Source organism: Mytilus galloprovincialis, chromosome 5 (assembly GCF_965363235.1).
Source record: "Mytilus galloprovincialis chromosome 5, xbMytGall1.hap1.1, whole genome shotgun sequence".
Classification (NCBI taxonomy): domain Eukaryota; kingdom Metazoa; phylum Mollusca; class Bivalvia; order Mytilida; family Mytilidae; genus Mytilus; species Mytilus galloprovincialis.
In genome coordinates, this window is record NC_134842.1 from 66,296,124 (window position 1) to 66,368,212 (window position 72,089).

Consider the following 72,089-nt stretch of genomic DNA (forward strand, 5'->3'; position numbering starts at 1 on the left):
AAGGTGCTAACGGCTTACAGCAGTCCATTCCGTTATTCAAAATAAGCTATTTCTTAATGTTCAAGCGTATTTTGATGTTTAATTCCTTCGTTACTCCTCTTATATGCGTTGCTGAACATATCGACTATATACCTTTTGTTCATCTCTAAATAAGCTTTCGAATGTAGTATAATGTATATTTATGATTAGGGACTAAAGTCTCGTAAAGTCCATTCCATTATTCAAAATATCCATTTCATAATTCAAGATTGGCTATTTCCTAATTTGCACGCGTATTTTGGACATTAGGTCCTCCGTAACTCCTCTAATGGTCATTAGGGCACATATCATTAATACTCATTTTATTCCTCTATCAATAAGCTTTAATTTGTTGTATTAATTTTTCCTTGAAAAGGGGCTAACGGCTTGCAGCAGTCCATTCCGTTATTCAAAATAAGCTATTTCTTAATGTTCAAGCGTATTCCGATGTTTAGTCCCTTCGTTACTCCTCTAATATGCGTTGCTGAAAATATCGACTATATACCTTTTGTTCATCTCTTCATAAGCTTTCGAATGAAGTATAATGTATATCTATAATTAGGGATTAAAGGGTCGCACCAGTCCATTCCATTTTTCAAAATATCCATTTCATTATTCAAGATTGGCTGTTTCTTAATTTTCACGCGTATTTTGGACATTAGGTCCTCCGTAACCCCTCTAATGGTCATTACGGCACATATCATTAATGCCTGATATTCATATGATGAAAACATAATCTTTTAATCAGTTTGATTGAGGTCCGGAGCTGGCATGTCAGTTAACTGCTAGTAGTCTGCTGTTATTTATGTATCATAATTGTCATTTTATCTATTTTCTTTTGTTTCATGTTCTGACATTGGACTCGGACTTCTCTTGAACTGAATTTTGATGTGCATATTGTTATGCGTTAACTTTTTTACATTGGCTAGAGGTATAGGGGGAGGGTTGAGATCTCACAAACATGTTTAATCCCGCATCAATTTTGCGCCTGTCTCAAGTCAGGAGCCTCTGGCCTTTTTTAGTCTTGTATATGCTTTTTAATTTTAGTTTCTTGTGTATAATTCGGAGTTTAGTTTGACGTCCATTATCACTGTACTAGTATACATATTTTTAAGGGGCCAGCTGAAGGACGCCTACGGGTACGGGAGTTTCTCGCTACATTGAAGATTCATTGGTGGACTTCGGCTGTTGTCTGCTCTATGGTCGGGTTGTTGTCGCTTTGACACATTCCCCATTTCCTTTCTAAATTTTATGAATTTATTCCTCTATCAATAAGCTTTAACGTCGTGTATTAATTTTGCCTTGATTAGGGACTAAAGGCTTGCAGCAGTCCATTCCTTTATTCAAAATAACTATTTCTTAATGTTCAAGCGTATTTCGATGTTTAATTCCTTCGTTACTCCTCTTATATGCGTTGCTGAACATATCGACTATATACCTTTTGTTCATCTCTAAATAAGCTTTCGAATGTAGTATAATGTATATTTATGATTAGGGACTAAAGTCTCGTAAAGTCCATTCCATTATTCAAAATATCCATTTCATAATTCAAGATTGGCTATTTCCTAATTTGCACGCGTATTTTGGACATTAGGTCCTCCGTAACTCCTCTAATGGTCATTAGGGCACATATCATTAATACTCATTTTATTCCTCTATCAATAAGCTTTAATTTGTTGTATTAATTTTTCCTTGAAAAGGGGCTAACGGCTTGCAGCAGTCCATTCCGTTATTCAAAATAAGCTATTTCTTAATGTTCAAGCGTATTCCGATGTTTAGTCCCTTCGTTACTCCTCTAATATGCGTTGCTGAAAATATCGACTATATACCTTTTGTTCATCTCTTCATAAGCTTTCGAATGAAGTATAATGTATATCTATAATTAGGGATTAAAGGGTCGCACCAGTCCATTCCATTTTTCAAAATATCCATTTCATTATTCAAGATTGGCTGTTTCTTAATTTTCACGCGTATTTTGGACATTAGGTCCTCCGTAACCCCTCTAATGGTCATTACGGCACATATCATTAATGCCTGATATTCATATGATGAAAACATAATCTTTTAATCAGTTTGATTGAGGTCCGGAGCTGGCATGTCAGTTAACTGCTAGTAGTCTGCTGTTATTTATGTATCATAATTGTCATTTTATCTATTTTCTTTTGTTTCATGTTCTGACATTGGACTCGGACTTCTCTTGAACTGAATTTTGATGTGCATATTGTTATGCGTTAACTTTTTTACATTGGCTAGAGGTATAGGGGGAGGGTTGAGATCTCACAAACATGTTTAATCCCGCATCAATTTTGCGCCTGTCTCAAGTCAGGAGCCTCTGGCCTTTATTAGTCTTGTATATGCTTTTTAATTTTAGTTTCTTGTGTATAATTCGGAGTTTAGTTTGACGTCCATTATCACTGTACTAGTATACATATTTTTAAGGGGCCAGCTGAAGGACGCCTACGGGTACGGGAGTTTCTCGCTACATTGAAGATTCATTGGTGGACTTCGGCTGTTGTCTGCTCTATGGTCGGGTTGTTGTCGCTTTGACACATTCCCCATTTCCTTTCTAAATTTTATGAATTGATTCCTCTATCAATAAGCTTTAACGTCGTGTATTAATTTTGCCTTGATTAGGGATTAAAGGCTTGCAGCAGTCCATTCCTTTATTCAAAATAACTATTTCTTAATGTTCAAGCGTATTTCGATGTTTAGTTCCTATGTCATCCCTTAATATGCGTTGCGGATCAAATTGACTTGATAACTTTAGTTCCTCTCTTAATAAGCTTTCGAATGAGGTATAAGGTATATTAATAATTAGAGACTAAAGGGTCACAGCAGTCCATTTTATTATTCAAAATATCCATTTCGTTATTCAAAATTGGCTATTTCTTAATTTTCACGGATTTGAAGGGTTTTTCAGGCCCGTGCCCCCACTCTTATCGAGATATATATATATAGTGAAGCGCCGTAAACACACACAGAGTTGAGTTTTTCAAATGCAAATAATGAAGTTTAAAGATCTTATATATGTGGTATTTTACTTTATTTCTTTAAAGACTGCCAGGTATATTACTGTAAATTCTTAAATTATTGCGAGGTTTTTAATTATTGCGAAAATTGAGACAGAGTTGTAAACGCAATAATAAGATTCGTAAAAGTTAAAAATCGCATTTAAGTCTAAAATGACAAAATCGCAATAATAAATGCACGCAATGATTTCTGAATCTACAGTAAGTAGTTATATAAAATCCATAGTCCAAGTTTAAACCATTTTCACTCATCACACCATTTGTTAATAAACAAATAGTTAAAACCCAAAAGTTTTGTGTTGTTAGATTGCTGTCTCGTCCATGTATACTAACACCACCTATTATTCAGATCTCTAAGAGATATAAATATGCTAAAAGGTCATGTGTGTGAGAAGTCACCTTAAAACAAATGTCTAAATATTAAAAGAAATAAGAAATGCATGCATCTATTTGTTTTAATTATATTATAATTGTGCAGATCAGAAAATCTTTCTATATAATGATATTTCCCAGTTCAAAGTCTTTTATTAAAACCATATATTTAACACCAAAACGAAATTGTTCTCCAAATTAATAATCAGATACATGTACAAACACTTTGGTTTGTTTTGAGACTAAGAAGGAGCGGGAAATGTAACTGTAAGCTATACATTATAAATCAGCATGTGTTAACCCAACTAACATGTTTATTTAGATAGTGTCCAAAATTGTTAAATGATGATAGGGCGAATGAAGCGGGAAATATAACTGTAAGCTATTATACATAACATGCTGATTACGCATTTCTCACGGATATTTGATACAGGGAAGGTCGTTGTTTTATCATCTCTACCACAAGTACACATTCCATCCTCTAGTTTCCGCTGCAATTTATAATTAATCTGACAGTGCTCGACATCATTCTAAAGTATTTTGCTTCACCGATAAAGGATTAGATATAAAAAAGAATCAAAAAATTATTAATATGATACTTTAAATTGCAACAGTCTTTTTTTAACTATTTTTAAACATCGACCATCTTTTCATTTATAAAAGGAACCATGTATATTGAAAAAAGGGAATATGTTAGTTTGTTTCAGGGCGTTTTATCCTTCGATTTGGAAAACAAATGTTTGTTCCGAGCAAACATAACTATACCCCCTTGAAAAAATGAATGTTGGGGCTAAACAAATATTTGGTTTTCATTTAGAAAAAAAAAAAAATTATGAAGTTCATTTCATGATTCAAAATAAGCTATTTTATAATTTTTACCCGTATTTCGATTTTTAGGTACTTCATTACTCCTCTAATATGCGTTGCGGAACATATTTATTGATCATCTTTTAATAGGCTTTCGAATGAGGTAAAAGGTATATTTGTATTTGGGGGCTGAAGTGTTGCAGCAATCTAATCCATTATTCAAAATATCCATTCCATTGTTCAAAATTGGCTATTTCTTAATTTTCACGCGTATTTTGGCATTTTGGTCCTATGTAACCGTCTTGAACGTAATTGTGGGTTTTCTATCAATAGCTTTCACATGGTGTATTTAAAGTTTTTCTTATTTAGGGACTGAGTTACTGCCTCTAAATAAAGTTTTATTACTGACGAGTCACAGCAATTCATTCTTTTCTTAAAAAGAACTATGTCTTAATTTTTATATAAAAAAGAAGATGTGGTATGATTTCTAATGAGACAACGGTCCATAAGAGTTTTAAATGACACATAATATGCATTATGTATAATTTTGTTGTTGGAAGTACGAAAATATTTTTTACAAAAGAATTGTTTTTCATACATCTGTCATCATGTACATGTACTAAAACAGAGGTCAAATAAAAATATATCGTAATACTCAACACTATACTTGCAGAACTTACAAATGATAATACTTAACCATGTTAACCAGTATTGTCAGATTATAATTTGTCTCCTTATTTTTTGATAATATAAAAAAATAATGAGACGATTTATAACACAAAAAAAGAAAACATTGAATAACCAAATGCATCACAAACTATTGTCAACAAGTCAAATTAACATGTTTTAATTTTTTTTTATTTTTAGCTGATCTCAGCATGTGGTATAAGATATGCTATATTTTCACGATACCAACAATTATAACTCTTGGATATTATGCTTTGGTGGTTAATCCAGAGGAGGAATCAAGACCAGAGTTTATACCCTATGACCATCTTAGAATTAGAACAAGGGTAGGTACTATTTGTCTCTTTCGTTGCAGGTTTCATCCAACCTTGACCTAATTTTTGTGGTTCATTAGCATGGTCAATGTGCATGTTAAGTTTGTGTGTTTTTGGTCGGTTTTTCAATTAAAATGCAATTGGCCTGACATTTCAACTATATTTGGTGTATTTGTCAAAATTTATCTGTCCTTGACCTCATAATGATCAATGATGATAGACATTTTTAAAAAATGTTATAAGTAAAGCTTTTAGTAAAATCTTTATCTGTACTACTTTCACAAAATGTTTATTGAGATGGGGACAAATGAAAAAAATATATATGATACAACATGTAAATACAACAACAAACAACAACCGCTGAATCATGTGAATTACACATGGGTTCTGTTCACTTACATCATAAATTTGGAACAGACACATGCATTACTGAACCTTGCAGGGTTGGTTTGTATAAGATTTTGAATTAAACTTTTCAACTAATTTGGTCTCAAGATCACTAAAGAGACATTGGTAGACATGTAAAACACATGGAAAAGTATAAATATTGGTTCTGTTTACATGATTTAATGTAAATATTTGTGTTTTTCAGATTTTCCCATATCATGATGGTAAGAGGAACATGATGTATAACCCTGAAGTGAATGCTTTACAAGATGGCTACGAGTCACCATCAACTCATGGAAGTCCATATTAAAAATAAACATTATGTTTGTGATACACAAAAAGAACTTTTCAACAGAAATTTGAACTTTAGTTTTGTATATGTTTCTGTATTGAGGTTGATAGACCATTAAATGAAATACTTTATACAGTTGTTCACTGTCATTGCTAGAACTAAGATAGCTAAAGCATTGTAGTTTAATCTAGTAATTCTACTATAAACAGTTCATTTCACGACTGGTACAATGACAAATCTGTGACTTGTTGTTTTGCTCTTGTTGTGTCTTTATTAGGTTGTGAAGATTTTAATGCCCCCATTGGGTGAAGGGGACATAACATTTTACCTTTCTCCTTCTGTACATCCAAAAATTTGTGTCCGTCCCTTTACTTTAGATTGCCTCAACCAAATGGAACGAAAAGTACACACAATGCTTATTACCACGAAACACAGATCTTGCATGCAATTTGGTGGGATCACTTTTGCCATTCTGGAGTTATGCCCCTTTACCAAAAAAAAGGTGCTATTTTTTGTTTCCGTTCTCTAAATTTAGTTTGCCTCAACCAAATGCTATGAAAGTTATACACAATGCTCATTACCTTAAAACACAGATTTTTTTTTTGCGGCATCACTTTTACCATTTTAGAGTTGTGCGGCTTATGCCCCTTTTACAAATGAAAAACAATGCCAATTTTTTATTGTTTCTGTTCTATAACTTAAGTTTGCCTCAATTCAACATTTTTGAAATGTATACACAATGCTAATTACAACAAAACTCAAATCCTGTACAAATTTAGGTAGTCACTACCAGTGTAACATATACAGTGAATGAATTGTGTCCCTTTATAACATTATATGTAAGCTGGGGCATCATCTGTGTCCCATGAACAAATTCCCAATTTATTTAAAAATATAACTTTACTGATTATCTTCCTCTAAGTTTCCAAGAATAAATTCATTTTAATATTAAAGACATTTGAACACACACAAATAGTATGCAAGAAACATAAATATAATGGACTCTTAAAAGGGGGGATTCTGAAGACAGTACAGAAATCAATAGCAAAAAGATAGTTGTCGTGACTGGAATGAGTGCAGAAATGGGGCAGTCCACTTAATTTTTAACAGAAAAATGTCTAATCCCAAGAAAATATGTATTCCAACAGGAAAATCATATAACTTGAACATAAGTGTTGAGTAATCTTGATTCCATCCAATTTCATTGATAATATGTGCTCTGGAACTTACAGACCAGAAAGGTTATGTTTTTCAAGCCATGAAAGGTAAGAAATTGGGCATCAAAAACAGTTTAAAACTGTTTCAGACAACAATGCAGTATTCTAAATAATGAGCGACACAAGACTACAAAAACAGACTAAATGTGTTCACATAACTTGATTCAGTGGTCAAACAAGTAATTGTTTTACATTGTCATATCAGGGCCTTTTATAGCTGACTATGCAGTATAAACTTTGCTTGTTGAAGGTTTACGGTGACCTTTAGTTGTTAATATATGTGTCATTTTGGTCTCTTGTGGACAGTTGTCTCATTGGCAATCATACCACATCTTTTTTATATATAAGATATCTAAACATGAAGGGTGAAAACCAATAAAACTAGACAAGGTGATGCACTAATATGTAAATGTATTATAACAAAGTCAATGAAAGATTTTCTACAATATATTATTGTGTCTTAGAGACACAAACAATTCCAATGCAGATGCAAATTTTACAATGGGAGCAAATAGGTCTATTGAGTTATCCAGAAACTAATGCACCTCTCATACTCTAAAAAGTTTGATCATTTACCAAAAGGGCAAATAACAATAAAAATTAAAACCGTGACCACATACACATCTCTAATATATGTAATAACAGTCAACAAAGTGAAAACTTCCTAGCATACAAACTAGTAGTAGTTATCTGGAATAACTTCACACCCATAATGGGACGGACAGGAATTAAACACCATGCCCTAAACTTTCAGTTGCAGGGGCTTAATAATGACATATATGTACCTAAAATAAGGAGATGTGGTATCGTTATCGATGACTGTCCAAAACGACGTAGATTTATTTTTTGACATACTCCCCTGATAACAACCAATAAAATTGAGAATGGAAATGGGGAATGTGTCAAAGAGACAACAACCCGACCATAGGACAGACAACAGTCGAAGGCCACCAATGAGTCTTCAATGCAGAAACTCCCGCCCGAAGGAGCCCTTCAGCTTGCCCCTTAACAAATATATCACTAGTTCAGTGATAATGAACGTCATACTAAACTCCAAATTATACACCAGGAACTAAAATCAAAAATCCTACAAGACTTACAAAGGCCAGAGGCTTTTGGCCTGGGACAGCTAAAAATGCAGAGGGACTAAACATGCATAGGCGGATCCAGGGGGCCCTTTCGTGGAAAAAGGAGTAGGTCCAGTAAGGGACGATTTTGGCCTCACATTTCAGTTTCATCAAACGATTTTGAACGCTTTTCAAACACTTTTTAAAAGTGTCTATTTCAGTTGATTCAATTCGTTTATGTGAAAGATTTAAACTAATTTACTCATTAAAAACGCTCCGATTCAAGTTTAAATATAAGAAATCTGTCAAATATGCCCAAAAATGTCACTTTTCAGATGTTTTTGTCAAATATGAAAGTGGCCGCAACCGTGTTCATCCTTAACCCTTATAATATATGTTATGTATTATCATCAAATACAACTTACATTTCAATATTAAGAATGAACACGAATGCAGCCACTTTCATTTAAGACGGAAACCGGTTAAAATTTAACTAAATGCTAAAATTGTGAAGATTTCTGTAATTTAATATAACTTAATGATGATAAAAACCAATATATGTGCTTTATATTGTCAAAAACTGCCCATATTTATGTAGCAGAAGCATTCAACTTTCCAATAAATAACTAAAAGTTTACATTTTAACAACTGTTTTAAACTGTTATATTTTGGGGCCAAAAAGTGGTCTTACTGGACCTTCTCCTTTGGTTGCTTATATAGGGAATCACTGAAGCGTGACTCCCCTCTAGGTCAGTCAGCGGGCACCCCCTTACAAAAGGTTCTGGATTCGCCACTGGTGCACTAACTAAATTTTCATATAACATCCAAAAAATAACAAACATAGTGTTCAAGAAACGGTGAAATCTTTATCAAATAAAAGAAAACTAATATTTTGCGAATGCACACTTCGATTTCTTAGATTTTATCGTGCTGAATTTGATTATATTATTAAACCTGCAAAACAGTTACGTACCAACAGAATTTGACATGTAGCAAATTTGAAAACCTCTATTTCAAGTTCATTACATGCAGGAGTTGGGTTCACACGTAGTCTTCATGATCTTACTTTATAAATTTTTGCACCACATTTTCATAATTCGATTTGGTCTCGTAGTAAAAAAAACCCCAAACAATCCAATTTTAGTAGTTCCTATGAATTCACATATTTCACACTTATTTCCTTAACAAAAGTCTTTTTACTGGAGATTGGAATCGTTTGTTTGGGAATCATTCAACAGACAAACTATAATATTGTAGGAATGCTTGTCGTGCGGATTCATCGTGACCGAATAACTGTAAAGCAATTCCCAACAAAATGTAAGATTCTGCTTATAGCGAAATTATTAGAAAATTTTCTTTTATAAAACGTTCTAAACCTTGAAGGGAATCTTGACATTGTCTATCATAATTGAGATGATAATGGCAAAGAAATTCAAGGAAATATGCATACGCGGTCGATGGAAACAGTAGTAGATCATCCGAAATTGAATCTTCCATTTGAAGTTCATCTGGTGCTAACAAAGAATCACTTTCGAAATGTATATCATCTACAAGCATTAATTTTTCCAGATTAACAAAACTTGTCTTCTGGCAGGAATTAAGGTTTAAAAACATGAACAATTGGTCATCTGATATAGTCGAATAGTGGCACAATTTTTCTGGTGTACATTTCGATATTGAATACCTGATAACGTATAAAGCTTTAATGTATCGTTTTGTCTTATAGAAAAACGATGCTATCATCAACCATCCAGATACAGCATCATGATACACATTCTGTAGCAGGGTACTTAGACAGGATTTGTACTGTTTGTATAGGTTCTTATTATTACTAATTCTACTGTCCAGTGATATACGTTGTGCAAGTCCACTAGAACACATTGAAATAAAATATGTATATACATATTTTGTTGAAGGTTGCTTACAGTGCAAGGTCTGACATAATCCATTCTCGAACGTCTTTTTTACAGATTGAGTTTGAAAAATGTTTTTTCCCAATTCGTTAACTCTGAGTTAAGTGTTTTGTTAACGTCATCTGCATATAATATATGAGGTTCGATGTGGATATTCAACATTGAAGGATGAACATTAGATAATTGATCTGAAAATAAGACACATTGCCATCCATAGCTATACAACGTATATAGTTTTTCTAAAAGTATTTCACGACCGCGACCCTCTGTTTGGTTCTCAAACAGGTTATTCTCTGGAACGAAGTGATTCAAACCAACTGAGTGTTCAACACAATAAATCAGCTTTCTGAAACATCGCATTAAACAAGGTATTATATTATCAGGATTCCATACGGATTGTTGAAGATCTTCAGATATCCAAAACATAATTGTTTTCTGGAAATACGAACAGAGTAAATCTTTACATTCGGAATATGATATGTGGCTATTACATCTTTCAAAACAATTTTAAATAGAGCATAGCACAGTAGTTGAGTGTGTCTAAATGTATTGATTAAAAGCTTTTTCCCGATTGAAAAAGACATTCGCCATTCTATATCTTCTTATGGGAGTTCCTTAACTCCGAATGGTACAAAAAGTACTCCATGTTTTATAATACTATGTTTGACTTCATGATTCGGCCATGAGTTATTTGATCTTGTTATTCACTGTACTGCAGGTGACACCCACGTTTAACAATGTAAACAAATAGCAATGTCGACATCTCCTTTGTCGTCGTCTGATATACACGGACCATGTATTGTAGAACACTCAGTAAACAATAACAAGTGTTTAAACAATGCACTCGAAACTTATAGTTTACCATAACGTTCTTCACAGAATTTTAAAACATCAGGACGGCTTATATATTCTAGTCTTCCAACTTGGTAAAACAAGGATTTACATCATCTGTTTCCATTAACAAATATGTGATTTTGGGATTTAAGCGAGTGATTGAATCTTCATAAACCTCAAATTCTTTTTGTAGTACACACAACATATCTAAGTCACTGCCTCGTTCTCAAGTCCAGTCCCAAAGCTATCACTTGTTATAATTATTTCATCCCTTTTCCTTTTCATATTGTCCCTGACCGCGTTCATATATCGGATTTGTTTAACATGATCTTCTGATCCTACTACAATTTTACACAGATAACGATACAGTGCTATTGATGTGTTAGGATTTAGAGTTTCTGCAATGAGGAAATCAAAGAAAAATGTCAATGAAGGAATACAAATTTTTTACCAACATATTTTAATAGTTCAACATGCGGTTTCCCGATGATATCAGAAGATGCTAAGATGAGGTTAATGTACATAACCTGTAGCAGCATACTAGATGAATTTAATATGCTAACAGGTGTTTATGAAATCGATAGTTTTGCAAATGCGGAAGGCACTCAAAAGGGAGTTTTGATAATCAAAATTGAAAATGTATTTTGATAATTATTAGATAAACAGATTCTTTCATTATCTGCATAGATACTCGTTGATTATAGGATTTTTTCATTCCAAATAGTAAAATCATTAATTTTCAATATCTCATTCACTAAATACGATTATCTACTAGTACCAACGTAAAATCTATATATATGTCTACATTAATTGTGATATACTGGAATAATGAATGAAGTCGGTTTCAATGAGGTTTTTAGCATTATGAATTATTTTTCCGTGCCATAAATAATATTTTCTAGTAAAAGGCATCAAATATTGATGGTAAAGATCTGTCGTGGTGTAAGTTATGAAGTGAATTCGTCTTCTATATTTCTAATGTATAAAGTACGTCAAGATCGTTAGACATTATTGACATTTCAACCATTGCATTTTTTAGTCCGTCGCACAAATTGCGACCTTTTCTCGTTCAGATAAATAATTCAAACGTTAGCTGAACAGTACCAAACCTTGTTTCTTATTTGGTGTGGTTTTATTCTATGTCCTTATATAAACTGAGTTTAAAACCTAGCCCACTCATAAAATATTAGTCATCTACAAAAACTGCATAGACAATTTTAGATTCATTGTTTCTGATTTGCCTGTCCAAGTACGTTGCTTATACACGAACGTCCTCTTTTACGATTTTATAGATATTGATGAAACACCGGTGTTGAATACTATATAAGGATGCAACGGAATGAGTAGTGCCACAAAAAAAGGAAATTATTTTACTTACTAAATTTACAATACGTGGTAAAAAAATTAGAAATAAAACTACCAAAAACTAACGTACTTCAACGACAATTCAAAACGAAAAGTTTCCTTACAAATGTCAAAATAAAAAGCTACAACACATTGAAGGAGTATTTTGTCAACGCCAGTCCTTCTTGACAGTACCGCGTGTTATATTAGAGCACTACTGAAAGCTTACAAAGAACAGTCAATCCCGATCATTTTGTTTGAAACCCGACGGAAACATTCATATACTGTTATTGTCTTCTATCGCACTTTGTTTCGCACTTTTCTTCGAAGAAGAAATTTTCATCCGAGGAATTACACGACAAGTAACGAAAAATATAATATCAATAAGTTACCTTAACTTTTTTTCTGGGTTTCATGATGTTTATTGGTTTCATATTTGCTAAGCTGATAAATAAAGCCTGCTAATACTCTAGAAAAAAAAATTTGCATGAATAATATTTAAAGTTGAAGCTTTTCTTGGAGGGGGAATCTTTTACATGTTTGTAAGGTAGTAACTAACTTTCTGTCTACTACATAAACATACAATGTTGTTAACTTAATATTTATTGAAACAAAATACTTTTTAAAACGAAAGATGATATGATATGAAAATTAAAATCAAAAACAAAAGTATATTTCATCGAACGGGTATACATAATTCTATTTAGATTCAAGTAAACAAGAACTCCAATCAATTAAAGGAATTGAGTAGGAGAATATCAAATGAAATACAAACTGACTTTTTTAAAGTATACAGCGGTGTGTGATCGTGGTAGTCATGGTTTGAAAAATTAAAAAGGTCGATTGTATGGTGTAAAAGAGATTCTAAAAATACCAAAAGGAACATTCCATCTCATAAGTCGAAAACAAACTGACAACGTCATGGCAAAGAATAAAAAAAAGACAAACAACAGTATACAAAACACAACACAGGATACTACTGTAGATTGAGCATCCGAACCTACCAATACGGAATGAATTCATGTGATCCGAAAGGGTAAGCAGATCCTGTTCTAATCGTTGCACCATTCGGGGTGCTCATGTAAGCATAGTCCATTTAAAGGTCTTATTCGTAAGGAAACATGCTAAAGGGAAGACAATTGTTATGGCCCGGGGGAGAGGTCCTTTCTTGATTCAAACACATTTCAACTTAATTTTCTCATTGGATAGTTAATTATATTGACAAGTAAAGGAAAGAAAGAAAACATTATCATGAAAATAATTTAACCCTTTGAAAGCAAAACTTTTTCTTAGCAGTATTTATAGAAAGAAGCAAATATTATTGGTACGGCTTTAAAAGGGAGCAACATCAGACAGAAATATGTATTGTTATACATTCGTTATGTTTCTTTTTTTACTACTTGACTACATATATTGTTTTTAATGGTCTGTAATAACTTTTAACGTGATTACGAAATGATACACCATGCCCATATGTATTTTCAAAAGCACGAATATTACAATCTTAGTCACCTGTCTGCACATATAAAATAATATTACCCAAACTTTTTATATTTCGTTGTTACTTTCTATTTATGCAAAGAAGAGGCTTCTGTATGGGGAATGTTGAAATAACCAAGATTATCAAATTTGTTTTCATTGTTTTCGTATTTTCATGTTAATCACTAAGCCTTCAGTCTCTATGTTGTGTATGGTAAACAATTTGATTTTGTTTATTTTGTATTTTTGCCTTGATATTGTCATTTCCTTTCCACTTGTTTGATTATCCCTCTGGTACCTTCCGCTACTATTTTGCTTTCGTTTATTGGTTATATTGTGGTGAATTGATTTTCAATCATTGTCTATGCAAAATTCAAATAATGAAAATACGAAATAAAACCTTTCTTATGCCACGTGTAAGGCTCTGTAGATATGAATTAAAGTTATTCGCTTTTTCTTGCTTACCTGTCATCCTGTTAGTCGACTGTTGAGGGTTATATTAGGTGCGTAATTTGTTTTCCCTTAAACAAATCTTCTTCTGTTTCCCTTTGAAAACCATAAATAGATACACTCAATACAAAGTAGTATTAAAATCCCTATCCTTTATTGCTAAAAGCCTACTCAATTCTGTTTATTGTATGTGACGCAGGTTTTTTTATTACCTATCCAGCTAATTTCTTCTTTTTTAACCTATAAACACATTTAATTTCTCATACGCATACACTAAAAAAGTCTGAAAGTCTGAAAAGACCAGTTTTTGTCTTAATTTACATTAACTTTTTCTCGACATTCTCCAGAAGTATGACTTGTGTCTTAATTTTTCTTGACAAATTCTCATTTATATCAAATTTGTATGAATGTCCTCGACATATTCTTGACATTCTAAATATGGTTTTAAAATTTCTTGCCAACTCTTGACATTTGAATACTGTCTTGAAATATCTCGACATATTCTCGACATTCTTATTTTTCTCAGTATGGCTGGACATATTCTGAACATTTTGAATTGTGTTTTACAAATCATGACCAATATGATATAACTTTAATCTTTATTTCTCTTTATATAACACTTCTTACAACAAAAATAAAAGTTGGGCATGTAAAATAATTGAAAATTTGGGTATAAAAATATTTTTATAAATTCAAATATGGGTATGGAATCTAATGTATAAAATAATTTAAATGTGGGTGTGTTGATATAAAATAATTTAAATAAATGTGGGTTTTACAAATTACAAATTTTAATTTCTAAATCTTATAAATGAAATGATTAAAACTAATCATACTGTGTAGTAGACATATTTCATTCATAATATGCAATGTCAATATGGTAAATAATTATTGTACCAAAATGTGGTTTATATAAATAGTAATTTGTGATGATGTACAAATCATTTATTTAACAGAAGAAAAAATGTGTAATGTCATCTATTGGAATACATATTAAGTATTACACATGGACAGAATGTTTCCCATAAAATAAAGGTATTCGACACCCCAGAACACACGCAACTATCAAATAGAAATTACTGCTTTACCTGAAATCAGCCATACAACTTATCAGTTGATCGACCATGCCACTACAATTTAAAAAGTGTGTTGATAGATAACAATGAAAATCATCACTTTGATGAAATAAAATTGAAATAAAATGGATTTTCTTCATCAAAATGATAAAGTTAATTATTTTAACATAAAAAAATATATTTTAATTTCAATTACTAGTCCCCTTGCAATCATTAAAAGCGATTGTCTTTATAAAAAAATATTCTCTCAACATGTTCTACATCTACCTGGTTTGATGGGTAGATCATATATTTCGTTTTCTGCATTATCGGCTAAATAATTGAATTGTTCAAATTGAAAAATTCTTCTTCATTAAAATTTGTCTTATGATTGAGCGCGTTTCAAAAATGTTGCACATCTTCAAATGTACAGAATGACTGGCATAACATTTTTCGCTTAGAATATTAAAGCGAAATTTATTAAACTTTCTCAATAGAAATGATTCTGAATCTGAGTTGGGGGTATACTGTCTAATATTTTCAAACTTGAATATGAATCTGTTTTTAATTCATAATTTGTTTCATTTTATATATAAAACAACTTTATATTTTTTTATATTTTCGTTTACGGTTGAACTATCGTTCTTTAGCACATACAAGATCGCCACAAATGCAATAATTACAACTGAAACCAGCTAAGGACACCTTTTCGACGATATTGGTTTTATATGATGCGTAGCAAATTTGATAAGTTCCACAAAGGCAGGGGAAAATATAGATAACATGACTGACACTACCAGTGCTCTGATGGTGGCATGTGTCTGTCCCAAGTCAGGAGCTTGTAACTCAGTGGTTGTAGATTGTTGTTGTTTTCCGTTCATTATACGGCACATAAATCATGCAGGTGTTTTATTCCGTTTGAAATATTTTACATTTGTCATTTGGGGTTCGTTCTTTTATAGCTGAATATATAGTATGTATGAGTTTAAGTCATTATTGAAGGTCGTATACTTTCAAAACTTGAAATTGAATCTGTTTTCAATTTATAATTTGTTTCAGTTTATATATAAAACAACTTTGTATTTTCTATATTTTCGTTTACGGTTTATCTATCGTCTACATGTTTATTATAATATGTTTTGTTTAGTTTGCCCACTTCATATTAGTTGATAACATTTTAATGGTTAATTCATTTTGAAGTATGATATACAATAGTAAATACCTACTTTCCAGTGCCATAAAATTATGATTTACCTTGGTAAACACTTAAATTAAGAAAACTTTACCCTTTTAGTGGTTTTTATCATATCTACATAATGCAATGCCTGTACCTGAACTATGTCAGGAATATGACAGTTGTTATCCATCCGTTTGATGTCTTTGAGCTTTTGATTTGGGACTTTCCTTTTTGAATTTTCTTCGGAGTTCAGTAATTTTGTAATTTTACTTTTTGCATGAAACGTCTTACACACAGTATTTCATTCGTAAAATCTTAGTTGGCGTGAGTCACTCCCATTAGACCTAAGTGATATGCATACAATCCATTAAACTATGAAAACGCCTGATTATACTTAATTTACAAGGAAACTATCCCTAAAATTTTCAGAAGTATATCAAAGTCATTCGAAAGTATGCAGTTTGTCAGAAAATGAAAAGATTAGCTACAAGTTAATTATTGAATACTCAAATTAGTAATATTTTGGTTGTTTTATTGCTAAATTTTAAGCACCATTACAATTGTCCTAGAATAACATATAATCAACAAAATAAAGAAATATAAGAATGAAGTTATATAATTTCTTTTTAGTCTCATAACTCAATCGTCTTATTGTGTATTCCGAAAAGTACTCAAAACGTTTATACGCATAGAATCGTTGTTTTAGATGGCTTTGGATTCCTAGTGTTCGTGCATACTAAGATAAATAACATTGAAAGTTATATTGTCAAACTACACCGCTTGGTATGGCTTTTTCGTACGAAAGGTTTTAATAAAGCTTTATTGACATTATGGCATGCACACTTCTGTTTTCAGGGGAGAGAGGAACAGCAGATTTTCGATAACATAGTTTCATTCTAATAAAGACAAAAAAAGTATCGGTATTCAAAGATTGAATAAAAAAAGTCTCATGATACTAAACGCGTTAACATTTTTGTTCATATGGCCTTTAATATTCAATGATAATTTGCAGTTAACAAACATTTAAATATTTTCATACTAGGAAGACTATCATAAAAATTAATGATATCGTGTCTGAATTGTGTAATTACTTCCAACATGATTTGGGTCTGCTGAAGAATGTCCTTCTAGGCACTTTTAGATAATTGATCAATTTTTACCAATATTTGGGATAGATACAGATTTCACTTGAAAGTTATCTATGACTAATGATAACTTAAACATATGTTTTTTTGGTGAAATATGTGCACTTTTATACGATAAATAAAAACTTGCATACAATAAAATTAAACACATGTATAAGATAATGATATCTCCTGGTAAAAGTAGCAATTCAGATGTATACAATTCTAATATACCAACTTAGCCTGTTTAACCTTCTACAACACTAGTTAAGCGTTTAATTTCAACTGCATATCCGACAGTCAGACTTAAGTTTTGCATTTTAATACGGTGATTAGTTTTACTATAAATATTAATCTATGTTCATGAATTTAAGTTTGTCGCATGGTCAAAGACCCCCTTAAAAATCAAACAGTCAATTTTTGAAATTTATCTGAGTGCACATATGTCACAAATAAAACATGTGTTTACTTTATCTTTACTGCATTTATTAACAATTGATGTTGGGCTAGTTTGGCAAATTGTAAGAATGCTTGTCGAGCGGATTCATTGTGACTAATAACTGTGAAGCAATTTCCAACAGAGTGCGGGATTCTGCTTTGAAAATAGTTATTAAATAATTTTCTTCAATAACCAGTTTTAAACCTTGAATGGCATCCTCACTTTGTCTGGCATTATGAAGATGATACTGACAAAGAAATTCAAGGAAATAAGCATACGCAGAGGCCGGGAAAACTTGTGAAATTGAATCTACCATTTGAAGTTCATCTGGTGCTAACGACGAATTTTTCGTGAAACGTATATCATCTACCAGCATATATTTTCTCAGATGAACAAAACTCGTTTTCTGGAATGATTTAAGATTTAACAATTGGTAATCCAAAACAGTGGAGCAGTCGCACAATTTTTCCGGAGTACATTTCGATATAGAATATCTGATGATGTATAAAGCTTTACTGTATTGTTTCGTCTTATAGAAAAGTGATGCTACCATCAGCCATCCAGATACAGCGTCATGATATACATTCTGCAGCAGGGTACTGAGACAGCATTTGTACTGTTTGTACCGGTATTTGTTATTACTACATGTACTGTCCAGTGCTATCAACTGTGCTTGTTCATTAGAATACAGAGACATAAAGTATTTATATATGTCTTTTATTGAAGATTTCGGACACGTCACAGTCTGATAAACTGCATTCTTAAATATCGTCTCCTTGTAATAGAAACAAGTTTCAAAGAAAGTACGTATAAGTAAACCAATCAAAAACCTTGAGTTCATTTTTTTGTGTAAATCATCTACATATAAAGTATGTGGTTCGATGCGGAAATTCCAAATTGATGCATAAAAGTTAGATATTTGATCCGAAAATAAGATGCATCGCCATCCATAACTATATAAAGTATAGAGTTTTTCTAAAAGTATTTTACGACCGCGACCCTCTATTTTGTTCTCAAACATGTTATTCTCTGGAATGAAGTAATGCAAACAAACTGAGTGTTCGACACAATAAACTAGCCTACTGAAACATCTCATAAAACAAGGTATAAGATTACAAGGTTTCCATATGGAGTGTGGCAGTTCTTCAGATATCCAAAACATAATTGTTTTCAGGAAATAAGAAAAGAGTAAATCTTTACATTCGGAATAGGTAGCTATTACATCTTTCAAAACTATTTTAAATAGAGCATAACACAGTAGATGAGTGTGTGTAAATGTATTGATCAGAAGCTTTTCTCCAACCGAAAAAGATACTCGCCATTCTATATCTTCCTTTGGTGATCCTTTAACTCCGATAGGTACAAACAGAACCCCGTGTTTTATAATGCTTTGTTTGGTAGTATTGGTCGGCCATGAGTTACTCGATCTTGTTACCCACTGTGCTGCAGGTGATACCCACGTTTTACAATGAAAACAAACTGCAATGTCAATATCTCCTTTTTTGTCTGATAAACACGGACCATTAATTATTCTAAGTGCAACACTATTTAAACTTTGTTTTAATAATGCACTTGAAAGATATTGTCTACCATTATGTTCATCACAATATTTCGTAACATTCCAAGTTTCACTATATACTAGTCTCAACAGAGTATAACAAGGTTTTACATCGTCTCTTTCTATTAACAAATGTATTTTTGGGGGATGATAATGGGATTTTAATTCTTCACAAACGTCAAACTGCTTTTTTACCACCATTATATCTAAGTCACTGCCTCGCATCTCAAGTCCTTCACCAAAGCTACCACTTGTTATAATTGTTACATTCTTGTTTTTTTGTAAATTTTCCCTGACAGCGTTCATAGATCGGATGTGTTTAACATGATATTCTGATCCTACTATATGTTGACAAAGATAACGATACAATGCATTGATGTATTTGGATTTTTACTGTCTGAAATATAGAAAAAAGAAGGTAAAAAAGTAAATATGAAAACAAAAAAGATAACAAATAATCATATAAATACATTGCCTGTACCAAGTCAGGAATATGGCACTTCTTGTCCATTCGTTTTTGATGTGTTTTGTTATTTGATTTTGCCATGTGAGTATGGACTTCCCGAATTGATTTTTCTCTAAGTTCAGTATTTTTGTGATTTTACTTTTTATGATTATAGGACATGAGTTTGAACGATAGCACATTGTTTATAAATATTTAGTATTTACTTCAAAAATACGGAATTTGAGTTTATTGTCGAGGAACTTATTACTATACGCAAAGTTTTGATATAATCCTTTCGACGTGGAAACGACATCACGTCTTTGTATTATTGCATGTGCTATGGTAATTGTTTTTTTTTAATATGCTTCCAGTCATTGGACAAAAGTGAGTTCCCTTCAAAAAAAAGATAATTTTAACTAAAATCAATAATTTTCAAAAAAATATTACAAAATAACTGTATGAGCGACTTTCTGAATATAGATACCTAAAGAAGTAGAAATATCTGAAGTTTAATTGTTTATTTGGTTATAATATTATTCATGCTCATTTAAATGTTTGTGACGAGATAAACATAATGAAAAAAAATCTTGAAAAGTTTGCTATCATTAAAACCAAATTAAAATCGTAACAACTTGCATTTGTGTTTAACTTATCAGATGATGAAAACAAAACTCAAGAAAATTATGACTAAATAAACAATAAGACATTTTTACATCTTTTGGTATCTATTTTATAAAAATCGCTCATACAGTTAGTTGGTGATATTTTTTTTTTAAAATATCGATTTTTGTTAGAAATGATAGGACATTTTGTGAGTGAGAACTCACTTTTGTCCCATGACTGTAGTAAGTATAGAGCATAAAGCGGTGATAGTAGTCGTCGGATTTTGAAGAAAAAAAACAAAGACCAACTGTTTGGTTTAATTAAAAGGGACAATCATTAAAATGAACATTAAAACTTTCAACATTCAAAATAAGTCGGAAAAACTGAAACTGTAATTGTTAAACCCAATCAAATTGCAAATAACAAATTACAAAACACAAAATAGAAAGCTAGGCTAGATACAAAGGGGGAAAACCGTTTTGGTGGATTATTTTTACGCGATTTCGATAGATGTTCAACTTTCTGTCCACTCGCATTCTGTTGCCACGTAAAGGAAAGAGAGAAAAAAGTATTCATGAAAATAAATGAACCTATATAAATAGACAATAAACCTTAGTAATATTATAGATTAAAAAAGGAAATTATCTTGGTTAGTGAAAACGAACCACGCATTTGACATATTAGTTATAAGCCTGGTAAATTTGATAACTATTAACTGCCTTGGAATGAAATAAAAACAAAACAAAGAGATAACGATTGATTGTTACACGCTCGGTATGTTCCTTTATTGACTTAGTCCTCTCTACCCATGTGCCTTTTCATTAACATGACAGTTTAAATCGTATTCTGTACATATGTACCTTTATTTTCCTACAGTTTGTAATGTGTTATACTTTTTTTTATTATTCAAAGAAGATGCCACTTAACCATGTGAACAGATAATGACAAAATAAGGAATCTTTTTAAGTTCATGTGCAGTGTACTCATATTTCCGTGCGGCTTATTCATTTTTTTTCTATGTTGCAGTTTGTAGGCAGTCTGTCTTTTTGTAATGATTATCTTTCATTTTGTTATATTGTATTCTCATTTCGTTTCATATTTTGCATGTTTTGTTTGCATATCTTTCGTACATGTGATAATGTTATCATATATTAAAACCTTTTCAAGCTACTTGTCAGGATGTGAAAGATATAAACCTTCAGAATTATTTATTTACCTGCCATGTTATTAGTCTGTTGAGGGATATATTAGTTGTGTAATGTGTTTTCCGAAAACAAATCTTCTTTCGTTTTCCTTTAAACGCACAATAACATACACGCAATATCAGGTAGTAATTTTAGACTTAAAAGTCTGATCAATCCTATATATAGTTCGTCACGCTATATTGTATTACTGAACGAATTGATCCCGTATTTGAAAAATTATATAAACTTTATTTTAATTATTATAAACAAACAAATAATGAAAATAAGTTACGTTACCATTAGACCTCAGTATCCACACAACATGTTCCTAAATACAAATCAAAAGCCAAGAAACCTCCTATGGTTATCCATGACATCGGTTAATTACCACATAAAATATCGCCGTCATAAAGATATGCGTATAAGGGTATATATAGCCCAGCTGTTGTCAGTTCGTTTCTTTGTCTGTCAAAACTTTGTACGGTTACTTGAATTTGCTTTTATCGCATTTTGATATTGAATGCAGAAAACTCCTTTTCAATGTTGAAAATAATTGATGTTGTAATCAAGCATTTACAAGATTTTATCTTTGAGATTTTAACACAAAACGTAACTATAACTATATTGGTTTGCTCCTAGCTATAAAAAAGAAGATGTGGTATGATTGTCAATTAGACACATCTCCACAAGAGACCATATGACACAGACATTAAAAACTATAGGTCATCGTTAGGCATTCAACAATGAGCAGAGCCCATACCGCATAGTCAGATAGTTGTCTATTGGCAATTATACATCTCTTCATTTTTATAGCTTGACTTAATACATTATCATCAACTTATTAAATGGTTTGTGTATGTGCATTAAAAGTACTTTGGTTGAACATTTACAATTGGATAACATTTATATATTAGTTAGACCTTAGAAAAAAACATATTTGATCGTAGACACTTTTTTTCTTAGACGCAAAACTGGTCTGCGTTCACACAAGAAGACCATGATCCATGCAATATATGATACCATTGTGAGTTTGCAAAGATATAAAAACTCCGACTGCAATCTAAGTATGATATTGTTTTATTGAACGAATTCAACTATTTAGCAAATTCATGTATATGCAAATGTATATCTGCAAACATATAAATGACATACCTAATATCATGTAATTACCATATTTATCTATTTTGTAGCTGTAATCAACCCTTTCGTGTATATCTTTTCCCAGTTGACGACATACAGTGTATTTATATAAAGAACAATATAAAGAATATATAAGAAAATAAAAATACCGCATAGAAAGCTGAAAAGTCCCCGAAATTAGAAATGTAAAACAATTCAAAACAGATGATTAACGGTCAAATTTGGTTAAAACAACAAAGATGATAAACAAAAAAGGACAACCACTAAATAACAAAGTATCAGACATGTGACAGTCACATACAGGTATGAGTAAAGATTTGTGTGGACACCCAACCCTTGCATTTCCTTGGACAAGTGTAGCAGCAAAAACATAAGTACAAACTACGAATAAGGCTTAACTCATCAATACCACACAAAACACAGAATAAACTACTAACAAATAAATTAGAGTATACACATGAGAATACTCGTTATTACTGACAATGAGCTTTATGCTGCATATATGGTATTAGTTCTTTTTTGTTGAAGGCTGTATAGATGTCTATAATATGCAGAATGGAAATTGGGAATGTGTCAAAGAGACAACAACCCGACCATATAACAGTCCACAACAGAAGGTCACCAATAGGTATACTTGTTTACAACCCTTGTAATTTAATTTATTAAAGTCCGTCTATGGATGCGGAATTATGAACACCCATGGAAGACCTAGACTGTTTACTCTTTGGTCAGGTCGCTTTGACACATTCCCGGTTTCAATTCTTATTTATATCTATATGTTACGTCAGGAAAAGACAGAACATTGACAATACATAGAGTGAATTAAACTAATGCCAGTAACACACACAAAAGATTTGATATGGCTTTCCTATTCAATTGAAACGTAGGCAGTCCATGTCGTCATATAAAATATGCAGATTTTCTTTACAATAACTATTAAATCCATTTCTAAAATTTGAAATTGTCTCGTAGGAAACTAAATGATAAAACATCAGTAATCGGCAGTCCATCTAAGTGCACAATTGACTCTTTAACGAAAACGTTTTCACTGTAGATTATTATTATTAGTGTGGTTGTAAGAATGTTTGTTGTGCGGATTCATTGTTACCAAATAACTGTAAAGCAATTTCCAACAAAGCGTATGAATTGGCTTTATATAAAGTTATTAAATATTGTTCTTCTATAACCAGTTTTAAACCTTGAATGGCATCCTGACATTTTTTGTCGTTATTAAGATGACACTGACAAAGAAATTCAAGGAAATAAGCATACGCGATAGCTGGAAACTCTGAATCTACCATTTGAAGTTCATCTGGTGCTACTGAAGAATCACTCGTGAAACGTATATTATCTACAAGCATTAATTTTCCCAAATTAATAAAACTCGTCTTCTGAAATGACTTAAGATTTAACAATTGATAATCCGATACGGTTGAAAAGTGACACAGTTTATCAGGAGTACATTTCGATATGGAATACCTTATAACATATAAAGCTTTACTGTATTGTTTCGTCTTATAGAAAAGTGATGCTAGCAGTAACCATCCAGATACAGCGTCATGATACACATTCTGTAGCAGGGTACTTAGACAGGATTTGTACTGTTTGTATAGGTATATGTTATTACTACATGTACTGTCCAGTGCTATCAACTGTGCAAGTTCACTAGAATACAGAGACATAAAGTATTTATACATGTCTTTTGTGGAAGGTTTCGGACACGACACAGTCTGATAAACTGGATTCCTAAATATCGTCTCCTTGTATTTGGAACGAATTTCAAGGGGAAACCTTAAAAAAATCAAAAACCTTGAGTTTATTTTTTTGTATAAATCATCTACATATAAAGTGTGTGGTTCGATGCGGAAATTCCAAATTGATAAAGAAAAGTTAGATATTTGATCCGAAAAAAAGATGCATTGCCATCCATAACTATATAACGTAGAGAGTTTTTCCAAAAGTATTTCACGACTGTGACCCTCTATTTTGTTCTCAAACATGTTGTTCTCTGGAAAGAAGTAATGCAAACAAACTGAATGTTCAACACAATAAATCAGCCTGCTGAAACATCGCATAAAGCAAGGTATCATATTATAAGGTTTCCATACGGATTGTGGAAGTTCTTCAGATAACCAAAACATAATTGTTTTCAGGAAATAAGAACAAAGTAAATCTTTACATTCGGAATGAATACCTATTACATCTTTCAAAACAATTTTTAAGAGAGCATAACACAGTAATTGAGTGTGTGTAAAGGTATTGAGAAGAAGCTTTTCTCCAACCGAAAAAGATACTCGCCATTCTATATCCTCTGTTGGTGATCCCTTAACTCCGATTGGTACAAACAGAACTCCGTGTTTAATAATGCTCTGTTTGATATTATGACTCGGCCATGAGTTACTTGATCTTGTTATCCACTGTAGTGCAGGAGATATCCACGTTTTACAATGTAAACACATAGCAAAGTCCAAATCTCCGTCTTGGTTTGATATACACGGACCATGAATCGTATTAGTAACACTAGGTAATCGACATTGTTTATGTAATGCACTTGATAAATATTGTTTACCATTATGTTCTTCGCAGTAGTTAAAAATATCCGGATAGATGTAATGGTCTAGTCTCAATAGAGCATAACAAGGTTTGACATCATCTCTTTCAATTATCAAATGTGACATTTCTGGGTTAAAACAGGTTTTTATATGTTCACTAACCTCACACAGTTCATGTGAGACTATCATCATATCTAAGTCACTACCTCGCATCTCAAGTCCTTCCCCAAAGCTACCACTTGTAATAAATGTTACATCCTTGTTACTTTGTATATTGTCCCTGACAGCGTTCATTGTCCTGATTTGTTTAACATGATCTTCTGATCCTACTATATTTTGACACAGATAATGATACAGTGCTATTGATGTGCTTGGATTTTTACTGTCTGAAATATAGAAAATGGAATGTAAAAAGGTAATAAGCACATGAAACCTTTTATAAGATTATATGACATGAGTTTGAAAGATTGCACATTGAGTGTTGACTGCTGAACCCCTTTTTGACATTCATACTAATTTGGTCTCTTTTTTTGTCAATATGACGATGATAGACGGAGAATTCAGGTGATTTTATAGTCATGTGTAAAAAAGTGCATATTAAATGAATAGAAAAAAGGCAGAATCTAGTTCGTTTTGTTTTTTGCAAAATAAGACAATTAATATTTTTTTTTCATTTTGAAAAAACATTAAAAAAATACATGTTTTAACCAATCGAAAACAAATATTATATTCATTTATCCATTCTTCAATTCAGGTCAATTTTTTTTTTAACTAGAACTCAATCAATAAAAAAAAGATTGATACCAGAGGGATATCGAAACTCATAGATCGAAAATAAACTGACAACGCTATGTCTAAAAACCAGACAAATAATGGTTGATAAAACTCAACATAGAAAACTAAAATCTTAGCAAAACGAACCCCACCTAAAACATGGGGTGAATTCCGGTTCTTTGGAAGGGTAAACAGATTATGCTACACAGGTGGCTACCTTCGTGTTACTCATATCACTAAAAAAACGGTAATCAGTCTAACATCAGTACGTCACATTCGAGAGAAGGAAACGGATTATATTTACGACATAAAAAACACATCCAACAACATCTGTGAAATGGATATTCCATAACGGTTAACTAACTCGCGTCCATTAAAAAAATAAGAAGGGATGATTTCAACCTCATCATTTAGAACTTTTTGTTTAATGGCTTTCTGGTGAGCAGCAACTCTGTATCAAGGAAGTCATGATAGGAAAGCAAGCCCGGGAATATTGTATCCATTGGAAGATATATACTCAGTATGCAGGAGTAAGTATATACAGCGGTGCGTGATAGTAGTCATCGGCTTATGGAAAAAGAACAAAGATCAATTGTTTGGTGTAATTAAAAGAAATAATCATTCAAATGAACAGTCAAACTTTCAACATTCAAAATAATCGAAATAAATTCACACTATAAATGCAAAAGACGACTAAAACCTAATAAAATGCAAATAACAAATTACAAAACACAACAAAGAAAGCTAGGCTAGATAATAGATACATGCAAATGGGGGGAACCGTTTTGTCTGAAATTTTGTTAACGTAATTTCGATGGATGTTTAACTTTCTGTCCCCTCGCGTTACATATTATCTTCCCACGAAAAGGAAAGAGAGAAAAATATTCCTGAAAATAATTGCACCTATCGAAATCGACAATAAGCCTAAGCAATCACGGATTTGAAAAAGGAAATTATCTTGGTTACTGAAAACGAACATCGCATCTGGCGTATTAAATATTAACCCTGGTACGTTTGATGACAATTAACTGCTTTGAAATGAAACAACAAAACAAAGAGAGAACGTTTGATTGTTGCACGCTCGAAAGATTCTTTTACTGACGCCTTGATCCTCTATACCCATGTGATTTTTCATTAACTTGTCAGTTTAAATCGTATTCCAGTGTCTGTACATATTTACCTTTATTTACCTACATTTTGTATTGTGTTGTACTTTTTGTTTTATTATTCAAAGAAGATGCCACTTAACCATGTCTACAGATAATGAAAAATTAAGCAATCTTTTTAAGTTCATGTGCAGTGTACTCATATTTCCGTGCGGCTTACTCATTTGTTTTATTTCTATGTTGCGGTTTGTAGACAGTCTGTCGTTTTGAAATGATTATCTTTCATTTTGTTATATGTTATTCTCATTTTGTTTCAGATTTTGCATGTTTTGTTTGCATATCTCTGTCTTATATGTGATAATGCTATCATAAATTAAAACCTTTTTCAAACTACATGTAAGGATTTAAAAGATATAAACCTTTTTAATTATTTATTTACCTGCCATGTTATCAGTCTGTTGTGGGATGTATTAGGTGTTATGGGTTTTCCGAAAACAAATCTTCTTTCGTTTCCCTTTAAAACCACAATAACATACACGCAATATCAGGTAGTAATTTTGTATTTAAAAGTATGGTCAATTCTATTTATAGTTCGTCACGCTGTATTGTGTTACTACACAAGGTGAAACCTTCCCTGTTAAAAAATATAAACTTTTGTTTTATCATTTTACACATACAAATAGTGAGAATTCAATTATATGTTACCATCAGACCTCTGTATCGAGACAAATTGTTTCTTAAATACAAATCAACAGGTGAGAAGCCTCCTATGGTTACCCATAATATCGGTTAATTACCACATGCAATGTCTTCGTCATAAAAATATACGTATAAGGGTATACATAGTGCAGCTGTTTTCAGTTCGTTTCTTCGTGTGTCAACACTTTGTACGATAACTTGAACTTTGCTTTAACAAATTCGTATGCATTTTAAGATTGAATTCAGAAAACTCCTTTTCAATATTGAACATAATTGATGTTGTCATCAAAGAGTTACGAGACTTTTACTGTCAGATGTAAGCAAAAAATGTAAGTACAACTAGATTGGTTAGCTCCAAACTATGCATTGTTGTTCAGATTAATACAAAGGAAGTTCCTTTTGATTTCCTTTTTTCTAATCTGTAATTAACATTAATATACATCTGTTTTATCGATACAACACAGGTGTGGACTTCTTGGATAGGGCCAACATCTTAAAATCGGTGTTAAATCGATCCAAAATGTAAACAGACGTAAAACTTTGTTAGTTAAATTTAGGGAAAGTGCATGATGTGAACAATCTTAATTCGCGGGCATAAAAAAAAACTATACGGTAGGTTTTTTTATCATTGCTGACGGCCTAAAGGTTGCAACTAACTGCTTTCTTTAAACTTGTTTAAATAGTTTGAACTTTGGTGAATATTTGTTTTATTGGCAATCATATATCTCCATATGTTATAGTGTTACACAATACAGCATGATCAAACTGGATTAATGCTTGGGCTTATGCATTGAAAAGTACTTTGTCTGAGCTTTTCAAAATTTTGAACGTAAATGCACTTGTTTATAAATAAACTCATCGTAGAAGCGAGTATCGAAATTTGTATTTGCGCCATACGTGCATTTTAGACGGAACGCGCATCTGGCGCAAATATAAAATATTAATCCTGGTATTTATGACAATTTATTAGTCTACAAAAGTTTCACCAGTGATGCTCGAATGAAAAATTATTTAAAAGCGGAAATAAAGTACGATATTGAGCATGTTAAGCCGTTATAATTTCGTAAAGTCACTCAATAAAATCCTTGACTGCACTTTAAATAAAACGGACCGCTCTCCTGAACTACATGGACTTACGCAAATATATGTATTCTACAAATGTTATTCTCAATGCAATATAAGTTTGTTTTTATAAACTTTCTGTTTATGTAAGGATTTGTAGATTTCAAATATGCATTCCGTTTATATATCAGTTGGTATGTTGTTTTTCAAAATTGCTTTATTTTCATTTATTTAAGAATAGAAGCAATTTTTCAGCAAAATCAAACTTTTTAAGCACAAACTTGTATATGGTAATGGCCATACCAAAATGAGCAGTTCCGTTAGAGAAGCATATCTGATAATTTGAAAAACAAGTACATGTATCTACAAGGATTAAATCTTGCTCATCCGATCACAGATAAAAGTATATTCGAAATTGACGTTTTGACAGGAGCAGATTACTTTTGGCAGTTTGCTGGAGACAATATCATCCGCGGAGATGGACTTACAGCAGTAAAATCAAAACCGTATACAAATACAGTTATTATTTTCTATTCATAGAAACTTTAATTTCAAGCATAGATATTTTTAATTTGAAATTTCTCATTCACATTTGAGACTGTATATATAGAATTTTTTGTCTTTTTGCGGTCCCCAGAATGCGAACACAACATGGGAACAACACTCCTGTCTTATAGTGTAGCGTAAAGACTTTGCGAAGTGTCGTCTGTGTACTAGAACATCTATAGATTGATTACACATATTTAGAACATGCAACGTTTCTTACTTAATTCACGTATTCCCGACAATATACGCCGTATGCAGTCGTAAGTATATACAGCTGAGCCTGATAGAAGTCATCGTCTTTTGTAAAACATCAAAGATCAATTGTGTGGTGTAATTAAAAGAGACAATCATTCAAATGAACATTCAAACTTTCAACTTTCAAAATAAGTCGGAAAACTGAAATGCAATAACATTGCCAATAACAAATAACAAAACACAAACGAGAAAGCTAGGCTAGATACTAGATACATGCAAAGAGGGGGAAGCGTTTTGTCGGATTTTTTTACGTAATTTCGATGGATGTTCAACTTTTTTTCTCCTCGCGTTACGGATTATCTAGCCACGTAAAGGAAAGAGAGAAAAAATATTCATGAAAATAATTGCACCTATCGAAATCTACAATAAGCCTAAGCAATAACGGATTTGACAAAGGAAATTATCTCGCTGGGAATATTCTTTTATTGACGACTTGATCCGCTCTACCCATGTGATTTGTCATTAACATAACAGTTTTTAAAAATCGTTATTCCGGTGTCTGTACATATGTACCTTTATTTCCCTTCATTTTGTATTGTGTTGTACTTTTTGTTTTATTATTCAAAGATGATGTCACTCAACCATGTCTACAGCTAATGATGAATTAAGCAAACTACATTTTATGTGCAGTGTACTCATATTTTTATGCGGCTTACTCATTTTTTTAAAATTCTATGTTGCGGTATGCAGACAGCCTATTTGTTTGTAATCTTTCCTTCTCTTCCATGTTATTCTCATTTCGTTTCATATTTTGCATGTTTTGTTTGCATATCTCTTTCGTATAAGTGATAATGCTTTTATAGATTAAAACCTTTCTAAATCCACTTATGAGGATATAAAAGATATAAACTTTCAGAATTATTTATTTACCTGCCATGTTATTAGTCTGTTGAGGGATATATTAGTTGTTATGGGTTTTCCGAAAACAAATCTTCTTTTGTTTTCCTTTAAATACTTTAATTACATGCATGCAATATCAGGTATTAAATTGTAGGTTTAAAAGCCTGATCAATTCTGTTTATTTTATAGTTCGTCACGATGTATTGTGTTATTACACAAGGTGAAACCTTCCCTGTAAAATAATATAAACTTTTGTTTTATCATTTTACACATACAAATAGTGAGAATTCAGTTATATGTTACAATCAGACCTCTGTATCGAGACAAAATGTTTCTTAAATACAAATCAACAGGTGAGAAGCCTCCTATGGTTACCCATAATATCGGTTAATTACCACATGCAATGTCTTCGTCATAAAAATATACGTATAAGGGTATATATAGTGCAGCTGTTTTCAGTTCGTTTCTTCGTCTGTTAACACTTTGTACGATAACTTGAACTTTGAATTTAGAAAACTCCTTTTCAATATTGAAAATAATTGATGTTGTTATCAAAGAGTTACGAGACTTTTACTGTCAGATGTATGCAAAAAACGTAAGTATAACTCTATTGGTTAGCTCCAAACTATGCATTGTTGTTCAAATTAATAAAAGAAAGTTCCTTTTGATTTCCTTTTTTTCTGATCTGTAATTAACATGGCTATTCGTCAGTTTTATCGATACAACACAGGTGTTGGACTTGTTGGATAGTGCCAACATCTTAACATGGGTGTTAAATCGATCCAAAATGCAAACAGCCGTTAAACTTTGTGGGTTAAATTCAATGAAAGTACATGATGTGAACAATCTTAATTGGTGGGCAGACATGTTTAAACATTTCAAATAAACGTATGCTGGTCTCTATGTAATTCGGAAGATGTGACAAACAATAAAATATTCAAAAAGACTACTCGAGTATTTTTTTTATGAAGTACCAGACTATACGATTGGGGTTTTTATCATTGCTGACGGCCTAAGGGTTGCAGCTAACTGCTTTCATTCAACTTGTTCAAATAATTATAACTTTGGTGAATATTGTTTTATTGGCAATCTTAAATCTCAATATCTGATAGTGTTACAGAATACAGCAGCACCAAACTGGATTAATGCTTGGGCTTATGCATTGAAAAGTACTTTGTTTGTATTTCTTAATGTGTTTGAACGTAAATGCACTTATGTATAGATAAACTCATCGTAGATACCAGGATCGAAATTTTGTATTTGTGCCAGATGCGCGTTGTAGACGAAATGCGCATCTGGCGCAAATATTAAACTTCAATCCTGGTATTTTCGATTAGTTTATTAGTCTGCATTTTAAGCCCTTACAATTTTGTATATTCACTCTATAAAAACCTTGGCCGCACTTAAAAAAAGGACCGCTTTCATAAAAACCCTTGACATACGAAAATTTATTTATTTCACAAATGTTATTCTCGATGCAATATCAATTTGTTTTTATAATTTTCTGTATATGAAAGAACATGTAGATTTCAAATATGCATTCCGTTAATTTTCAAGTTGGTATGTTTTTCAAAATTGCTTTTTTTAATTTAAAAATAAAAGCATTCTAAAGCTCAATCAAACTTTTCTAGGATACACTTAAATAAGGTTGATAGCTTGTATCACACATACGGGCCTACTTGTATGATCTTGTATATTTAGAATTGGTATTCATTTCATGTCTTACAAGACAAGAAGTCTGTTTGTGTACATATTTTATCTTATTCACTTGACAAACCATAATCATGTTGAAAAAAACAACAATCAAATCACTCGCCAAAATATACACACCTAGCCGGACACTAAATATATAATGTAGCATATTAATCTATTGCAATAAAAAAATCAATATATCTAATAAAATTTGTAGATGTAGCTAACTAAGTCCTTATATTTGTATAAAGTAACATTCGTTTACAGCGGAAAATTGTTTTAAGGTAGAATAATCAACATTTAAACATTGCTCGCCGGTCCCTCTCTGTGATTACCATTAGATAACTTTGGTTAATTTCCTAATCAATCTATCATCAATAGAAGATAAATTATCAGATTTTCGTTCATAGTCTTTTTCAAAAATGATGAACGGTTCTTTGTATTGGTAAATGTATGTAATCATTTTAAACGTTTCAAATTTATGAAGTTATATTCGTACATCAATGTTTTTGATACACCAATAACAAAAACTGAAACATATTGAATTGATACATTTTGTCATTATTCAAAATTATATCAGAAACATAAACTTAATTATAAAATAATGAACCTGTTAAGGGGAGAGAATACTCGCATAACTTTTTCGAATTGGCACATAATACAACGGAATGTCACTCTTGCATACAAATGGCATATCAACAGAATTAATCAACTGCGCAATCGTCCTCCACCTTCAATGATGATTCTAAATTATAAATATAACCAAAAGTTGTTAATCTATAGATATTGAAGACTTATGAAAGCTAACCCACTGTAATAATATTCCTTTGCAATTTTTTTAAAACTTCCTCAGGATAATGCTTGAGTCACTTGACTTTCAAAGCTCAAAATTAACGTTTTTAAACAAAATTGGAATAAAGTAGTTAAAGATTATTCGCCTCTCAAAGTGTAAGACGCAATAAAAATCGTATGCTTGCACCATCCTACCGAAATACGGATTTAATTAAGTCCTGAACATTTTGACATTTCTTCGTATATTTATATAAAAACCGGTTTTAACCAAATCACAAGTACGTGTTAAGATCCCACTAAATACCTATTTCCCGATATGGTCAGGTAAAATTGCTATATAATGTGTTGGGAATGTTTAATAATTCATTCTGTTCCTTTGATAGATCACTGGTTTCTTTCTGACATTATTTTGAAGAGACTATCAATTTTCTATACAAGGAATACAGCCTCGCTGTTAGTGGTATGTGTTATGTTTTAAAGTTTGTCCTGTCCTGTTCTATCTTTAATACCATCGGATTTGTGAGGAATCCATGGTGACCTTGCATTTGCTATGTGTAATGTTTTGCATGTTTAATGTTGTTTTCGATGTTTTTGTATTTTTGAAAGAAATATTAACATTAGGATATTTTTCTATGCAATTGAGTGAGTATGTATGAGTGTGTTTGTATATTTTGTTGCACAATATCGCTTTACGTTAAAAAGAAAATTATATAAATAAGGCCATTAGTTTTCTCGTTTGAATTGTTTTACACTGTAATTTCTCGCCCTTTTATATAGTTAACTATGCGGTATGGGCTTTGCTCATTGTTGAAGGCAGTACGGTGACACATAGTTGTTAATTTCTGTGTCATTTTAGTCATTTGTGAAGAGTGTTCTTATAGGCAATTATACCACATCGTCTTTTGTATATTTAGTGATGTTTTGGAACATGTGGAAGTAAGTGTCGTCACGACAAGTATTGGGAACTGAGTAGGCATATGCGTACATAAGCTGTGTAAATACAGTATTCTGAATGTATCCTTTATATCATTTATTATGATCGGGCACCAACGAATTGGGACAAATTTTGTGGTTATGGAAGAACGATTAGAACATAACATTAACAATCAATTGAAAGGGTGGTAATCATTTATTTTTTTGTGACATACTCCCCTGATAACAACCAATAAAATTGAGAATGGAAATGGGGAATGTGTCAAAGAGACAACTACCCAACCAAAGGGCAGACAACAGTCGAAGGCCACCAATGGGTCTTCAATGCAGAAACTCCCGCCCTAAAGGAGTCCTTCGGCTGGCCCGTAAACAAATATGTCACTAGTTCAGTGATAATTGACGGCATACTAAACTCCAAATTATACACCAGAAACTAAAATAAAAAATCATACAAGACTTACAAAAGCCAGAGGTTCCTGACCTGGGACAGCTAAAAATGCAGAGGGGCTAAACATGCATAGGCGGATCCAGGCGGGCCCTTTCGTGGAAAAAAAGAGTAGGTCCAGTAAGGGGCGATTTTGGCTTCAAATTTCAGTTTCATCAAACGAAAGATCTTGAACGCTTATTAAGTGTCTATTTCAGTTGATTCAATTCGTTTATGTGCGAGATTTTAACTAATTTATTCATTAGAAAAACTCCGATTCAAGCTTAAATAAGAGAAATCTTTCAAATATGTCCACAAATGTCACTTTTCAGATGTTTTTTTTTGTCAAACATGAAAGTGACCGTATCCATGTTCATCCTCAACCTTTATAATATATATGCTATGTATTATCATCAAGTAGAACTTACATTTCAATATTAAGAATGAACACGAATGCGACTAAAATGCTAAAATTGGGAATATTTCAGTAATTTTGCATGACTTAATGAGGCTCAAACCCAATATATGTGCATTGTCTTGTTAAAACTGCCCATAATTATGTAGCAGAAGTATTCCTCTTTTCAATGAAAACTGGAAGTTTACATTTTAACAATTTTTTAAAAGTGTTATATTTTGGGGCCAAAAAGGGGTCTTACTGGACCTTCTCCTTTGGTTGCTTATATAAGGAATCACTGAAGCGTGACTGGACCGCCCCTCCCCCTCTAGGTCAGTCAGCGGGCACCCTCTTATAAAAAATTCTTGATCCACCACTGGTGCACTAACTAAATATTCATATAACATGAACATAGTGTTCAAGATTAGAAACGGTGAAATCTTTATCAAATAAAAGAAAACCGAAATTTTGCCAATGCACACTTCGGTTTCTTAGATTTTATCGTGCTGAAATTAATAATATTATGAAACCTCCAAAACAGTAACGTACCAACAGAATCTGACGTGTAGCAAATTTGGAAACCTCTATTAAAAGTTCATTACATGCAGTCATTGGGTCACGCGTAGTCTTCATGGTCTTACTTTATAAATTTTTGCACCCCATTTTGAATTCATAATTCGATTTGGTCTCGTAGAAAAAAAAATCAAACAACCCAATTTTAGTAGTTCCTGTGAATTCACATGTTTCACACTTATTTCCTTTACAAAAGTCTTTTTACTGGAGATTGAAATCGTTTGTTTGGGAATCGTTCAACAGACCAACTATCATATTGTAAGAATGCTTGTCGTGCGGATTCATCGTGACCTAATGACTGTAAAGCAATTCCCAACAAAATGTAAGTTTCTGCTTTTAGCGAAGTGATTAGATATTTTTTTCTATAACAAGTTTTAAACCTTGAAGGGAATCTTGACATTGTCTATCATAATTGAGATGATAATGGCAAAACAAATCAAGGAAATATGAATACGCGGTCGATGGAAACAGAGGTAGTTATCCGAAATTGAATCTACCATTTGAAGTTCATCTGGTGCTAACACAGACTCACTTTTGAATTGTATATCATCTACAAGCATTAACTTTTCCAGATTAACAAAACTCGTCTTCTGGCAGGAATTTTGGTTTAACAATTGGTCATCTGATAAAATCGAATAATGGCACATTTTTTCTGGAGTACATTTCGATATAGAATACTTGATGATGTGTAAAGCTTTACTGTATTGTTTTGTCTTATAGAAAAGCGATGCTTGCAGTAACCATCCAGACACAGCGTCATGATACACATTCTGCAGCAAGGTACTAAGACAGGATTTGTACTGTTTGTATAGGTTCTTTTTTTTTATCACTGATTCTACTGTCCAGCTATATACACTGTGCAAGTTCACTAGAACACATTGACATAAAGTATGTATATACGGCTTTTATCACATATTTGTTATGAATACATTAGGTTTTGCATATGCAATAACCTCAAAATTGCCCGGGGCAAAAAAGACATATTCATATTCTGCCCTGTTCCTAATGATGTGACGTCATTGCATCCTTAACAACACGTTTGTTATAATTTGCTTAAGATTTTACCTTTTATGTATCATAAAATTGATATAATTTACGTTTTTTTCTCTTTTCTGCAGAACTTAAATATGTGATAAAAAGATTATAACATGTCTTTTCCATATTGGCCCGGGTATATAAAACCTAAAGCCTCGAGGCCGATATGGGAGTCTCGGGATGATACCAGGGCCAATATGGAAAAGGGCATGTTATAATCTATACTTATTGAAGGTTGCTGACACAACATGATCAGATATATTCCATTCTCAAACATATTTTCCACAAAAAAAGCTTTAAGTGTAATGTTTCAGTAACCATTAACTTTGAGTTAAGTATTTTTTTAACATCATCTACGTAAAATATATGAGGTTCGGGTTGGTAATTCAACATTGCTACATGAAAGTAAGATAATTGATCTGAAAATAAGGCACATTGCCATCCATAGCTATACAACGTATATAGTTTTTCTGAAAGTATTTCACGACTGCGACCGTCTATTCTGTTCTCACACATGTTATTCTCCGGAATGAAGTAATGCAAACAAACTGAGTGTTCAACACAATAAATAAGCCGTTTATAACATCGCATAAAACAAGGTATAAGATTATCAGGTTTCCATATGGAGTGTGGTAGTTCTTCAGATAACCAAAACATAATTGTTTTCAGGAAATAAGAACAGAGTAAATCTTTACATTCATAATATGTGGTTATTACATCTTTCAAAACAACTTTAAATAGAGCATCGCACAGTAATTGAGTGTGTGTAAAGGTATTGATAAGAAGTTTTTCCTTAACCGAAAAAGATACTCGCCATTCTATATCTTCTGTTGGTGATCCTTTAACTCCGATAGGTACAAACAGAACTCCGTGTTTTATAATGCTTTGTTTAACACCATCACTCGGCCATGAGTTACTTGATCTTGTTATCCACTGTTTTGCAGGTGAAATCCACGTTTTACAATGTAAACTGATGGCACCGTCAAAATTTCCGTCTTTGTCTGAAAAACACGGACCATGAATGATTTCAGTTTCATCATCTAATAAACTTCGTTTATACAATGCACTAGACAGATATTGTTTACCATTATGTTCATCACAGTCTCTCATAACTTCAGAAATTCCACCATATACTAGTCTCAGCAGAGTATAGCAAGGTTTCACATCGTCTCTTTCCATTAACAGATGTGTTATTTTGGGGTGATAACGGGATTTTATTTCTTCACAAACGTCAAACTGGTTTTGTACAATCATCATATCTAAGTCACTGCCTCGCATCTCAAGTCCCTCCCCAAAGCTACCACTTGTTATAATTGTTTCATCCTTGTATCTTCTCATATTGACAGCGTTCAGGTGTAATACCACCATTGATTTTTCCCTATTAGTCTTTGTTAAAATGGCACTTTTAAAAAAATTGTACAGTATTTACCTTTATTTCAACCAAAGAAATACTTTGCATGTGTAAAGTTTAATCCTTTCCAGTGACACAGTGAAAATTTCACACTACATTTCATTGCATATAAGAAAATAATCGTCACCGGAAGTAAACAACCCAATTTTTACACTGTTATTTACTGGTTACTTGATCTGGTAACTATGTAACCTTAACGTTCCAAAATATTTTATAAGACCATCAAATAAAAAAAGAATGATGCATTCAGACATCCAACATACATATTTACGACTCAGAAAAATTTAAGTGCATTGAAATGCAGGGTTAATTTTCTACAACTGTCAAATTCAAGGGAATATTTTTTTAGTCCTACTTTCGTATGCAACCGGATGTGGCGTACCATGATTTGGTGGTATTACACCTAAAGAACACCTAAATATCAAATAAACTTAATGTAATTTTTTTCCCTCCAATTGCAAGTTATTTCAAGCATAACTGTCAAGTTTTGTCTCAGTCAGAGCTACAGTTTCAGAGAATATCACTATAATGTAAGGCCATATCCTACGGCAATTTCAGTCTAATTTCTTCGAAAAATCCTCATTTCAGTGTATCAATATAAAATGCAGTGTTGACTACTATCTGATCATAAACTCATGATCTATGCATTCAAACAATTAAATAGAATACAAAAGACAACTTTAAGATGATAAACAATTTTATTGCACCTTTTAGAGTTCATTTGAAGGTCTGTTTTGGTCTGTTTTGATCCCTTTTTCCTCCTTTCTTCCTTTTTCATCAAAACTTGATATCTTTTGTCTACAAATTAAAACAAATGTGATTATTTCTCCACAAAAATTAAATAAATATAATGTTAAATCAATAATTAAAGTGTTTTAGCTGAAAGAACTGTGTCTATAAATGTTAACAGTCTACACGGAGGTTTCTATAAGCCCTTGTGTGTAACTCGAGTTTTTGGTCTGTTCGCCTAGTGTGACAAATAACGGTTCCCTTTCAGTCAATCATTTATTGTTACTGGTATCAAAGTCTTTTTATTTACTCATAACAGTATATTTCTGATAGATTTATACAAAGAGTCAACTTTCTTGTATTTTACATTAAAAAATGGGGAAAAAGAGTAATAAAAAAAATACCTCAAAATGTTTTTAAAAAGGGTTATGTCCCTTGGAATGCTGGTACAAAAAATAATTGGTAAGAATTATAAAGTTTAAGTATGTGAGACTGGATTCTGATGTGTATAAATCCAGGGCAAATAAGTGTTTAGATGATTTATTGTCCGTGCAAAATGTAGACGGTACAATGGCAAATTGTAAACTTTTGCGGCCAAAAAAAAAAACAAAAAACCAAGATGATAGTTGATACTTACTTTAATGCTGAAGTGTCATCTGCAGACCAATTCACATATAAGATTTTTCAACAGAATGCTCTTCAGAACATGGTTAACACTGAAATAAAAAATTCACATGTTGTATACACAAAACTGTAAGGATAATTTAAAATTTAACACAGTATACTAAATACAGCTTTGTCTGTCCACCCATTTGGCTTAGAAAACACCCGTAAACCCCCATTTCAAGGCAATTTTACCTCAAACGTGCTTTTAATGTCTAAATCCATTCCGAATTGTCCATGTTTACAATGTATGAACTGGTTTATTTATAACTTTTAAAAATGAAAGTACAATAAGGTCACGAGTGCACATATGGTTTCCCTAAATAGGTGTAATACCACCATTGATTTTTCCCTATTAGTCTTTGTTAAAATGGCACTTTTAAAAAAATTGTACAGTATTTACCTTTATTTCAACCAAAGAAATACTTTGCATGGGATTGTGTAAAGTTTAATCCTTTCCAGTGACACAGTGAAAATTTCACACTACATTTCATTGCATATAAGAAAATAATCGTCACCGGAAGTAAACAACCCAATTTTTACACTGTTATTTACTGGTTACTTGATCTGGTAACTATGTAACCTTAACGTTCCAAAATATTTTATAAGACCATCAAATAAAAAAAGAATGATGCATTCAGACATCCAACATACATATTTACGACTCAGAAAAATTTAAGTGCATTGAAATGCAGGGTTAATTTTCTACAACTGTCAAATTCAAGGGAATATTTTTTTAGGCCTACTTTCGTATGCAACCGGATGTGGCGTACCATGATTTGGTGGTATTACACCTTCATATATCGGATTTGTTTTACATGATCTTCTGATCCTATTATATTTTTACACAGATAATGATACAGTGCTATAGATGTGTTTGGATTTAAAGTGTCTGAAAAAAATGAAAATTCAAATGAACAATATAAATATATATTAAAAAAAAATAAAAAAAGTCCGACTACTATTGTATATTAAATGTGTACAGTATGTGAAGAAATTTTGAGAGATTTTGCAATTATTTTATGAAGGGAGTTTGAACATGTAAGAGTGGTGGTTTACTAGTTTGGTGGTCAGTAGATATATTTGTCGTGATGCAATATCTTTATATTTTTGTTTTCTTATGTTTATTTTGTAGATTTTTAGTTACAGAACATGTACAGGATTCTGCCTAGCAGTTTCTTTTGTGTTGATTATGATATTTTATTTAAGTTTGGATTTTGAGGCAAAGAAGCTATTAAGTATCAGCGAATATAAAGTATAATTTGTAAGAAGTATATATAATTGCTCAAGTGTGTGCCCATGGTTTTAAAGATCGAGCATTTTAGCAGATGCATATTGTATGCTTGTTTAAAGAAGTGAGTTAAAACATATATATACATATTAATACATTGTACTGCACTCTAACAATGATAAGAGAGGCGGTTTTTATTATTTTTTCATATTAAATATTACATTTTCGTGCCATAAATAATTACTTATTTTGCGAATTCGACTTATATATTTCCAATATTTAAAGTGATTACATCTCTATTAGCCTCGTTTCACCGCAATGTTTTTTAGTCCCTCACAACAAGGCAAAGTCTATGAAAATGGTTTCACACTTTATATCTTATTTTCTGTGGTTTTCTCAGTTATGTTATCCAGTTGATTTGTCCAGTTTTTGTACTGTTACGTCACGTACCTAGATACATGCAATTAACTAAAACTCGAAAATCAATGCATGTTCCGAAAAATCATCATTAGCTTGTACTGCATTTTATCTAACAGTATTTACAAGCCTCCAGGTTTTTTGAAAATTAAAGGATCACCCCAAGAATCGGTTTGGCAACGCAATAACAATTTCAAGTTGATTAACAATTTACACAGTGTGTATAATTATGTTAAGTATGTTTAAATGAACATAATTATGTTTCCATAGTTAAGGACTTAACGGTTATAGGTTATAGGTTGAAAAATACAGGCAACGTTTCGATGTTTTTGAAGTGTCCTACATTTTGACTTCAGTGGAACGTTATCGTGATTACCAAGTTATCCGTGTGTGTATTTTGAAAACCGTGAATATAAAGTTCTTAGTCGACAGTCTGTACATATTCTTTATTTGTTTATATGTGTAGGACTCAAATCTAAAGAAGTTCCAAATCTATGGCAGATTCCTAATCTATGGCAAATATTACGTCTTGTCATCCCAAATCTATGGTAGATTTTTTACAATCCTAACCTATGGCAAGTTTTGTAATTTCCTTATTTATGGCGGATTTATGTTCACGTGACAGTGTCCAAATTTATTGCAAATGGAAAATAATACAGTACTTATACGACCTATGATTTGTCTTAAACAAGTGGGCATGTACAGCAACGGGTGCATGTCTATAAACATTTGTTAAATAAACATTCCGTAATGGTCAACCAAATCGTAATAGTAAAAATAAAACGTTAATGACGAATTCATATACCCTAATACAGACTTAAATATTGAAATTGTGTGCCCTTTAAAAATAAACATTTTCTAATCTTTGCATGGTACCTGTTTAGCCCATTCACTAAACCAACTTGTCTTTTAAGTCCCTAAATAAACAAGAAGGTTTTTAAATTTTTTTTATATATAAAGCAGAAATGATAAATAAAAGTGAACTGTTTCAATTTTCAAGTACATGTAATATTTATTTCTTCGTTAATGCATCTTTTTTTTAATTTAATGACGATTTATTAAAATCAAATTGATATCCGTTTTTTTATCTTTCAATTTATAAACTTTGCCAGCCGTAGACAGTTAAATGTTTTCTGTAACTCCTTTCTTTAGGATTTCGATAAAATAGCGGTCCCGTTGTTTATCGCAGGCTTTAGCCGGTACAGCACATTTCGTCTGCTTTCCGGAGACTAGTAATAGGTCACATCTTCCTTGAGACTATCCGCAAATTGTTGTCTAGGGAAATGCCTATATCTGGAATGGTGTTCAAATCTATGGGTTCCGCCAACATTTGCAGGGACGACGATGTAATATGGCGTTATTCAATTGTGACGCATTTCAAAGATCTGCCATAGATTTGGGGAAAAGAAAAATCTGCGATAGATTTGAGTTGTGTGGCTTTTGTAACGTCACATTTGACATAGATTAGGAATCTGCCATAGATTTGGAACCCGCCATAGATTTGATTCCTACATTTATATATGCAAAGTATAGACTTCTCTACGGACAGCCTTCAAATACACAAGCTTTATATTTTCGTTTCAGTTTTCTCACATTTTTGTGTTGGTCAAATAGTTTTGAATTTTCCATGTTGTGGTTTGCCTTTTGATTAATTTCGGTTCTTTTTCCGACGTAGTCGGTATAGTTTCGGTTTGTGCCCTTTGAACTTAAGGACGCTTAACTATGGCAATAGAATACGCAAGCTCGAAAATCCTTTCTGTGATTCGACAAAATGCTGTCATGTTGGGTGATTTGGTTGTGTTTGACAAAACGTCTCGTTTATTTCATCGTGATGGAAAGCAAGTGAAAAACTATAAATATTTGAACTAGATCTTACAAAGATTTATATTTTTTTTAAATAATTGTTTCTCCAATAGCTCTTTGCATCCATGACAGCTGTTTATTCGGGACAATTATATAATTTGCAACTTAAACGTTGTTCTACGAACGTACATTACTTTTAGAACGCACCTACGCATGTGAGATTTCCGCGGGGTTTTGGTGAATGTAAACAGGAAGATACGAGGACTGAGAATACTGAACACAAACAGAGAAAACGTTATTGAAATGCTAAATCGAAAGAATAGTTTTAAGCATATACTCAAATTTAAATATGTCGGATATCTTTTTTAAAGATAGATCTTGTTTAGTCATGGTTTTGTTAGTTCGTTTGCAAATTGAGTTTGAATACCCATTTGGTATATTCGGCCTCTATTGCACATACATTTAATGATTATGTTATGGTGCAGTGATTTTTAATTATTATCTATGTGAAATGTAAATTATGCTTTTATCAATTAAAAACAATTTTATTGCACGTGTAAGGCTGCTTAAGAAGATATATTAAAGTTATTTATTGTTATTATTTACCTGCCATCTTGTAAATGGATATAGGAAGATGTGGTGTGAGTAAGCCTGTTTAGGTTATTACGGTGCAAATCAGGTTTTACCGAAAAAAATCTTCTTTCGTTTTCCTTTAAAAATGATAACTAGAACACGAAATCGCGGTCATATACAGCTTTTGAACTGTTGTAGGATGATTTTTTTGTAAAAGATATTATGTATTGAGAATTACATAAAAGGTATATTCCTTTTTCCAAAGTCCGATATTTGTTTCCCTTCTGTTAAATTCAATTATATTCGTGTTTCTGGCCTACGACCACAATTATTCCTCTCCTTTGCTACAATGCTTCTTTTGGTTAAAGTCAAATCAAATTAAAAATTTGCACCTGTTCAAATATGAAATAAATGTAACTGCTTATATATAGACCATTATTAGTCTAAAAAATACGCTTCTACGACAATCCATCAGCGCTTTTTTTAGAGCCTTATTAACATGCAAATGGTAGGATTTGAATCATGTATAAATGACTAATACCGACGAAGGCTAATTTGAGGGGTTGTCGATCGGAGGGGTCCTTACCCCGAAATCCCGGATTTAAACCCATAAAATCCCGAGATGCAGAATATAAAGAAATTCATATCCCAAAATCGAAAAATATATTCCCGGATCCAGTAAGGACCAATCCACAAACTCTGAGCTTAAAACACCCGATCCCGACGCCCCGAAAAAGGTCATGTCTCCCTCTAATCTCTACCTTACTTTCTTTTTTGCCAAATCACTATTTTCCCTTTTAACAATAAACTATATATAGAAAGAATACAGAGAATCTCTATATATTAAAGTAGTATTATCGTAGTTTACATGTAGATAAACGCGAAAAATGTTTGTCCTCTAAGAGATATAATAGTTGTGATTTTTGCGATCTAAACACCATGATAAGGAGAACGCTCTACGATTGGTTGTACTTGTGTCACATGTTTTACTTATTTTAATATCAATGCAACTGGTATGACACCATGAATAGTAAACATTAAAAAAAAACAACAGTAGACAGAATACAGAGATTCTCTATATCTTTAAGAAGTATAATCGTAGTTTACATGTAGATAAACGCGAAAAATAATTGTCCTCTCTTAGGAGGTATAACAGTTGTGGTTCTTGCGATCTAAACACCATGATATGGAGAACGCTCTGATTGGTGTATCTATTTTTCTTTTTTGTTATCTATTATACGATTGGTTGTATTTGTGCATGTTTCAAACAGGAAGTCTGATCTATGACTAAAAGTCAGTCTGATGACGGAATCCTTTCCGGCCTCCTTTTTTGTCGTTTTTCTCCCAAAATAACTCAATTTGAATAATCATAAGAATGGATGACAAATGCCACTATGCATGTTACATATAGGACACAGAGGCATGATGATTGATTTATTGTGGAAGGAAGAGAAGTGACACCAACAATGAGGTCTTCTCGTTTAATAGTATAAATAACAGGTATAGTATTCATATTTATTTGATAGCCTGATCAGTACTATTAATAGTTTATCGTGCTGTCTTTTATAAATTCACCAGGTAATTTCTAATTTAAAAACTTATAGACTACCTTATGTTTTCATACACATTAAAAAGTGATATGTAAGTTACGTAAACACCAGAACACAGTATATAACCTATCTTGCTGTTTATAATGCAACTGCAAAGTAAGAATCAACAGTGGAAGATCTAGAACCTCATTAAAAAGGGAGGGCACTGACTGTTTTAAGGGGGAAGCTCCAGTCATGCTTCAGTGATTACCTATATAATCAATTTTCCCACAAAAAAAGGGGGCGTCCCACACATCCCCTTGGTCCGCCTATGATCAACATAAGTTTGTCCTTGATCTCTGTTCATTTACACAGAAAGTATTGACATATATTTCATGTAGACTAAATATTTATGAAAATTTTACTTTCGTGTTTCAGTTATCTAATATTCAATATATTGTTAAAGGACACTGCAGGATCCGGGTGGTGTTCCATGTTAGATTTTATGTAATTATGTAAACGATTTATGGTTTCAAAACCACACCTACTCTCCTCTTTTTTCTAAAATGGCTGATACCGTGCCCGTCATTTATAAATATATACTATGAACCGTTTAAAAATTTTATAATGGTGTTCACTTCCACCTCCAGGTATTGATCAGTAAGTTATTAATAAAAAAAGGAAGATTAGTGACGGAGTGCTACTTGAAAGAAGAGACTGGAATTAGGACTTAATTAAAGATTCCTAATTATGATACATTGATAAAACAGAAATAATCATCCTGAACATATTTTTTGCTTATCAGTCATGCACTACTTCGGGACATTGTTCTTTGTGTATAATTGTGAAAGAATATTTTACAGTGTAATACCTTTTTAACGACATAGTCTGCTCTTATTCTTATGTCATGTGGTCGTATATTTTAGTGTACGTAATCAGGTTTACTTTCCGAATATAACCAGTACAATGTGTTGTCTGTTTAATTTACTATTTATAGCTTTAAGGTTTTGCTCATTCTTCTCTTCAAAACTTTCCATTTACAATCACTTATTAACCTTTATTTGCACACTTTCGTATTGCATTTCAGTGATATATCTCTATTTCCTACAATTATCAGTGATAGTTATCACCATTTTCTATGTATGTTTTTACACTGTGATTGGTTTACTTATTTTTTCTTCTAATTTTTTTATCAATTTATTTTATTTCAAAATTCATAATAATTATGTAAAATTGTAACGGTTTTGCAATCATTTTAAATAATCAGCACAAGAATGAAGTATTTGTCCAACAGATGAATTTGTGTAAACGTGGATAATCTTCGCTTAAACGTATGACAAAATCAGGCAACTGTTACGACACTTCACTTGCTTTGCTGTTGTCGTAATCATTTGTAGCTCTTCTAACTATTTCTTATTTTTCAACCAGAACTCCAATCAATAATAGAAAGTTTGATAACAGAGGGAGATCGAAAATAAACTGACAACGCTTTGTCTAGATATTAAAAAAGACAAATATTAGATAACAAAACTCAACATTGAAAACTGAAATCTAAGATTCTGCTCCACATGCGGATCCGTCGTGTTACTCATATTATTACAAACACAGTAATCAGTCTAATGCAGTAGGTTACATTCGAGAAAAGGAAACGGATTGTAATTACGACATAAGAAGCATATCCAATATCATATATGAAACGGATATTTCACAATGGTTTATTAACTCTTGATGGCGTCAGTTAAATTTAAGAAGAGATGATTTTTTTTACATGATTTCGATAGATGTTCAACTTTCTGCCCCTCGCATTACGGATTATATTGCCAAGTAAAGGAAAGAGAGAAAAAAAAAATAGAAAATAAGCCTTAGCAAATAAAATCATCATAGATACCAGGACTAAATTAAGTATATACGCCAGGACGAGCGTTTCGTCTACAAAAGACTCATAATATTATTCATGGATTTAATAAAGGAAATTATCTTAGTTACTTAAAACGGACCGCTCATCTAGCGTATCAAATTTGACATTAACTGCCTTAAAATGAAACAAAAAATGAGGGAAAGATTGATTATCACACGCTTGGTCATGTTGGTATATTCCTGTATTGACTATTTGATATTCTATGTCCTACGTCATGTGATTTTTCATTCACATGATAATTTAAATCGTATTCCACTGTCTGTACATATGCAACTTTATTTCACTACACATAATAATGTGCTGTACGTTTAGTCTTATTATGCAAAGAAGATGCCACTTCACCATGTTTAAGGATAATGATAAATTAAGCAAACTTGATTTTATGTGCAGTGTGCTCATATTTCCGTGCTGCTTACTCATTTGTTTTCTTAAATTCTAAGTTGCGGTTTGTAGACAGCTTGTTTGTTTATAATCTTTCCTTTTCTTCCATGGTATTCTCATTTCGTATCATATTTTGCATTCTTGTTTGCATATCTCTATCGTATATGTGATAATGCTATCATAAATTTGAACCTTTCTCAAGCTACTTGTAAGGATGTATAAGAAGAAAACCTTCAGAATTATGTATTTACCTGCCATGTTTTTAGTCTGTTGAGGGATATATTAAGTGTGTAATGTGTTTCCCGAAAACAAATCTTCATTCGTTTTCCGTTAAAACCACAATAACATACACGCAATATCAGGTAGTAAATTTTAGGTTTTAAAGTCTGATCAATCCTATTTATAGTTCGTCACGCTGTATTGTGTTACTGAGGTCATCTCTTTCTTCAAAAATAACATAACCATTTTTATTATTATAAACAAACAAATATCGATAATTTAGTTATGTACCATTAGACCTCAGTATCGAATCAAATTGTTCCTCACATGCAAATCAACTGGTAAGAAGCATCATATTCTTGACTGTCGAGTCTTTGCTTGTTGTACTAGTTTTGAGGGTAGAATATGCCAAACACGTAGTTTTTGATTTTAATACTTTTTCAGTGTCACCAAAACATAGAGTATGTGGTTCGATGTGGAGATTCGACATTAATACATGAAAGTTATATATATTTGATCTGAAAATAAGACACAACTCCATCCATAGCATGCATAGCTATGCAACGTATATAGTTTTTCTAAAAGTATTTCACGACCACGACCCTCTTTTTTGTTCTCAAACATGTTATTCTCTGGAATGAAGTAATGCAAACAAACTGTGTGTTCAACACAATAAATCAGCCTACTGAAACATCGCATAAAAAGGGTATCATATCATGAGGTTAACATACGGAAGGTGGCAGTTCTTCTTATAACAAAAACATAATTGTTTTTAGGAAATAAGAACAGAGTAAATCTTTACATTCGGAATGAATCGCTATTACATCTTTCAATATAATTTTTAAGAGAGCATAAAACAATAATTGAGTGTGTGTAAAGGAATTAATAAGAAATGTTTCCCCCACTGAAAAAGATACTCGCCATTCCATATCTTGTGTTGGTGATTTCATTACTCCGATCGGTACAAAAAGTACTCCGTGTTTTATAATGCTCTGTTTATCATTATGACTCGGCCATGGGTTACTTGATCTTGTTATCCACTGTAATGCGGGTGAAATCCACGTTTTACAATGTAAACTAATGGCATTGTCACCAATTCCATTTTTGATTGATATAAACGAACCATGAATTGTAACCGTTAAGGTATCACATGCATGCAAATATCTTTGTAAATGCAATGCAATAGAATAATATTGTTAACCATTATGCTCATAACAGTAGTAAATAACATCCTGATATCTGCTATATTCTAGATTTAGCAAAGTATAGCAAGGTTTAACATTGTCACTTTCCATAAAAAAATATGTTATTTTGGGATTAAAGCGTGATATTTTATCTTTACAAACTTCAATATCTTTATATAATACGATCATTATATCTATGTCGCTGCCTCGCATCTCAAGTCCTTTGCCAAAGCTACCACTTGTTATAATTGTATCCTTGATACTTTCTATATTGTCAGGGAAATTTAAATGAAAAATGTATATATAAAAATTAACAAAGACAATTATACCAATGCTGAAAATGTATTTATGTGGGTCATGCGAATTGTTTTTTAAAGATTGAACAATAATTTCATAATGAATAATTTAAATACATTTAGAAACAATTGTTGTAATTCAATTTGGTGGAAATTGCGTAATTTTTTAGTTATCAGGGAATTGGTCGGGACATACCCAGCAAACATGTGATAGTTATTTTGCAATTTTTTTTTGTTTCATTGTTGTTATATTGTTTATATTGCTTAAGGGCATATCCAACAATTTATTTCTGACGGTGAGAATTTTTTCCCTTTAAGATATTTCATTCTTCAGTTGACAGAGAATAAAATTTGGCCCAAAAAAATATATGTTGTCGATTTCGTTGTTACAAATTGTTACAAAAAAAGCTGCTAAAAATTGAACATTTTTGCAATTTTGGAGTAAAAAACGTTTTTTATTTAAAAAAATAATTATGATTTTTTAATCAACATTAACTTATATAATTGGGCTCAAATTGAAGCTAAATAATTTAAGATAGTAAGAAAAATCTAACTTTACCATTTAAAGCATTAATTCTTACTCAAATAAAGCCAAAAACGTCATGGTGAACCCAAACAACGACAAGAAATGAACATTTGAATTGCACTTTTTTGATTTTTTTAAATATTTCTAACGGTGTCGATATGGCCTCAGTAAAATATGTTATTCTTTGAAAAGAATGGAATGTCATAACGTTTTGAAAAATATTTTTCACCATACTCGTTTTTGAGAAAATTGAGAAATATAATATTGTTTACTCAATCCCTCCCGTAAGCCTCACAAATTGCGCCAAAAATTAAGACGTTTTCCGAAAATAACGTTATATGTCCCCGCTAATTTGTCAAAGGCAGTGCAACGGTGTGTAAGACAAATGTATTTACACTGTGACTTTGTTGGGTAGTTGCCTCGATAGCACTCATATCGCATCTTCTTAATTATAATGAACCAGTATCTGGACGAGATAAAAATTTAGTTAGTTTTACTATTGTGTTCGTCAAAATTGTGAAACCCGGGTGTGAAACATACAAACCGTGGAATTACAGACTATTTAAATAGTCCCTCCGGTATCTTTTTCATTTTTTAGCCATGGCGTTGTCAGTTTGTTTTAGATTTATGAGTTTGACTGTCCCTTTGGTATCTTTCGTCCCTCTTTTAAAAACAAAAGTATTACACGTTAGAAATCTGTTTCTCGATCTATAGTACTAAAGCAGGGTTAATTTTCATATTATATTTCCATTTGATTTTTTTGTTCTGAATATTCATTTAGTATGCCACTTGACGTCCGTCATCCATAATCATTATTTATTCTACCGTTACTTTACAATGAAGCGTTTCGCTTATATCGAAATTAACAAAGAGCACGTGAAATTTTGCAACCAAACACTTTTCTAAAAACTCACTGACTCCGTATTATTTATTCATTTTGCAGGATTGGGCTTTTTATTCTTTATAGGCTTCTAGCTATAACAAAAATCTGTATATTGACCCTTAGTGTTTTGAATTATATGGGTCGTTGGGTTGCTGTCGTATTAATGTATACCCTTAAATCTTTTTCAAAACAAAAGGATTGATTTGGGTATGGAAATATTCACATCTCTCTCCCGTCCGACAGTATATCTTTGCTAAAATTGGGTGCGGCCGTTTAGTTGCTCGGATGTATAAATTATCAGTTGCGAATTAATGATTATGCATCCCTATATATATATGAAACTGATAAATTGATTGCTCCCGTGCTCCAGTGGCAAATATATCATGCATATTTACGACAAGGAGAAAGTGGATCTGAAGTACACCATTGATACATTATTACGATAAAGAGTTTGCTAGCGGCAAAACGTATGCCGTACTAGAATAAAGTTGAATAAGATCAAAATCTTGAGTTAAGCTATTTGCTCCCACTCTCAAATTTTGAATTATGGTATTTCGATGGCTGTTTTTTTCCCTATCCTATTATGGATCCGATGATTTTGTGAGGGCGTGTTTAATTAGTCAAGACCTACACCTCTTTTTTTTATAAATTATATTGTTTTCCTCATACAACTTCAACACCAAAATCGTCAGATATTTTTTTCTTGTACGTCAGTGTGTATATTACAATGTTTTCCTATTTCATTTTTTTTTAAAGTATTACAGTGTCATCTTTTGTTTTACATTGTTTACGAGTTAAAGGTCGTATTCATTTAAAAAGCTAATGCACATTAATAGCACTTCAACGCAAAGCTTGATGAATGGTATATATATAGTTTACGCCGTATTTTATTTTTCTCAAGTAAAACCAAACTTTGAGTTTTCTATTCTGAATGACACAATCTCGGAAAAGTTTGGTAATGAATTAATTACAATTTGCATTCTTATGCAATACTAATTCATTACGCATTTGTTCTCGTTGTTCCTTACTGCATGTATTGACGATAATTTCAATAAAACGGAAACTTTTAGGTTCATTCATTCATTCATGTCTTTATTTCCTCATAATTGAGATACAATGAATACATACAATTAACTAAATATCAGACAACACAAAAAAAAAAATAAACGAAATAGGTACACAACAGTTTTTCTCATATACAGACAAATATATACACTTTGGTCTCTCAGTATTAAGGCCTTCTATAATCTCGATTGATGACATATCATGTATTGCCTAGCCTGACACAACGGCCATATAATGCTAAGCACTGAACCACATGGGCGTGACATAGTCTCTCAAACTCAGAATGTTCAACACTTAAATTTAATGGAATTCTTCCGAGCAAAATTTGATATACATCCTCATCGTCATATTCACTTAGCTCAGAATAAAGTTGTAGCGGAAAATTCTCGATGATAATGTCCCACCACAATTCGCGCAGCTCTAAAGTGCAAATGCAGGAACAGCATGCATGTACATATACATCACTAAAGTCATTTTCGCATTCGACGCACTTATCTCCTGATGAATTTGGTATATCAGCTAACAGTTTTGTAATAAAATATGAATTTCGTATTTCTGCAAACGATTGTGCTTTTTTCCAGAAATTTGTCATATAAACTGTTTTATGAATATTTCTAAAACGCATAAAATTGTCATCTAACGCAATACGGTTTAACCAGTTGACTGACTGTTGTTCGTTAACTGTTTTGTGAACAATCGATTTCCATTGACTTTTTGATGGGAAACTACCAGTATCAATATATTCAGTAAGATACTGAATAAGTCCATATGTTCTTAGAATGTCAATGATATCCGGAATGTATCCATAGTGACGGTAGTGAGGGTCTATGAGGAATGAAAATAGACGAACTAAAAATATTCTTTTTGAAAGATAATTGTTATCTAACGTACACAGTTTTTGAAAAAAGAACAGTTTTCTTTTGTGAATAAAACTCAAAATTGGATGAATTCCAATAATGCTCTCGCACATATCAGATCTGGTAGAAGTTTTTAAAGCTAAAATGTGTTTGACAATGAAGTGCTGAAAACAATTAAGCGTCGTTATATCAAAGGATTTGAGGTCACTCCATGTTTCACAGCCATAGAGAACGCTTGGTAAGACAACAGTTTTGTACAATTTAACTAATACAGACGGATTAGTTGCTCTTGACATTACTCCTTTCAATGCAAAGAATGCGTTTTTACCTTTTCTACAAGCATTTATAGTTCTGATCTTTGTTTTGAATCGAGAATTAAGTTCAATACCTAAATGTGTATAGTTGTTCGATAATGGAATATTCTTATTTCCAATACACCAGTGGAAGTTAACATTGTTTTCTCTTGTATTTATGGAGAATTGTATAATACTTGATTTGCTTGCGTTAAAACAGAACCGCCAGTTTCTAGAGTACTCGAAACACACATCAAGCATGCGTTGGAGAGACAGTGGGGTCGTGGCAATACATGATATGTCATCGGCAAGAGCAGGTGCACAACAATTGATACTGTATATACCTGTGTTTTGATTGCATTTCTCAATTTCACATATTAAATCATTGATAAAAATTAAATACAGTAAACCAGACAGCACACTACCTTGTCTTACACCTTCTAACACTGGGAAAAAATTTGACTGGTGCTGGTTAACAACTATAGCACTCTTTGTATTTGTATGAAAGTCATTTACTATTACCCATAATTTATTGTTAACACCTAGTTGAAACAATTTGTACATAAGACCAAGTCTCCAGACTGTGTCAAATGCCTTCCTACTATCAAGAAAAGCTACAAAAATCTTACTACAAAATTCAAGATTATGAAAAATGGTCTCATGTAGATTAAAGGAAGCTGTTAGGCAACCGAGGTTCTTCTGAAATCCTTGTTGTTGACAGTTAGGGAAGTTTATGTTTTCCAATATGATTAGCAAACGGTTTTTTATAACATGCTCAAAGACCTTTGAAACACACGGCAAAAGTGTAATCGGACGGTAGCTGTCAGGAGATGTTTTAGGTTTATTGTTTCCTTTAAAAAGTGGTACCAGTAAACCAAACTTCCAGTCATAAGGAACACGACCTTTCTTCACTATTAGGTTTAAAAATGAAGTAAGGCAACGGATAAGAACTTCTCCGCCGTATATCAAATGTTCGTTTTGAATTTTATCGTGGCCGCTGGCTTTTTTACGCATCAATGATTTGACAATATTGCGCACTTCACATTCTTTGATGACTCCACCAGGTAGGTTCTCGTTGGAGTTACAGCAGGTGTTTAAAATCTCTGAATACGCACTGTCAATAAATTGTTTCTTTGACGCATCAAAAGTATCAGTATTGTTTGTTGTACAAATGTTTGAAAAATAGTCCATAAAGGCATTCGCAATGCTTTCTGGATCATTACATGTATCACCATTATGGATAATTTCCGGATAAATTCTTGATGTTGATGGTTTACATCTTTTTACTAGTTTCCAGAATAACCGGATATCGCACTCAGCTGCTTCGTTTATGTCATCGTAACATTTTTGAATATATTGTTCGTAAGCTGCGTTTTGCACATTCCGAAATTCGTATTTGGCTTTTTTGTAATGTTTATACGATTCATGACTCATTCCTCTGGGTCGTCCATTTGCCAGCCATCGTTTACGCATTAACCGTTCCATTTGATGAGCTTTCTTAACATCGGGTGTCCAGTATGGTTTTGTATATGGGTTAAACACGCACTTAGGAATAACGGAATCTGCCGCTTCATGTAAAATATTTTCGATTTCCGTGTTAACAGTATCTACATCGCAATTGTCTGAATTAATTCGGTCGGTTAACAATTCTATTGGTACGTCCATATATTCTTGATATTTTCTTATATGATCGTCATTAATTTTATGCCAAGCCGGAAATTTGCTATACGAATTCATTATTCGGTGTGGATTATTATCTATCGAAAGTTCTACTACTATCGGTAAATGATCAGAAGTACTGCTAATCGAACCTTCGTCAAGAATTTCACAAGACCTCAGTTGCCTAAGGACACTCTTATTTACAAGAAAGTAATCGATCATAGTTTTTTTTAGTAATGAACGTATAATCAGGCCCTGTATGCTTAATTTGACCACCTGAAAATAACAAATCGTGTCTTATAACAAATTTTTGCAATTCATCAGATTTACAATGGTTTGAATGCAATCTGTCTTTAGTACGACAACTAGCATTAAGGTCACCTGCTACAATAACACTGCCATAATTACAATAATAAGAAACTAAATTATCTAACATGTTCAATTCATTTCTATAATTATCTAAGCTATCGTCAGAAGGTAAGTATGCTCCAAAAATAAAAATTGACCCATTTGATTTGGTTTTTATCTGTAAACCTACAACTCTTTCAGAGTTGATATCATGTATCTCACTAACAGAGAACTGTAGTGTATTTTTATACAATATAGCAACACCGCCTTTCCCATGATAAGCGTGATATTTATTTGGTAAGTCTTCAGCTTTACCTATACAAGTGTAGCCCTGTTCAATAGTGGAAAGGTAATGTAGAGAACTCTTTTTAAGTTTGTGTTCAGAAACAACACAAATATCACAATCTGTATTTTTCAAAAGACTACTTAAACAGACAGTAGAGGACATTATGCCTCTTACATTCCAAGCTAATAATTTGAGACTAGACATAATCAAAAACAAAATAAATATACGCAAAATACAATAGTTAAGTTTTGTTTTACACATTTTGCTTGTTTCGCTTATATCGAAATTAACAAAGAGCACGTGAAATTTTGCAACCAAACACTTTTCTAAAAACTCACTGACTCCGTATTATTTATTCATTTTGCAGGATTGGGCTTTTTATTCTTTATAGGCTTCTAGCTATAACAAAAATCTGTATATTGACCCTTAGTGTTTTGAATTATATGGGTCGTTGGGTTGCTGTCGTATTAATGTATACCCTTAAATCTTTTTTAAAACAAAAGGATTGATTTGGGTATGGAAATATTCACATCTCTCTCCCGTCCGACAGTATATCTTTGCTAAAATTGGGTGCGGCCGTTTAGTTGCTCGGATGTATAAATTATCAGTTGCGAATTAATGATTATGCATCCCTATATATATATGAAACTGATAAATTGATTGCTCCCGTGCTCCAGTGGCAAATATATCATGCATATTTACGACAAGGAGAAAGTGGATCTGAAGTACACCATTGATACATTATTACGATAAAGAGTTTGCTAGCGGCAAAACGTATGCCGTACTAGAATAAAGTTGAATAAGATCAAAATCTTGAGTTAAGCTATTTGCTCCCACTCTCAAATTTTGAATTATGGTATTTCGATGGCTGTTTTTTTCCCTATCCTATTATGGATCCGATGATTTTGTGAGGGCGTGTTTAATTAGTCAAGACCTACACCTCTTTTTTTATAAATTATATTGTTTTCCTCATACAACTTCAACACCAAAATCGTCAGATATTTTTTTCTTGTATGTCAGTGTGTATATTACAATGTTTTCCTATTTCATTTTTTTTTAAAGTATTACAGTGTCATCTTTTGTTTTACATTGTTTACGAGTTAAAGGTCGTATTCATTTAAAAAGCTAATGCACATTAATAGCACTTCAACGCAAAGCTTGATGAATGGTATATATATAGTTTACGCCGTATTTTATTTTTCTCAAGTAAAACCAAACTTTGAGTTTTCTATTCTGAATGACACAATCTCGGAAAAGTTTGGTAATGAATTAATTACAATTTGCATTCTTATGCAATACTAATTCATTACGCATTTGTTCTCGTTGTTCCTTACTGCATGTATTGACGATAATTTCAATAAAACGGAAACTTTTAGGTGAGTATGGTCTATAATGATCAAGATATATTGTATTTCTTATTTGATTGACAAAAATATCTTTAAAAATTTGAGTTCTAATTTCTGGTAATCAGTGATTCTGTATGAGTGTTTCGTCGATTCCCGCCGTGCTATTTCCTTTGATGAAAGAACCCTCCTTTTTCAGATGGGCATAGTAATTTCAATGGTGATTCCGTTATGACGTCGTTGAAACAACGTTAAATTACGGTAAACAAAAGACGACGTTTACGTTTGTTATTACCTCCCCTGAAACTGTAGGATATGCCCTTAATCGTGTTTAGGTAGCTTGAAAAAAAAGTTTAAATACAGCATTTTCTAAATACTTGTTAGGACATTTCTGTACCAATTCAGTTTCATTTGTTTTGCGAGTAAGATTATTTTTTTTTGTCATTTGATGTGGTTCTTGAAGTTCGGTAATTCTATTATTTTACTTTTTGGTTAGATTTTTAGATTGTTTTTGATACAGAACACGTACATGGCTCTTCAAATCAGTAGCATAGTGTTCATAGAGACATTATATTCCAGTTTGGACTTTGAGCAGAGAAGATTATCGGATTTTAAAATGAAAGTTTAATGTGGTCACAGTGCCCCTTAGTAACCAGTCATTAAATTTATGGTTGATTGGATTTTTTGTAAGACGTGCACAAAATTGCACGTGCTTAAATACGTTCGAATAGATTCAAAGATGCTCGAATATTATTCCACATTAATATTACACCAATAGCTGTTACTTCGATGAAGAGAAGTTTCCCTTATAGAAAATGTGCACGAAGCGCCTAACAGACAGGCACACAGACACAAAGTCAGACAAGATTACACTACAACATGCATTAAAGGAAAAGGAGAAATTCAAAACATATCGGTGAAAACAATAAACAATAGTTTCACAAAATTCACGCAGTTACTAATGCAAGCATAAAGTATCTAACCTAAATTATTTCATATTATATATTGTATTCAAATTAAAAAATGTGATCGACCATGTAAAAATATCGCATCTATACACGCTTTGTTCGAGCCACTAAAACCCATTTCATGCTTAATATGTAAGATTAAGGCTATTTAGGTAGTATAAAATAAAAATGATAGAATGTGTTCATACTTTGCCAAAATGTAGTATCTATTGATATATGTTCAAAAATATAATAAAAATGATAGGTCACCGCGCATTTTTCAAGCTACAGGACGTGACAAATGACACATTTTGTATAGATTATACAGGAAAAAACACAATTTTGTGATTAGAAACTAAACAAAATAATAGAATTGTTAAATACTTAAGGAAAAGATAGATTTCAGACAATGTTTTGAGAATATCAAAAGAAAAATTAGGGTCACCGTACGTTTTTTACGGCTAAAATACAAAGTAGGAAAAATTCATGTAGAATCCTTCAGAAAATGCACTGTTTCAGAGTAACCTCCCCTTAAAATATCAATTTAAAAAAAATCAACAAAAAAAATCAATAGTTACAAAATTATTAATATTTAAAAGTTATTATCTTATAAATTGGTTCTCTTAAATGAAGGTTCAAATTAAATATCTGCATTCCTGCATCAAATTTTGCTAGCTTGAAAGAAAATATGGAACTTTGATTCTCTGTTTTTTACAATCCAAGATGGAGGAAGACACCCATGCCACTTTAAAACGTTTTATGCATTGAAGATTTGTTCAGGCATAGTTTTTTTAAACAGATAACACCTATGTTTTATTTTTCATTTTAAAGAGGTGTATGCCAATGACAGATCCCAAACCAAAATGAACATTTACCTGAATATAGTTAAGGACCGTAAACATTTAGGTCTTTTAGATTAGAAGTTTAGAAACAATCTGTTGTGGAACTAATTGTTGCAAGAGTTTACTCACTGTTTCCATATTGTCTGGTCTTAACTTATATATTCCATTTTCACTGACAGATTGAAAACATCAAACGTATATTTGACGTTTTTGTGTGCAGAACATTCTTTGGTCAGTTGTTAATGAGATATGTATAAGGTTTTGATTGACTCATTTATAAAATAGAAAATTGTTAATTTAAACAGTTGGATTTAGAAAAATATAAATTCATCCCTAAATTTTATACAACTACTAAAATCCTATTGTGTAATTTTAATGCTAAAAATTAAAAAAAAAAAAGATAATTTAACACTATAAATACTGTCATTTAATCGGTCCGTTTCCAATGCAATTATGTAGCAATTATTTGCATAAGTTCTATAGTTGAATACATTTAAACACAATCAATTCAGACGAATCGGGTCTCTGAACGTTGTTTGCTGTGTTCTTTTTTGTTTTGGACGGTCTAAGCCGTTAAAAGTTCAATGATTGAGTTATTGTTGACATTAAAAGACCTCCTCACAAAATGGACTGTTCAAATATCAACACCCCTTTTTTTTGTATGTTTTTTTTACATCAACATCAACTTATCAATAAAATGTTACTTTTATGTACTGAATGTGTTTGCTTACCTTCCATCGGGTTAACCTGTTGAGGAGTATAATCGGTGCAAAATGTATTTTCTGAAGAAATAATAGTCTTACTTTCCAATTTAAAAACTATAATAATATACAATCCGTACCAGGTAGTTTAAAACTTTCATTGGCAATCATACCTCATCTCCTCTTTTTTATATGAGAATTATATCAGATGCGAAATGTATTTTCCGAAAAACGTAATCTTTAGTTTCCATTTTAAAACTTTGATAAATATATACAATTTCTTATCATTGTTAAGGAATATGTTACAAGGCAATCTCCTTCGCCCATGTCCAGTTTAACCAAAACAGTCTGATATCATTTGTCATTGCTGTATCGGATTCATATTACAGATTAACATGAGATATTTTTCCATAATATATGAAATATTTAAGACAATCAATTAGGGTACATCCTCTGTTCATCCATTTTTGCACGGTATGTTATACATTTTATAGTGTAATGTAGGGTTATTGCGTGACTATTGGGGAATATTGTCCCAAGTAGAATTTTAAATTGCACGAGCTTGCGAGTGCAATATATGTTCTACGAGGGACAATTTCCCCCAATATTCATGCAATATCCTTTTTATTGTATAGCAATATAATATTTTAAAGTAAAAATTGGTTTAAACTAAGATGTTGTCGTTAATGACGTCATGGATTTTTAATATTTACTGCACTAGTGCAATATTAGAATTTATTGCACGCTAACATTTTGTTACTTTACGTGTGAAATATTATATTGCTATGCAATAATATAAAATATTTGTTAGTGGTGGATTGAGATTATGTTTTTCGTGTGAATTGATTGAGTTTTAGAACGCTTAAAAAGATGTACGTATTATGGTATACCAAAGTCCGGTTATCAGCCTGTTCGTCTATTCGTCTGTTAACATATCGTCTGATAACTCATATTTGCTTTGACTAATTAATCAAAGGAGGATTTACCTTGTTTTATTTAATACCTAAGCTTCACAAAATTCAGACAAACAGAACATTGTCGGTTCATCTGTATATTCGACAAGGGAATTGTCCATTAGATTAACAAAGTTCTGAACGCAGTGAAAAAGGTCTTTAATCATTTGAGGATTCGAATTTTGTTGAAAGAAATTCTAGATAATTTAAAATCTCGATCTTTTTCTGAGCTTAATTTTATCAAAACTGTTTATTTCTCAACCCTGTGTACCACCATTTCCAATGTGAAATTGGAAAATAATCGATAAAGCTTATCATCATCAAAATGGTAGCGAACTCTATAAATTTATTACTTTATGATACATGGACCATACAGCATATTTTGTAAATATTGCACAAAAAGGTAAAATATACTAGAAGGAACATGCTTCACAGAGGAATATGTGATTTGTATTTTGAGTTCCTTCACTTGTAAAAACAAAAAGATCATACAAGTGAGATAATTTTAAATCCTAATTGATTTTCCTCTGAGTTCAGTATTTTTGTGATTTTACTTTTTTCAATTCATATTTTCACTTTTCTGATTGGGTCTCATTAATATATCCTCCAGAACTTGAAATAAAAGAAATAAGAATCACGGCTTCGTCTGTCATATTATAAAACTTAGACATCGAATTTGACATAAGCAGTCAGCCTAGTATCATTATCTATGACAGACAACACTATCGTAATTTAAAAATGATTATTTCCACTACCTTAGTATTAATGTACATACATATCCTGTATGTGGGATAAACATTTTCAACTTAATGTGGTATTCAAGAGTTTGCAACAACTACTCACGTCTATTGCAAGTCGTCAAAACTACGTTTAAACCATTTTTCGAAAAATTTACACATTGAGAATTACAAAAAAAAACCACACTGAAATTAAAAAACTTTAAAACACACACTGATTATTAAAAATTACACACTGAGATTTCATAAAGACACACTAAGATTACAAAAAATGAAAATTCATTCTTTAGCGAAAATATCTTTACTGTAGATAATCATGATTAATGTGGTTGTAAGAATATTTGTTGTGCGGATTCATAGTTACCAAATAACTGTAAAGCAATTTCCAACAAAGCGTACGAATTGGCTTCATAAAAAGTTATTAAATAATTTTCTTCTATAACCAGTTTTAAACCTTGAATGGCATCCTGACATTGTCTCGGGTTATTAAGATGATACTGACAAAGAAATTCAAGTAAATAAGCATACACGGTAGCTGGAAACATTGAATCTACCATTTGAAGTTCATCTGGTGCTACTGAAGAATCACTCGTGACACGTATATAATCTACAAGCATTAACTTTCCTAGATTAACAAAACTCGTCTTCTGAAATGAGTTAAGATTTAACAACTGATAATCCGATTCAGTCGAGAAGTGGCACAACTTTTCGGGAGTACATTTCGATATAGAATACCCGATGATGTATGAAGCTTTACTATATTGTTTTGTCTTATAGAAAAGTGATGCTACCATCAGCCATCCAGACACAGCGTCATGATACACATTCTGTAGCAGGGTACTAAGACAGTATTTGTACTGTTTGTATCGGTATTTATTATCACCGAGTAAACTGTCCACTGATATACGTTGTGCAAGACCACTAGAACACATTGAAATAAAGTATTTATATACATCTTTTATTGAAGGTTTCTGACAGCGCAAGGTCTGATATATTCCATTCTCAAACATCTTTTCCACAGATATAGTTTTAAAGTATTCATTTTCATCTACCATTAACCTTGAGTTTAGTATTTTTTTAACGTCATCTACGTATATCATATGAGGTTCGATGTTGATATTCCACATTGATGGATGAAAGTTAGATAATTGATCTGAAAAAAAGATGCATCGCCATCCATAACTATATAACGTACAGAGTTTTTCTAAAAGTATTTCACGACCGCGACTCTCTATTTTGTTCTCAAACATGTTGTTCTCTGGAATGAAGTAATGCAAACAAACTGAATGTTCAACACAATAAATCAGCCTTTTGAAACATCGCATAAAACAATGTATCATATTATAAGGTTTCCATACGGATTGTTCCAGTTCTTCAGATAACCAAAACATGATTGTTTTCAGGAAATGAGAACAGAGTAAATCTTCACATTCGGAAAAAGTAGCTATCACATCTTTCAATATAATTTTAAATAGAGCATAGCACAGAAATTGAGTGTGTGTAAAGGTATTAATAAGAAGTTTTTCCCCCACTGAAAAAGATACTCGCCATTCTATATCCTCTGTTGGTGATCCCTTAACTCCGATAGGTACAAAAAGTACTCCGTGTTTTATAATACTTTGTTTGACACCATCACTCGGCCAAGAGTTACTTGATCTTGTTATCCACTGTAGTGCAGGTGATACCCACGTTTTACAATGTGAACAAACTGCAATGTCAATATTTCCTTTTTTGTCTGATATACACGGACCATGAATTATTTCAAGTGCATCAGTATGTAAACTTTGTTTAAACAATGCACTTGAAAGATATTGTCTACCATTATGTTCATCATAATATCTCATAACTTCCGAACTTCTACTATATACTAGTCTCAACAGAGTATAACAAGGTTTCACATCGTCTCTTTCTATTAATAAATGTATTTTTATGGGGTGATAACGGGATTTTATTTTTTCACAAACGTCAAACCTGTTTTCTACAATCATCATATCTAAGTCACTCCCTCGCATCTCAAGTCCTTCCCCAAAGCTACCACTGAATATAATAGTTTTATCCTTGTTACTTCTCATATTGCCCCTGACCGCGTTCATATATCTGATTTGTTTAACATGATCATCTGATCCTACTATATTTTTACACAGATAATGATACAGTGCTATTGATGTATTTGGATTTATAGTGTCTGAAAATATGAAAATTCAAATAAAAATATAAATATAACATTAAAAAAAACAAAAAAAACAAGTCCGACTATCAGTGTATATTAAGGAGACTCGCGGGTCTAAATCATGTTTTTTTTTTATTTAATATGAGACTTCGTTATTTTTTTTTGTAAATGAACTTTATCTTATACCTAATAGAAAAATAAAATAAAAAAGAGGGGTCACCGATCATTTACGCTCACAATCTGCCTTCGAAAGAAGCGTACATTTTTTGGTAAAGGTACTTTAACTTTGAACTTATTGGAGACGTAGAGGTAATATCGAAATAAAAAAAAGAACTTAAGAAATCGCTTAAAATTTTACAATTATTAAGTTTATGTATAGCTTATTTGAAAACAATAACAAAAAATATAGGTCACCGATGAGTAAAAAAAGATAATTCACGTTTAATGTAAAAATGTATTGTAAAAAAATAGCATTTTTTGCACCAAAGGGAGATAATTTGGAGCTTTTTGCAATTATTTTATGAAGAGAGTTTGAACATGTTCTATTATAATGGTTGTTTATTAGTTTGGTGGTCAGTAGATATATCTGTCGTAATGCAATATTTTTATATTTTCGTTTTCATGTTTTTTGGGAGATTTTCTGGTAACTAATAGAAAAACCTTGCCGTTTTTTTACAACATTTTATATTTTTTGGTCCTCGATGCTGTTCAACTTTGTACTTGTTTATGCTTTCAAACTTTTGTATCTGGGCATTACTAGTAGGTCTTGTGTGGAAAAAATGCACTTCTGGCGTAATAAAAATATAATTTTGAACTTGTTGCCTTTTGTTGTTCGTGTAATTCTTTGTCAATTGTGTACTCCAATTTAATTAAATTGTAGTCCTGTGGTGTTGTGTTGTCAATTTGATGTAATAGCTCACATGGCCATAAAAGTGCGAGGTTTGGCATGCCACAAAACCTGGTTCAACCCACCATTTTTTCCTTTAAAAATGGCCCGTACCAAGTCAGGAATATGGCCATTGTTATATTATAGTTCGTTCCTGTGTGTTTTACATTTTAACGTTGCTTCGTTTGTTTTCTCTTATTCTTGGGTGTATTTTCACATTTCGACAAGACGTGTCACACTTCTTGACTATCCCAAATTCATGTATTTGGTTTTGATATTATGTTTGGTTTTTTTTCTCGTAGGATTTTGTCTGATGCTTGGTCCGTTTCTGTGTGTGTTACATTTTAGTGTTATGTCGTTGTTCTCCTTTCATATTTCCCTCGTTTCCCTCGTTTTAGTTTATTACCCCGATTTTGTTTTTTTGTCCATGGATTTGTGAGTTTTGAACAGCGGTATACTACTGTTGCCTTTATTTAGTTACATAACATGAACAGGATTCTGACTAGCAGTTTCTTTTGTGTTCATTTGGATATTTTATTTTAGTTTGGATTTTGAGGCAAAGGAGATATTATGTATCAGCAAATAAAAAGTATAATATGTAAGAAGTATATATAATTACTCATGTGTGTGCCCATGGTTTCAAAGATCGAGCATTTTAGCACATACATATTGTATTTGTTTCAAGCAGTTTTGAATTGAATTAAAACAAATATACATAAGAATACATTTTACTGCACTCTAACAATGCTAAGAAAGGCGGTTTTCATTACTTTTTCATATTATATATTACATTTTTGTGCCATAAACAATTGCTTGTCAGTAACAGGTAATTATATGTCGTAGTTTATTATGTGAATTCGACTTAAATATTTCTAATATTTAAAGTACGTACATATATATATTAGATTCGTTTCACCGCAATGTTTTGAGTCCCTCAATCACTGTTGAGGTAAACAAGGCAAACTGCATGAAAACGGTTTCATACTTTATATCTGATTTTTGGCGGTTTTATAAGTTATGTTATCAACTGGGGGTAAAACATTCCGAAATTATAAAAGAAACAACAGATATTTGTTTTTATAATAAAATATACCCTTCTCCTTTTAACGCATAAAAAGTTTAAGAATGATCTGTTCTTACTTTGCATCTGTAAGACAACCATATTCACACACCTTGCCTGCGATCAAGACTCCTCTGCAACGATGTAATATACATTGGTGAAACTTTACACCGTCATAGAACACTACGTGTATTATATTAGGATGGAAAGAATAGCATTGAAATCATTCATGTGAAAAAAGGATATATTTTCACTTTAAAGCTAAATTCATATTAGAAATATGAGGTCACTTGTTAGTCCGACTACTCCTATACAGTTTCATAGATAGTGTGACAACATCACATTAAGATTACAACGCACAATCGACCCTTTTCATTTTGTTTGAAACCCAACGATATTGTTGTTGTAGCATATATTGACGAATATTGTTACATGTAATACAGTACATTTGTCACGTACATAGATTTTATAGCAATTTATTGATCATCCCAAGAATCAGTTTGGCAAAGCCATCACAATTTCAAGTTGATTTACAATTTACACAGTGTGCATAATTATGTTAAGTATGTTTGAATGAACATATGTTCGCATAGTTTAGGACTTTATCCGTTATAGGTTGAAAATACAGGCAAAGTTTAGATGTTTATGAAGTGTCCTATATTTTTACTAAAGTGGAACGTTAACGTGATTAGCAAGTTATCCATGTGTATTTTTAAAAACGTGATTATAAAATTCTTATTCGACAGTCTGTACAAATTTTTTATTTGTTTTAATCTATATATGCAAAGTGTATACTTCTCTACGGACAGCCTTCGAATACGCAAGCTTTGTACTTTCGTTTCAGTTTTCTCACATTTTTGTGTTGGTTACAAAGTCTTGAGTTTTCCATGTTGTGGTTTGCCTTTTGTTCAATTTCGGTTCTTTTTTAGTCATGGCTTTGTAAGTTCGTTTGCAAGTTGAGTTTAATACGCATTTGGTATATTCGGCCTCTAATTCAAATACATTTAATGATTATGCTGTGGTGCAGTAATTTTGAATTATCATCTATGTGAAATGTAAAAAATGCATACATCAATTAAAAACTATCTTATTGCACGTGTAAGGCTGCTTAAGAATATATATTAAAATTAGTTAATTTACCTGCTAAATTACCTGCCATCTTGAAATGGATATAGGAAGATGTGGTGTGAATAAGCCTGTTAAGGGTTATTACGGTTCCAATCGGTTTTTCCTTAAACAAATCTACTTTCGTTTTCCTTTAAAACTATAATAACAGGTAAAGTATTCATATTTGTTTGATAGCCTGATCAGTACTATTAATAGTATATCGTGCTGTCTTTTATAAATTCAACAGGTAATTTCTAATTTTAAAACCTATAGACTACCTTATGTCTTCATACACATTAAAAAATGTTATGTAAGTTACGTAAACATCAGAACACAGTAAACATGGTATACATGGTATACAAACAAACTTATTCTTCCTAATGCAACTGCAAAGTAAGAATCAACAGTGGCGGATCTAGAACCTCATAAAGGGGAATGGCACTGACTGTTCTAAGGGGGAGAGCTCCAGTCGTGCTTAAGTGATTACCTATATACTCAACTTTCCCACAAAAGAGGGGGGCGTCCCTACCATCCCCTTGGATCCACCTATGATCAACATAAGTTTGTCCTTGATCTCTGTTCATCAACACAGAAAATATTGATATATATTTCATGCAGACTAAATATATATGAAAATTTAACTTTCGTTTTTCAGTCATCTAATATTCAATTTATTGCTATAGGACACTGTAGGATCCGGGTGGTGTTCCATGTTAGATTTTATGTAATTATGTGAGGTAGCAATAAACAGTTAGGAAAAAATACTAAAATTTGCCCTGATGAATTTTACCATTCCCTTTTAATTGCTTTCTTGAAATATCAAGCTTACTGTTTGTGTCATATATGGGCATATGTATGTAATCAGAATCTTCCATAGATTTTTTTTCCAGTATATAAAATGGTGAAATATAATTTCTTTTTGGTGTATCCATGGCAACAATCTGCATTTATTTGATATGAAATATTTTAAAAAGAGGGGGGGGGGGGCGGAAAGATGTCACATATTTCCCCAAAATTTGGCTAAAAGTAGAATTTCAATCATTGGAAGTAAAACTTTTTCTGAAACTGTGTACATATTTCATTCAGCAAATCCAATGAAAATCATATGTCTTTCGTCTCATTTTTTGGTAAAATTGCGTCAAAAACTTCGTGTAGAAAAAGAGTGTTTGTAAACAGTACATACATTTCTGGACCGATAGCCGGTCTAGCTATGAAAATACGGACTGTCGAACAGAAAACAGCCCATCAAACATGTAAAAAACAATATTGATGCTCTTATAAACCATCTTTGAAGGCTACATTAGCACTCATCTGTCTAAAAATGAATTTCATTACACAATTACTTTCCTATTTGAAAAATTCACAGGGGCCATAATGCGACACTAAACTCCTAACTGTGTATTGCTACCTGAACGATTCATGGTTTTCATGGGGTCAAAACCACCCCTCCTCTCCTCTTTTTTAAAATGGCTGCGACCGCGCCCGTCATTTATATAATAATGTATGAACCTCTTAAAAATTAGTATGGTGTTCACTTCCAGCTCAAGATATTGATAAATAAGTTATTAATGTAAAGAGGAAGATTAGTGACGGATTGCTACTTGAAAAAAAGACTGGAATTAGGACTAAATTAGAGATTCCTAATTATGATACATTGATAAAACAGAAATAATCATCCTGAACATATCTTTTGCTTTCCATTCATGCAGTACTTCGGTTCATTGTCCTTTATGTATCATTGTGAAAGAATGTGTCACTATGTCACCCCCTTTTAACGACACAATCTAATCTTATTCTTATGTCAGGCCTTGAAGGCATAAAACTTTGCTCAGTGCTCTGAGCACAAAAATCATGCTCGAAACATGAAATCCAGCAATTTGGTTGGTTGATTTTCGAGTCTGAGTACAAAAATCATGCTCGAAAATTTTATGACCGTGAGGCCTGGTTGTCGTATATTTTAGTGTACGAAATCAGGTTTACTTTCAGCATATAACCAGTATTTAATTCACTCTTTATAGCTTTTCGATTTTGCTCATTCTTCTCTGAAACAAAACTTTCCATTTACAATCAATTATTAACCTTCATTTGCATACTTTCGTATTGCATTTCATGGAAATATCTCCATTGTTTACATTTATTTTCAGGAAAAGTGTGTTCATCGTATATCAATGACATATTCCCTTTGTGTGTTTCTGAGTCAGAGATAGTAATCTCAATCTTCGATGTAGGTTTTCACACTGCAATTTTAATCTATTTGATTTATTGTAGTATTCATAATATTGATAAAAAAAATTGTAACGGTTTTGCAATCATTTTCAAAAAGTTGTAGAAGAATGTTGTATGCTTTCAATTTGTGTAAACGTGGATAACTTTCGCGCAAACGTATGACAAAATAGGGCAAACATCACGACGATTGCTTTTATGTTGTCGTAATAATTTGTAGCTCTTGTGAAAACCTACATCGAAGATTGAGATTACTATCTCTGACTCTGAGACACACAAAGGGAATATGTCATTGATATACGATGAACACACTTTTCCTGAAAATAAATGTAGAAAATGGAGATATTTCCTTGAAATGCAATACGAAAGTATGCAAATGAAGGTTAATAATTGATTGTAAATGGAAAGTTTTGTTTCAGAGAAGAATGAGGGTTTTTAAACCCATGAAAATATGAACAATGAGAAGCCTGGTATTTTGAAAATGTTGTACACATTGCATGTTAAGGACCCTTAAGGCATCTCTTTCTATGGGGCCCATTTTAGGCTGCTGATGTTTAACCTGCCCATACTATTAAACTCAATGTTCATCAACGAACCAAAGAACAAAAAACGCTGACCTATCCATACTTTATTTAAACAATTATTTTACATTACTAAGTGAAATATTTGCCACTGGTAATCGGTTTGTAATTAATCAGAAGCAATATTATCTTTTTTTTGCAAACTCACGTAAAAATCTATAAATATATCTTTAAATGTATGTGTAATGTAAAATATATCAATTGAAAGCTTTTTCCTGTTTTGTTTTTGTCTTGTTTAAATTACCTGTAAATTAGTTATTCGATTTCAATGTTTTTCAAATTGACTCCAATATTACCTGTATTAATTTTTAAAAGTAACTCGTCTATATATGTTAGATTTTTTTCAAACAAGATTGACAAACAGAACTATCGAACTTTGACCTCGAATTTTACAAATTTGCACTGCTTTCTTATTCTACGACCAGGCACTATTTAAAGCTAAAACATTCCTCTTAACAAAAAAATCATAATTATGCCTGCAGGTAATTGTTCCATCTAACTTTAAAATTCTGCGCTGTTAGGTATTTTCCTTAATTTTTTTAATAGATCATTATGCAAATTGAAGAATTCTTTACGGGATTGTCAAAATAACCAAGCTTTTTGCTTTCGTTTTCAGAGTTCTTGTATTTTTTAGTTTCTAACTCCGTCTATAGTTTTTGTATTGTGATTTGTAGGCATTTTGCCTAAAGGTAAATTTTTGTTGTTTGCCATGGTATTGTCAGTTAGTTTTTCGAACATGACTTTGAAAATCTCTTTGATATGTTCCACTATGTTGTTGTGAATTAGTTTCTGATAATCGTCCATGTGAAATCAAAGTAATGCTTATAGTTTTCTCGTTTGAATTGTTTTACATTGTCTTATCGGGGCCTTTTATAGCTGACTATGAGGGGTGGGCTTTGTTCATTGTTCAAGGCCGTACGGTGACCTATAGTTGTTAATGTTTGTGTCATTTTGGTCTTTTGTGGATAGTTGTCTCATTGGCAATCATACCACATCTTCTTTTTTATATTTTATACATTTAAATCTTTCTTAATTCACATATGTAAAAATATATAGTTAATTTCCCCCCGCCGTCTTGTTAGTGTATTGAGGGTTTTTCAAAGTGCAAAACGTGTTTTATAAGTACAAATCTTCGCATTCCCTTTTCTAATTATATACACGTACTACAGTGTCAACCGTACAACGAATAGAGAGCTGTCGTTTGTTTTTTTAAAGTTATTAATGTTTTTCCTAATGTCAAAGTTTGTTTTATGAATCATGATCAAAAGTATTTTATATAATTCTTAGTTGTGACTAAGAACTAATTTTACGTCGGTGATTTTTTGTATTTTTAACAACATTCTGAAGCAAAATGATGAATCAAATATATTTGCTTTATACGTTTCCAAGACAAAACCGTCAATTAAGCACTCCTGAATATTATATGTAGTACCCGACATCCATTTTATTTTTACTAAAATTATCACATTAAAGCTGCTGCGGGAGGATGGGATGCTAATTAATGATTTTTAAGATCCATATTTTATTTTTTTGTGAAATTTTGTTTTGGTAGAATATATTCCTAATAAAGTATGTTAACAAACGATCATTATGTATATGCATCAACCATAATTGGCTGTTTTGTGAAAATTTATTTTTGATTTTAAGTTTAAAAATAAAGGGAAGCCCACTATTATAAACTATGACTGAACACGTATATAGGATAGAATGGACACAATCATAAACTATGCACATATAATAAACTTTTAAATTTATGCAATCATTTCAAATATATCAACGTCTTCGTTTTGTACCTAATTCCGCAGTCCCACTGGGCCACGATCGCACTACGATCTGCGAAAAAATGCAATTTTAAACGATCGTAGTGTGATCGAGCAGATCGCAGTAAGGTCGTAGTACGGTCGCGGTGAGGTATTCATGATCTTTATGAGGTCTTTTTGTGGTCAACTTCAAACATGTTCAATACAATCGTGGAGCGGTCATGGCGAAATTAGGCCGCAGTAAAAACGAAGTGAGAGCGCATTAAGTTCGTTGTAAGATCGCAAAGGTCACTATACCACCGTATCGACAGCGTAGCGAAGGCTTGATTCTGGTCAGGAAGACTACGCTACCATCTCACAGTGACTCTACTACGAACTTACTACAACCATCACATTCCTACCGCGACCTAATTCCGCTTCCGCTATGACTATATTACGTTTATACCACTCTGTTCAAGACCATAGTTCGATTTTAGCACGCCCATGCCGTCCTCGTCACGATGTTCTAACTACCTGACTACGTTCATACTACGATCATCATGCTCATTGCCATTGTCATATAAAATATATAAAAGTTCTCTAGCCTTTATTTGTCTGTATGTAATTTGGACCTCTTGTCCTTTATCTCAAATGCCTCAACTATGCTTGACACATCTGTGTCATCCCTGCTATCGTTTGCTAAATCATCGACATTTGATATTGATGGACCAGCAATAAATAAGTTGGGATTCATGTTGGATTGGTCAGTCCGTCATTTATCTACTGGATAATGATTTGTTACTATCAGATCCCCATCTGCCTCTACAACTACCCCTTCCTCAACGCCTACAAATTCTGGTAGATGTGGTTACATGACTGCGTTATTTCCGAGATACTCTACGTATCAATGAGAAATAGAAGGAATGATACGGTATTCATATGGAACGATGTTGACGTTATTGCTGGGAGCGTAGTACTAAAATCTAAGTATGATTGTGGTAAGTGCATGCTATAATCTCAATGGAAGCGTAGTAAGATCATGTTGCAATCGGATAAATCGTGGTATGGTCGTCTTGAGGACGCGATGAGCGTAAAAAGTTCGTGATAATCGTAGTAGGGTCGCAGAATAAACGTGGTGATAACGTAGTATAATCGTAGCGGGATCTTTGTAGGAGCGTAATTAAGACGTAGTAGCAACGTTAACGTGGATTAAAATCGTTTTCATGCTGCTCTTCCTGCGAGCTCACTGAACTTATTTTAGATCGCGGTGATTGTGATGTGATCGTGGTATAGTTGGACTGGGCCTATTAACAAAGAATTTCATTTTTGTTTATTCAATTTTAATTATACATTAGTCTGACGATAATAGAAAAAACTAATCAATTTTTACATCATAAAGTTGAAAAAATTAATGAGAAATCAACACGGTTTTGACATGTAAACGTATGCAACCAACATCAGTAACACATGTTAAGAAAGTCGTTCATTTGTAAAATCTTAATTATTTCACATGTACATAAAACAATGGCCTGAAGTTTTACTTTATTATATTCTGAAAAAACCTACTAAAATAACTTAATAAATAAAACAAAAACTCAACTATTATTAACACCTACTAGCCGGTTTAATTCAGATCCTGTAAGGCCTATTTGATTTCATGTATTAGTGAACTAACTAAATATTCCTATATAACATGCATAATATCACAAACAAAGTGTTTTAGAAACGGTGAATGCTTAGATTGTATCATGCCGAGTTTGATAATAGAACTTCTAAAACCACCCTTGTAGTTATAGAAGGTATCAGGCTAATTATTTAATACGCCAGACGCGTGTTTCGTCTACATAAGACTCATCCGTGACGCTCAGATCAAAATAGTTATAAAGCCAAAGAAGTTGAAGAGCATTGAGGACCGAA

General features: G+C 32.1%; 1 protein-coding gene and 1 long non-coding RNA gene across 2 annotated transcripts; one reads left to right on the forward strand and one right to left on the reverse strand.

The window, feature by feature from the left end:
* The first annotated feature begins 5,098 nt into the window (after window positions 1-5,098).
* Window positions 5,099-6,039, forward strand: LOC143074661 (cytochrome c oxidase subunit 6A1, mitochondrial-like). Its single transcript, XM_076250009.1, has 2 exons — window positions 5,099-5,239; window positions 5,820-6,039. The coding sequence occupies exons 1-2, from the start codon at window positions 5,105-5,107 to the stop codon at window positions 5,922-5,924; spliced, it is 240 nt and encodes a 79-aa protein (XP_076106124.1). The 5' UTR covers window positions 5,099-5,104; the 3' UTR covers window positions 5,925-6,039.
* A 32,644-nt stretch (window positions 6,040-38,683) lies between these two features.
* Window positions 38,684-39,851, reverse strand: LOC143074663 (uncharacterized). The gene is made up of 3 exons (XR_012977995.1): window positions 39,819-39,851; window positions 39,390-39,468; window positions 38,684-38,821 (listed from the first exon to the last, which is right to left on the reverse strand). It is a non-coding gene; the product is annotated as an uncharacterized LOC143074663 (long non-coding RNA).
* Window positions 39,852-72,089: the final 32,238 nt, after the last annotated feature.

Bases quoted from the DNA above. Each gene is read 5' to 3' on its own strand.
- LOC143074661 (XM_076250009.1), top strand. From the start codon at position 5,105: ATGTGGTATAAGATATGCTATATTTTCACGATACCAACAATTATAACT. The intron at 5,240-5,819 runs GTAGGTACTATT...TGTGTTTTTCAG, and splicing joins ATCTTAGAATTAGAACAAGG to ATTTTCCCATATCATGATGG.